The sequence below is a fragment of the Pogoniulus pusillus genome, chromosome 5, assembly GCF_015220805.1.
Source record: "Pogoniulus pusillus isolate bPogPus1 chromosome 5, bPogPus1.pri, whole genome shotgun sequence".
Lineage (NCBI taxonomy): Eukaryota > Metazoa > Chordata > Aves > Piciformes > Lybiidae > Pogoniulus > Pogoniulus pusillus.
The window spans coordinates 44,678,112-44,750,200 of NC_087268.1; positions in this window are offsets into that span (position 1 = coordinate 44,678,112).

Consider the following 72,089-nt stretch of genomic DNA (forward strand, 5'->3'; position numbering starts at 1 on the left):
CTGGATTAGTGTCACCCAATTGTTTCCCAGAGTAGGAAATGGCTTTGGTTCTGTTCGTGGAGTGAGTAGGAAATGGCTTTGGTTCTGTTCGTGGAGTGATGCACTGCATATGGTAGCATTTACCTGCCTGGCTTCTGGATTTTTTTGGGATTTCTTTCTCATTTTCAGGGAATATTCTTTCCCAAACTGATTGCTTCATAGTTTTTTTTTCCTTAAGTGGGCAAATTTTTCCATGGAGCATAAGAATACTTAGGGGCTTTGTTTGGTTTTTGGTAATGTCTACACAGAAAAATCAACATAATTACTTAAATTTGAATATAAAACATCCTGATGGCAGTTAGACATTAGCAGAAAACTCTGTGAAATGTCTGCTGTTTAAATGCTAGCTCAAATTGTGAAGTGTCTCATGTTTTATTTACAGTTCTGCACAAGAGGCCTTAAGTCCCACTTGTAATGGTACACTTGCTGCATCTTCTTATTGCCAGACAACAGAAATGTAATGTGCAGTGTGCTGAGCTAGAGAGAGAGAATTTTCCCACTTCTGAGAAGTTTTTCAGATTTCCCAAACACTGTTGTGCAGTGCTGGTCAGGAAGTTTGGATACATGTATTGCTGGCAGATTTTCTTACTGACCAATATGACTTCCCTGGGGGAACAGTCAAAGTTTGCAAGGAGAGGAAAAAAAACCCAAAACACTAAAACCAAATAAAAAATAACACTAAAACCAATAAACAAAAAAAGAAAAAATATAAAGACCTCTAACTCCAAAGAAATTCATCACCATCTTCCACCATTTTTATGCAGGGTTTACAATGGAATCATAGAATCAAGCAGGGTGGAAGAGACCTCCACGACCATCCAGTCCAATCTAGTACCCAGCCAATCAACTAGACCTTGGAGCTAAGTGCCTCAGCCAGGCTTTGCTTCAACACTTCTAGAGACAGTAACTCCACCACCTCCCTGGGCAGCCCATTCCAATGCCAATCACTTTCTCTGACAACAACTTCCTCCTAACATCCAACCTATACTTCCCCCAGAACAACTTTAGACTGTGTCCCCTTCTTCTGTTGCTGCTTGCTTGGGAGAAAAGACCAACCCCCACCTGGCTACAGCCTTCCTTCAGATAGTTGTAGACATCAATGAGGTCACCCCTGAGCTTCCTCTTCTCCAGGCTGCACTCCCTCAGCTTCTCCTCACAGGGCTGTGCTCCAGGCCCCTCACCAGCTTTGTCATCCTTCTCTGGACACTTTCCAGTATCTCAACATCTCCCTTGAATTGAGGAGCCCAGAACTGGAACAGGACTCAAGGTGTGGCCTGACCAGTGCTGAGCACAGGGGACAAATAACCTCCTTTGTCCTACTGGCCACACTGTTCCTGATGCAGGCCAGGATGCCATTGGCTCTCTTGGCCACCTGGGCACACTGCTGGCCACATAGAATACCAATACTTGATGTGAAATAAATTACTTGTTCTCTAATTAATAATTCAATATTTATACAAAATAAATGAAATTGATATAGTGAAGATATTTGAAAATAGTTGAGTGTCTACTTAGCAAAGAGATGTAAGTCAGATAGAATAATCATGTTGCTAGTAGCAGTTCTGGAGCAAGCAATGTACAATTAGCCCAGCCTTCCTTCCAGTACTTCTTTAACTGAACTATCATTTAGTCTGGCATATTACAGAATCGTGGAATATATATTTGGCTGGAAGAGACCTCCAAGATCATCCAGCCCAACCTTTGACCCAGTAATGAAGAGTCAACACTAAACCATATCCCTAAGAACCAAGTCCACATACTAGTTGAAAACCTCCAGAGATGGTGAGTCCAGCACTGCTCTGGATAGACCATTCCAATGTTTGATAACTTTTCAGTGAAGAAATATTTCCTAATATGCATCCTAAACCTCCCTTGGCACAGCTTGTAACTGTTTTCTCTAGTCACTTGCCATCAAGGAGAAGGGCTGGCCCCATCCTCTTTCCAACCTCCTTTCAGGTAGTGATAGAAAGTGATGAGGTCTCCCTTTAGCCTCCTCTCTTCTAGACTAAACAACCCCAGCTTCCTCAAATGTTCCTTGTAGGTCATGTGCTCCAGGCCCTTCACAGGCCTCATTGTCTTTCTCTGGACCTGCTCCAGCACCTCAATATCCTTCCTAAAGTGAGAGGACCAAAAGTGAACACAATCAGCTTCATGTTGTCTAACTGGAGATTTTAAGGGTTGGACAAAATATATACTGCTGTACTAGCATTTTCTCTCATATCCTACACAATTCAATATCCACCTACTTAGCAACATCACAGAAGCTTATTTTTGACCCTGTTTCAGAGATGCCCTTTTTACAAAGCTGATGTCATTTCTGTTGTTGATTTACTAAGGTTGTTTGTATCATCAGTGATTTTCCAGCATTCAGTATGACCATAGAGAAGGGCATCACTCCTCCCAATGGATGGCACAATGTAACTTTGCTGTCATCACTGCTTTGAAAACAAAGGCTCAATTTAGATGTTTATTAATGAGGATAAGCAAGCATTAGATACTCCACAAATCCCTCTTCCTGCATATATGCCTGAATACAGGGCCAGAAGCTGAACTACTGCAGCATTAGTCAACAGAGCTTGGCAGATGGTCTCTTCTTACTTCCTGTCAGCTATAAAGAGTCTCTAAAAGGTTTGGCTGTATCATGTGAATCGTTTGCTATCCATACCATGATTCATCATGTCACCATTATAGCACTCTATTCACAAGAAAAACTAGCCAGAGCAGCAAACAGAATTGAATTTGATTATTGGAAGTAAAATATCCTTTACTCTCTTCTTGGCATGAAAGCATATATCTTGGGGGGGGAGGGGAAAGCAGGTATTTCTATCTAACCTTACCAAAATCAAGGAAAAACTAACTATTATGTTTGTTTCAAACAGTCAACAACACTGAAATGTTCTCTTTTAAATTTGGGGGTTATTTTTAGGTAGAAAGAAAACATTAGAAAAACATGCTGGCAAAACAGGCTTCTCTAAGCACTGATATCTTAACTGCAGGGCACATTAAAAAAAAGGAATCTCTTTTACTTCTTTTTCTGAACATATATGTATTTCAGTTATTAGGATCTAAAGGAAGCAGGACATTTACAAGATCATGTGGTGGTAGGCCTGATGGGGCTAACATGGGCTTATCCATGCCTTGGCTTGCCCAGGCAGGTTCCTCTGCTCCTCCTGTACTGAAGGAAGCAACTGTGGGAGGGGAGGGTGAAAGCCCTGGCTTCACCTAATATGGTGAGGCTTGGCAAAGTGCCATTCTGATTGGCTAATCTACATCCAATGCCCCATTAGTCTAGGTATGGATATTGATAAAAGGGATAAGCAGGTAACATGAGGCTGCTGCTGCCTCATTTTGCATCCTGAATTTGCCTGGAGAGCTTACCAGGAACAGGCTCTAAATGCCTGCAAGCAAGTGGCCTGTGTGGAAGCATTTCTTGCTGACAGAGGACATGATTTGTTAAACATGAGCAACCCATGCTGTGAAGAGTGTCCTTGAGCCCATCCAGGAGGCAGGAACTAAAGCAATGAAGCAAACCCCCATGTCCAGCTGCAAGGGGGCAGGATCTGCTGGCCACAGGAGGCTGACTCATAAATGTTTTTGTTAAGCCCTACCCTATCTGTATCTCACACATAGCCTTAGCCTATCTGTACCTTACGTGTGTACCAATCTTGAGTAAGTTAGCTGTGCTCTCCTGTTCCAAGTTAGCATAGAAGTCACTGTATCACTACAATAAATGAGAGCATGACTTGAACCACATTGGTATGGCATTGTGACTCTGGCCACCTTCCTGCCAACAGGCCTGCATAGCCAGCATGGCATCGTGCTGAGACTGCACATCGCAAGACATCCTACCTGCACCCGACAGTCTCCTGCTAAGACAAGAAGTCCTGGAGATACACAGACTGTCCAGAGAACCCAGGAGACAAGATCAGAGACTGTCTGCCTCCTTTCCCTAGAAATCTGGGAAGAATCAAGTCTCAGCTGCCAACAAGACAGAGTTCTCTGAAAGCATTTGGGTACTGTCTGGAACTGTGGCTAGCCCTGTTAGTTTGGTAATAATAATGTTGTGAGTAAATGCTTAAAAGCCTTTTTGCAATTCTCCATTGCCTTCTGCCATAAGCAGAAAGAGCTCCTTGAGTGCATCTAGTGGGCAAGCAGCATATTGACTACAAGCAGCATTTGACTGCAGGAATTTTCTCTTCCAGTTCAATTAATGTTTATATTTTTTGCTGGTTATTACTAGAGCTAGTTGTTATCTGTAAAATGTTTCCATGACCATGTAAGAACCTGAATATTATTAAAATTAGTGGTCAGGGGTGGCATGAGTTCTGAATATCAAAAATAATAAACAATATTAATTTGGGACAAAATATAATCTTGCATTAATTTCCTTTTCATAATACCATTATTCTTCTCATATAAACCTTGACAGCAACCATATATTCACATTAACATTCAGTTCTAATAAGTAAACTTATAATGTAGATAGTGATGTGCTGAGAGCTTAGTCCTTTAACCTTAATCATCATAGTAGTAATGTATTTGAGTAGCCCTACTGATACCCAGGGAATTGTTCAGCTGTTTTGTGAATTGGAAAATTTGATATCATGTGGCAGAATTAATCATAATCTTGGATTCTAAAGACAAAAGAATATTGAGGAGATATAGATAAAAATATGTAAACAAATTACAGTGGCATTTTGTGCTATCCAGAACAGTTTCTATGTAAGAGACAACAATATATTTAGTGGGAATGCTACATAATCAAAAAGCAAGACAAGGAAATTGTGAAGTTCTCACTTTCACATTGAAAAAGGGATAGATGTGTATGATTATGAATGATGTCTATTACAGAAAGTGTGATTTCACATTCCAAACTGTCAGTCTACATTTCTGATTTTAAGTTAATTATTTTGATTACCTTAAAATTTCATGGCAACAAGTCATGCTTCATTGTTTGTTTCATTTTGGGACCTAAATTCGTGTACATTGACCTAAAATAAAAAATGCTGTTTGACTTGGCAATGAGTGTGTGTACTGGCACAGGCTCTTTAGCATGGGTAATAGAAGAGATGGGGTATGCTTAAGGCTTAATATAAGAAAGTTCCAAATCAGATCCATTTATTGCACCCCAAGCATGGGCTTATATCATAGAATCAACCAGGTTGGAAGAGCCCTCCAAGATCATCCAGTCCAACCTATCCCCCAGCCTTATCCAGTCAACCAGACCATGGCACAGAGTGCCTAATCCAGTCTTTTCTTGAACACCTCCAGGGATATACTTTCTATCAGAAGGCTACATAAGAAGGTTGCAAATCATGTTAAACTCTAATTGGTTATGTACACTAACATTAGGACTATGTTAGAATTACACACTAATTAGCATAGACACTTTTCATAGTCTCTCAACAACACGTATGTTGTGTCTAGGCAGAGACAGGAGAAAACCACAGACTCCAGGCTTAGATTTGTTTATATTTGTTAACCATTCTCTAAGGTCATTCCATCCCTCTATCAGTACTTCTGAACTCATGTACCCTTGCCTGTCCATGGCTTATGTCAAAATCCCTGCATTTATAATATTCCTATATCAAACAGTGTACTGTTTAAAATACTCAGTAGTTAGCAAACTTAAATATGTGTTTATTAGAACTAGAGAAATTTGAACATTTGAAAATGTAAATATGATACAATGCCATGAAAAGAAAATTCTACATTATTTGATTCAAATAAGGAATGAGCATAATTTGCAAATATTCATGAACATAACTAGGCACTTTCTTAAGAAAGTCTTTTGGATGACTGCATGCTTACAAAGAAGTTACTATTTGCATAAATTTGCTGTGTGAAATAGCAAAAATATGATGTAGAATCCATTAGGAAACTATTTTGTCATGAAAATCTGCCCTAAAATGTCTCACTCACAGCTCCATAAGAAGAGGTACATTACAGTCACAAACATTTAACAAAAAAACCCAAAGGAGTTTTATAATCTTTTTCTCCTCCTTCCTACATCTCCTCAATAAGTATCTAGGACAAATAACAGAACAAGATTTCAAATATCTTCTTCAAAAACTCAGAACTGGAGAGATTGTGCTCATTTATTCCTATGCTCTAGTCATAAGAGCCATCCCACCCATGCTTCAGTAATGCCAATAACATCACAGCCCCACAGACATGCACAGCTCTGTAACTCTTCCCTCTTGTTCCTCATGTTCTGTGTTTTATTGTAAAGGCATTGTTTGGGCTCCACTGGAGATGACTTACTGACTGGGGTGCCCTAATCTTGCACTTTAGCTGCTCTTTTTAAAGCCTGTAGACCAATTTCAGGCCCAGGGTGTCTCATAGCACCATGGGATGGATTGAGCATGCTGTTACCCCAGCAACTCTTGTTTAAAGCCCACCTCAATAGATTGAAAATCTTGTGGCCAAAGATATTCTTCCACTTCTCTGGAAGATGTACCTTATCAGCCTCCAGGAGATTTTGGGAAGTAAGATTCATGGCTTAGGTAGCCAAAGCCCTGTCTATGACATGACTCCCTCAAACATTTATTGACTTTCCCTATTTTATCAGCACTTCAAACCCTGTCTCCATATCTGGGAGACTGATGAAAAAACTACTCCTGTTCCCAAATTCTTCAGTGCCACTCCTAGTGTCTTGTAGTTCCTTGTGATGTCCTTTTGATTGCTTGCTGCTGTGTTGTTGCTGTACATGTGTAACAGCAGCAGTGGATTGATTCATCAGTTGATTGGATTATGGGTTGGCCTTTCCTCATACTGTCTCAAATGGAAAGCATAATGGAAAATGAAATGTTATTGATGATTCTGTGGAAAACAGAAAGCTATTCACCTTAATCTTTGAAATTTCCTCTGGGAAATATGTTGTATTTACTACAATAAATAATCTTTTAGAACATGATATGGAGAACTTGCTCTGATTTTATGAAGTTCTGTTTTGTCCAAATCAATTTTGATAGCAATGAACATTTTAAATGGATGTTTAGAACTCACTCATTGAAATACATGAGTTAAGATTTTTTTTTTAAGTAAATCAATTCACATAATCTTGTGTATATTTCCTCTAAATTAACTTGGAAGAAATTGTTGTCAAAGCATTTCTATTAGTGATGTGTTGTACATTAGAGTAGAGGTTTAATCAACATATTGGACACCTGGAGGTGTTCAAGAAAAGCCTGGCTGAGGCACTTAGTGCCATGGTCTAGTTGATTGGAGGGGGCTGGGTGATAAGTTGGACTGGATGATCTTGGAAGTCTCTTCCCACCTGGTTGATTCTATGATTCTGAAATAACAGAAATAGATTATGTGTAATAGCAGGATGCAGTCTAGGAAATCATTGACAGATGTGATTTTTCACATATAATAATAGATTACAGATTTTAACTTACATTAATTCTAGATGTGAAAGGAGATCAAAGATTTTAGGAGGATCTGACTGAACATATTTCAGTCAATCTCGTTCCTACTTAATATCCCTAGTTTAGCCAGGAGAAGAGGAGGCTCAGGGGTGACCTCATTGCTGTCTACAACTACCTGAAGGGTGGTCATAGACAGGTGGGGGTTGGTCTCTTCTGCCAGGCAACCAGCAACAGAACAAGGGGACACAGGCTCAAGTTGTGGTGGGGGAGGTCTAGGCTGGATGTTAGGAGGAAGTTCTTGCCAGAGAGAGTGTTTGGCATTGGAATGGGCTGCCCAGGGAGGTGGTGGAGGCACCGTCCCTGGAGGTGTTCAAGCAAAGCCTGGCTGAGGCACTTAGTGCCATGGTCTGGTTGATTGGACAGGTCTGGGTGCTAGGTTGGACTGGATGATCTTGGAGGTCTCTTCCAACCTGGCTGATTCTATGATTCTAGATCTACAAACCTGGAAATGCACCTGCAAAACATTTTAAATACTGGGGACATTGTAAGTGGCTCTCAACATCCACTTGCCAGCAGCTGGAACTCCAGAAGCACATCTGTGGCATTTTCTTTAAAAAGAAACACCACAGAATTGAGATCTCCAGTGTTCAGAGTGTCCAGCCCAGGGAGTGGGCACAGCAAATAGTGTATTACATACCCATAATCCTACATCTCTATACATCTGGCTATGAAGCCAGTATCTTCCCTTTCTGTCTCCTCCTGGGACAGATGAGAAGGGTCTTATCTCCCTGATGGGGGAGAAAAGGTTTGCCAGCCTTGGCGATGCTGACAATTAGGCCTGGAATGGCTTAATTGGACCTGGAGCACCCCAGCTGAATTTTGGGCTGCATCACAAAATGCTTTTTGTAAATGTAAGAGGGAAGAGCTGGTACGTGTTTGATCAGAAGTTACAACAGGTTGCTAGTCACTAGGTTACTAGAGATAAGACTTGTGCAAACAGGACTTGCAAGTATGCATGTGGGCAGTAGGGAAAGATGGTGTGTAACCGATTTCAAAGTAAGGGAGGAGCTCCATCCTGCTTCATTCAGCCTTCTGGGATGTCCTGTCACAGGATTCTGAATCGATGTATACTGAGAGTCTAGGGTTGGAGCAGCACCAGTCTTATCACTACAGTGGTGTGGTTCCCAGTGGGGACAGCTACCTTCATAAGTGCCTGCCAGCCCTGCGATCTACCCATCCCAGGAGTTTTGCTGGTCAGTTGGATAGAGTAAGGATAACCTGCTCTTTGATCAGTAGAATTACTCAGCATACCTTGGCATATACCTTTCTCTCTATGATTTTAGCATTTGAGCTATAAGCGTTGTAGTTTCCAGTATGCATTTCTCCTTATGATTGTAGTATCTGAGCTATAGTAAAGCATTGAAACTGTACCCAGAGGGGGGTACACATGTCTGTGTGTGTTCTCTGGTCCCCAAAGAGCCCACTGGAACAATATGGGGGTAGAGAGGCATGGTAGGGAGGGGATGTTTGGGTCTGGGATTTTGGGTTTTTGTGTAAAAATTTGGCTTAATGAGCTTTTGTGTAAAGCCCAGGTCAAAGGACTGGTCCAAGGCTGGATATGAATTAGTGTATTTTATATGTTTTGCTATGCTCACCAACATGTAGGACTGCAACATTGTATCTTCTCCATGTAAACTTTCCAATTCTCCAACCCTTTGTGTGTGAGCATTACTCTTCTGCTCCTTTTGGAGCAATAGAGCAATCTGTCCACTCATTAAACAACGACAGGAACAGAGGTCCCAAAGACCTTCTCTTGTACCTGTCAGCATCCTTTGGACTTTCCTATATGATAGAGCATCTCAAATGGAACTACAAATGGAAATGAAAATGCACACAGAAACATAGAATCAGTCAGGGTTGGAAGGGACCACAAGGATCATCTAGTTCCAACCCCCCTGCCATGGACAGGGATACCCTAGTGTAAATCAGGCATGCCAGAGCCTCATCCAGCCTGGCCTTAAACACCTCCAGCCATGGGGCCTCAACCACCTCCCTGAGCAACCCATTCCAGACTGTCACCACTCTCATGCTGAAGAACATCCTCCTCATGTCCAGTCTGAACCTACCCATCTCCAGCTTCGCTCCATTGCCCCTAGTCCGCTCACTCCCTGAGAGCCTAAAAAGTCCCTCCCCAGCTTTTTTGTAGGCCCCCTTCAGATACTGAAAGGCCACAAGAAGGTCACCTTGGAGGATCCAGAACTCGATGCAGTACTCCAGGTGGGGGTCTCACCATAGTAGAGTAGAGGGGGAGAATCACCTCCCTAGCCCTGCTGGTCACACCTTTCCTGATGCAGCCCAGGATTTGGTTGGCTCTCTGGGCTGCAAGTGCACACTGCTGGCTCATGTTGAGCTTCTCGTCCAGCAGCACCCCTAAGTGCCTCTCCTCAGGGCTGCTCTCCAGCCACTCACTGCCCAGCCTGTGTGTTTGGGATTGCCTTGACCCAAATGCAGGACCTTGCACATCCAATGCATTAGCTGTTGGGGGTGTTGTGGGTTTTTTGTTTGTTTGGGTTCTTTTTAATGGATTTCCAAATTCTTTCTATTTGATCAAATATTTAGTGTTAGTTGTTTAAAGCTAATCATCTGTGTGCATTAGCAGCTGCATTACATAATTGATAATATTCAGGTGTTTGAGTAGCTGTTAAAATAATAGTTCTGCTTACCTACTCTGATACTTATTTGAACATTTTGGTTTTGTTCCCTCTGACTAAGTAATAGTCAGTTTTAACTCAGTTTCCCTTCACAGAATTGAAGTCTGGTCAAAACAAGCAGTTTTGCTTCAAGTAATTCAAACATGATTTATATGCATGCAACTACCTGCCTAGAAACTGATCACAGCAAAATGTACCACAGCTAAATTACCTGCAAGGTTCATTTTAAAAGCATACCCCCTACATACTCATTTCTTTCCCTAAACAAAAAAAAATATTTTGTCTTGACTGATGCAAGTAATTTCTTGTTTTTTTGGGGGGGTTATATTATGAAACTGCTTTTTTTTTTTTCCAGTGATGTGCTAGTTTGAAGCAGGCTAGAATGTTTGAGTGAGAAGGACTAGATTACAGGCTGTGAAAGGAAAGCAATGGCAGTGTCTACTTCACTCATAGGCTTGCTGAGATGTATCATAGAACCATAGATTCATAGAATCAACCAGGCTGGAAGAGACCTCCAAGATCATCCAGTCCAACCTAGCACCCAGCCCTAACCAATCAACTAGACCATGGCACTAAGTGCCTCAGCCAGGCTTTTCTTGAAGACCCCCAGGGACGGTGCCTCCACCACCTCCCTGGGCAGCCCTTTCCAATGGGAAATCACTCTCTCTGTGAAGAACTTCTTCCTAACATCCAGCCTAGACCTACCCTGGCACAACTTGAGACTGTGTCCCCTTGTTCTATTGCTGGTTGCCTGGGAGAAGAGGCCACCCCCCACCTGGCTACAATGCCCCTTCAGGTAGTTGTAGACAGTAATAAGATCACCCCTTATGGTGATCAAGAAATAAAAACATAGATAACCACTCTCACTTGGGCTGCTGGCTGAGCTGCATCTTACTCTCTAACCTCACTCTCCATTTTGGACTAATCCACTTTGCTTCCTAACCCCCTGGTTGAACCTCCATTCTTTTTTGGGACTGGGGTAAGGTTGAGAGGGGTAGGGGGAAAGTGCAGGGGTGGTTGGGAGCCCCTCCTGGGGACTCAGGTTTCTGGGAGGGCTGTTGTGTTTCTGTATTACATTTTACCTTGTCTATTTCTGTCTATAATTGTATATACTGTAAATATCTGCTTGTATATTGAGCTAGCTGTAAATATAAGCTTCATTCATATTTCAAGAGCCAGCTGAGTCTAGTCTGGGTGATTTCTAAAGTGTGGGGGGGCTGGGAGCACCCAAACCATCACAACTAACTAAAAGTATAAAACATAAATAAATATGCAGAAAATCACAGAATCTAAAGAAAGGCATGATGATGATTTATGGAAAATGAGACCTCACAACAGGCAGAGTGTTATCAGGAAAGATATGTTTAATTGGCACTGGGTGACAAGGGGAGGTCCTCCTTCAAAGCCCTTGCACACCTTCACCTTGTTCAGGTGAAATGTTTATACTGCAAAATCATGCACATTCAGTACAGGGGTAGGGTTAGTACAATTAGTTCTGGGAATAGGTGGAGTTATTACAATCAGTTCCTGAATCTTATTTCCATAGTGTCCCACCTCTTAATGCATGCTCATTGCCACCTGGTGGTCACCTTTTGGGGTCTTTGGGAGGAAGGCTGACTTCTTTTTCAGTCTGACCTCTCTACCTTTCATCCACCTGGCATCAGTTGTGGGTCACATTCTTGGCTGGAGTCTCCAATGTTCTCATCTTTGAATACAGTATTCTTTTTCTCCATGAGAGTATTTCAAGACCCTCTCAAGCTTAACCCACCTCCTTTGTGTTTATCTGATTGATGATGCTTTATATCAGTGCTCACACAGTTAATGGTTTATCTAGGTTCCTGCACTCTATGTTCTCTATCCCTTTTCCCATATCAATGAACAGAATGGCTCACACAATTCATCCTACTTTTCAGATCCCATTACCATTAATTTGACTGGACCTGTAGTTGGTAGTCTGAAAACCTTACATGTGCTACTTATACTATTTAAGATTTCAGTATTTTTAATTAAACTGTAAATGTTTTTTCTTACTTTCCTGGCAAATGTTTATAGTTCTCAATATCCACATTTTTTTCTGTTCATTTAAGGTTAAAGAGATGATCAAGGCCTACTGAGTGTCATCTGAGGGGAAAGGAAAAAGGAAGAGAAGAAATACAAAGGCTTCATTAAAGTAGGCAAATTGAGAAATACTTCTGACAAGATGCAGACAGAAACTGACAGCAGCTGAATTATGCAATCAGTTTATGTAACTATGTAAAGAGATCTTCAAGAGTAGATGAAGGTGTTTCTGATTTGTTCTCGTTCTCTAACATCTGTGAATATGATTTGTGGATATGGTTTCACTGGTAGGCACAAGGAAAGCTTCTATGCTGCAGTGCATGAAGCTGAAGGTACATCTGCAAAATACAAACTGTTTCTCGGGAAGAAGAGTTTGTTCTGTGGTACTGACATGACCCAGTATCCCTAGCCAAATTTGGGAAGCAGGGGAGGTCGTGCTGAGATTGAAAAACTCCCTTGGAGTGAATAAAAGTGAACCAATGCCAAGAGGATGATGAGCTAGATTTATTAGATTGGACTTGAGCAGAGGGGAAATGGTGAGAGAAAAAAATAGAGAGGGAGAGAGAGAGAAAGAGAGTTAAGAAATAAAAGACAGATATCACCACCATGGTGTCATAGGCATAGCCCAAGTTCTTGGTGGTGGATGTCCATTCCAGCAGTGCTATATGCAACACATGGACCCCTGAAGTTGTTCTTTTGTACTCTTTTGGATGCAGGAGGAGGGGAAGAGGTGATATCTCCAAGCCACATAGAGAGGTGTGCATCAGCACATTGTCCTATCAGCGCAGTTGTTGCAGTGGCTTTAAAACAAGGAGAGAACTCCCAGCTCCATCGAAATTCTCTCTTTTCACTTTTAAACCATACTGCCAGGCCAGCAGCTCTACTTGAGAACTGTTAAGGCCATCAAAAATATCACTATCTATCCAGATCAGGTAATGTCACACCTCGTTTGAGACAACAGGACAATTCTGGGCTATCAGCCCTTCCCTGCCCCTGCCACCTGCATTATTTTGAGGCAACAGAGTCATTGGGCTCTCACAGGTAACTAGTATACATTAAAAAGTAAGGGCAATCAGTGAATATGATGATATTTATTAATGGTTAACAGACATGGACAGTTCAGATCAAAAATCAATGAGTGGAAAATGCTTTCTCTCCAGGTTTTCTTTCACTGTTTCTGTTCTTCCAAAGTGTTGATAGGAAGCCAGTTCTAACAATGTTCTGGTAGCAGTTTGACATTTTAAAAGATCAAAAACTACCATGTTAGATGCCTAGGGAGCCCCCAGACTGCAATAATGCCAAAAAAACAAAAAAGCAAACATATGGCATGCAGTTGCATTTTTTGCTATTGGTTCTGAAACTGCTGAATTGAAACTTCTTCATCAGCAGCTACATAGTCATCAAGCCAAAGCAATACATTTCTGTTCAAAAATACAGTAAGCCTTCTGTGTCATTTTAATCAAAGGATGGAGAATTGCATGACATGCCATGTTACCTGCACCCCTCCCCCCACTTTGGAAATCACCCAGACTAGACTCAGCCAGCTCAGGAGATTGAATGAAGCTTATATTTACAGCTAGCACGATATACAAGCAGAGATTTACAGCATATACAGTTATAGACAGAAATAGACAAGGTAAATAGTAATACAGAAACACAACAGCCCTCCCAGAAACCTGAGTCCCCAGGAGGAGCTCCCAACCACCCTTCCACCTCCTCCCACCCCTCTACCTTACCCCAGATTATTGCTTTGTGCCCCAAGGAAGAATGGAGGGTCACACAGTGGGGCTAGGAAGCAAGTGGATTAATCAGAGAGATGGTAGGCAAGGCTAGGGAGAAATGCAGCTCAAAGCCCAGGCTGTGCCAAAATTCCTTATCTATGTTTTTTACTCTTGTTCCTATACATCTCAGCAAGCCTATGAGTGAAGTAGACACCACCATTGTTTCCCTTTCACAGCCTGTGATCTAGTTCTCACCAAAACATTTTAGCTAGCTTCAAACTAGCACAATATACAGAAATATACAAGTTAAAAAAAGTAATACAGAAACACAACACCTCTTCCAGAAACCTGAGTTCCCAGGAGGGGCTCCCAACCACCCTTCCACATTCTCCCACCCTTATACCTTCTTATCCCAGACTTTGCCTTATGTTTAAGGTGAGTTTGGAGGGTTGGCCAGGGGGATTAGGAAGCAGAAGGATTAGTTAGGCAGCAAGTTAGGGAAAAAAGTGCAGCCCAAAGCCCAGAGAGAGACTCCCATATCTGTGCTTGTGTTCATGTTCTTATCCATCTCAGCAAGCCTATGAGTGCAGCAGACATCACCATTGTTTCCTTTTCACAGCCTATAACCTAATTCCTCTCATCAAAATATCCCAGCTAGGCTCAAACGAACACACTCATGCCTTTCATAATTGCAAGTTCAGACACCAATGACTTGCCTAGTTACAAATACTTAGATGCTGTAAGGGAGACCCAAGTTGTACAGCACCTGCCCTTGACAAAAAAATCTGTATCTTTTGAGTCACCACACTACTTGCAAAGAGTTTTGCACAGAATATGCTGGCATAATGTTTGCAGTAGCAGATTATAAATAGCTGTATTTATACAAACTCTAAGCTAAAAGAGAAGTAGTTTGCTTGAGACATTTTTAGTAAGAGTATTTCTCCTTTTTTTTTTTTTATTGATTCTTTTCTCCGTTATGCTTCAGAGAATCCTGAGCTCAAAGCTTCAAAATTTATGATTCCTCACCATGAAAACAGACAGTTCTCAATCACATTTAGATGCCGTGGTGTTCACGGAGAAGAGCAGCATCTGTATGCTTTTCCTGTTCCTTAGCAACAGAGCAAGCAGACCTCAGGAGACTCCTCTGGTGAGAGCCTGAGCTTCTCACATGTTGCTCTCAATATCTCTCTCCACCTGACACAGCCTACGAAAGGACCAAAACCAACACTAGCTTTCCAAGGAAAGGTTCAGTACATATGACTGAATACTACTCCATATCCAATGTGTGATAATTGAATGCTAAATTTGCTTGGTTAAGCATTGAATTGTCAGAAGGGGAGGGAGGGGGGAAAAAAAGTGACAAACAAATATAGAATCATAGAATCATAGAATCATAGAATCAACCAGGTTGGAAGAGACCTCCAAGATCATCCAGTCCAACCTATCACCCAGCCCTAACCAATCAACCAGACCATGGCACTAAGTGCCTCAGCCAGGCTTTTCTTGAAGACCCCCAGGGACGGTGCCTCCACCACCTCCCTGGGCAGCCCATTCCAATGCCAATCACTCTCTCTGTGAAGAACTTCTTCCTAACATCCAGCCTAGACCTCCCCTGGCACAACTTGAGACTGTGTCCCCTTGTTCTATTGCTGGTTACCTGGGAGAAGAGGCCATCCCCCACCTGGCTACAATGCCCCTTCAGGTAGTATGCTAAGTTCAGTGAAGCCAGTTGTATTTTCTCATTAGCTTTAGGGTGTTTCTTTAAAATACTTGTTCTCATAGTGAACATATTGACTAAAATTTCCCTGGTTTCAAGGATCATCATTTCTTCCATACATAGCCCAGTTTATAGAGACATAGTAAATTCACCTTTTATTTTAAAATGTAAATAAGTTGTCTGGCCTTCACAGTGCTCTGTAACCACTCAAAAGCAATTTAAATACAATTTAATAATGTTAAGGATTAAAAAAACCACAACAGAATACAGAGTTATAGAATCATAGAATCAACCAGGTTGGAAGAGACCTCCAAGATCATCCAGTCCAACCTAGCACCCAGCCCTATCCAGTCAACTAGACCATGGCACCAAGTGCCTCATCCAGGCTTTTTTTGAACACGTATAGGTTGGATGTTAGGAGGAAGTTCTTCCCAGAGAGAGTGATTGGCATTGGAATGGGCTGCCCAGGGAGGTGGTGGAGTTGCCATCCCTGGAGGTGTTCAAGCAAAGCCTGGCTGAGGCACTTAGTGCCATGATCCAGAGCACAAACCCTATAAGGAGAGGCTCAGGGAGCTGGGCTTGTGCAGCCTGGAGAAGAGAAGACTCAGGGGTGACCTCATTGCTGCCTACAACTACCTGAAGGGAGGCTGTAGCCAGGTGGGGGTTGGTCTCTTCTCCCAGGCAACCACCAACAGAACAGGGGGACACAGTCTCAAGTTGTGCTGGGGGAAGTATAGGCTGGATGTTAGGAGGAAGTTGTTGTCAGAGATAGTGATTGGCATTGGAATGGGCTGCCCAGGGAGGTGGTGGAGTCACCATCCCTGGAGGTGTTCAAGAAAATCCTGGATGAAACACTTAGTTGGTTGTCTAAGGCTGGGTGCTAGGTTGGACTGGATGATCTTGGAGGTCTTTTCCAACCTGGTTGATTCTATGATTCTATTAATTCATTACAAAATTACAAGTCTTATGAAGTACCAAATATAAATGCTGTAAAAGAAACAATTGGGTTCTTTTCTATGTTACTTGACATATGAGGTTATTCTTTCAATAGTCTACCTGCCCACATTTATCTAACATGTGTGCCTTGCAACACTGCAAAAAATACACTAGACATAAGCAAACATGATTGCTATGAAATTAGAAAACTGACATCATTAATTTTGAACAACCACTATTAGCAAGGCAATGATAATAATCTCCATAAAATGTGAGAAGATGAAAATATCAAATGCATAATTTTTAAAGCTGTTTAAAACCACAGTCCTTATTTTGTACTTTCACTGAGCCTTTAGTTACTTGGGCTGTTTTACTTCTTTATCCCAGCTCAGTAAGGGATACCTAATTTTTCACATCACTTATGTGCTAGTTTGAAGCTAGCTAGAATGTTTGGGTGAGAAGAACTAGATTACAGGCTGTGAAAGGAAAACAATGGTGATGGCTACTTCACTCATAGGCTTGCTAAGGAGTATGGGAAGAAGAAATGAAAACATTAGATAACACCCTCACCATTTTTCTCTCACTCTTGCTTGGGCTGCTGACTGAGCTGCATCTCCCTAGCACACCCTTCCATTTGGCCTAACCCACCTTTGCTTCTTAACCTCTTGGCCGAACCTCCATTCTTCCTTAGGACTGGGGTAAGGTTGAGAGGGGTAGGGGGAAGGTGCAGGGGTGGTTGGGAGCCCCTCCTGGGGACTCAGGTTTCTGGGAGGGCTGTTGTGTTTCTGTATTCCCTTTTCCCTTGTCTATTTCTGTCTATAACTGTATATACTGTAAATAACTGCTTGTATATTGTGCTAGCTGTAAATATAAGCTTCATTCATATTTCCTAGTCTAGTCAGGGTGATTTCTAATGTGTGTGGGGGGGGTGGGGAATACCCAAACTGTCACAACTTAACAGAGGAATTTTACACAACTTGAGTGCTTAGACACAAAGGCAGTGGTGAAATCTAGTGCAAAATGGAGTATTTCTGAAATGCATCACAGTGTGAAATGTTTCTCTCCCTGTGTGTATAAGTGCAGGTGATGTCTTGTATATGACACAGACACTTAAGAGGCACTTTTATCATGTTAAAAGTTCTCTCAGCTGTATGTCAGATATGGAAAATGATTTCCACTGTTATTTCCTATGGATGTAACCACTGTCTCCAAGAAGAGTACAAATACTTACATCACACCTGAAAGTCTTTTACCTTCTGACAAGACCAAATCACATCAGAAAATATCCCCAAAAATATCATCATCATCACAGCTTTTCTGTTCTGACTGTCTAGTGAAGCTCAGCATCTAAAATGAAGTTCTGACTTCTGAGGATAGATTTTGAGGGTTACATTTACAATTCACTGGAACATAGTCAGTAAATACTCCATGGAAATAAAGACTGGGATCACATTGTATTTCTATTTATGCAGTCTACTTTCAGCTGTGGTTTAGCTTGAGCAGACACATCTTTCTCAAAGCAAAATCTCAACGGTCGTGTGCTGCATGCAATAACAACAACACAACAACTCCTCTGGCCTTGAACTACTGAGCAGTAAAAATCTAAACCATCCTAATAAATTGTATTTATTTCCAACAGTATCAAATAATTATTTTTCCCCTTCTTCTTTGTTCCTGAAGAAACCAGGACAGAAATATGCTATAGTACAGATATAATTCCACACAATACAGTGTATAAAACAAAGAAAGTTGCAAAATAACAAGAAAAGCAAAACTGGTAACACAAAGAAAAATTGTCACAGGAGTATCATGACCTTGTTTTACTCAGGAGTTGAGTAACTGAGTGTCATGATCCACAGCTGTCAGGTCAGATCAAACACACCAAAAAACTTGTAAAAGTACATGGGTTATGATGTGTTATACAGGCAGCACCCTGTCACGAAATGATGGCTAGAACAAAGTGGTGCTCCCCTGTGTGAAGAAGAGACTTCCAGGTGTCATGCATTTACAAGTAAACTGTTAGGGGCAGTGGGACCTGCCAGACTTTTGCAACAGAACTGAATCACAGAATCACAGAATCATAGAATCAAGCAGGTTGGAAGAGACCTCCAAGATCATCCAGTCCAACCTAGCACCCAGCCCTATCCAATCAACTAGGCCATGTGTAATGGTTTGGGTGTTCCCTGCCCCCCCTCCCACTTTAGAAGTTACCCAGACTAGTCTCGGCCGGCTCTGGGAATATGCATGAAGCTATTTATCTACAGCTAGCACAATATACAAGTAGATATTTACAGTATATACAGTTATAGACAGAAATAGACAAGGTAAAAGGGAATACAGAAACACAACAGCCCTCCCAGAAACCTGAGTCCCCAGGAGGGGCTCCCAACCACCCCTACACTTTCCCGCTGCCCCTCTCAGCCTTACCCCAGTCCTAAGGAAGAATGGAGATTCGGCCAAGAGGTTAAGAAGCAAAGTGGGTTAGGCCAAATGGAAGGGTGAGGTTAGGGAGTAAGATGTTACTCAGTCAGCTGCCCAAGGCAGAGTGAGTGAAAAAATGGCGAGAGTGTTATCTAATGTTTTCATTTCTTCTTCCCAAACTCCTTAGCGAGACTTCTGAGGGAAGTAGACATCACCACTGTTTCCTTTCACAGCCTGTAAGCTAACTCTTCTCACCCAAACATTCTAGCTAGCTTCAAACTAGCACATCGTGGCACTAAGTGCCTCAGCCAGGCTTTTCTTGAACATCTCCAGGGATGGCAACTCCACCACCTCCCTGGGCAGCCCATTCCAATGCCAATCACTCTCTCTGTCAAGAACATCCTCCTAACATCCAGCCTACATCAACCGTGACCTCTGGATCGAATAGCAGGTATGGTTGCCTTCAGAGCTGGTAGAACTTCAACAAGAAGCTGGGATGTGACTCCTGCTACTTCTTGTCGTACGTAAGAGTTGTGGCTGTACTATTTGTGTGTGACACCATTCTTAATACAGCCTGTGCTGTTGTTCTGCAGCTTCTTAAACTGAGGTTAGCAGTGTAGCATCATCTAGTGTTTCTTTCACTCTACAATCAGTAACAACAATACTACTGGAAAGACTTTACTAATCCATTAGAAAAAAAATCCACTGTAGATTCTTGGTAAATTATCTAAACTACTGTGGAAACAAAATTAATTTATGTAGTGGGTTGAGGAACTTCCTCTCCCCAACTGAAAATTGGTCAGACCAGCCCAGATATCTTGGAGGTAAGATAAAGCTCTATTTGCAGCAAAGGTAGGTTTACAAGCATATATACAAAATACATTTACATGTATTTACAACTACATACAATTTAGAAACAATACAGAAATTCAAATTCCCTCCCAGGCAAAAAAAAAAGGATCCTGGTCAGGCCACACCTTGAGTCCTGTGTCCAGTCCTGGGCTCATCAATTCAAGAGAGATGTTGAGGTGCTGGAAGGTGTCCAGAGAAGGGCAACAAAGCTGGTGAGGGGCCTGGAACACAAACCCTATGAGAAGAGGCTGAGGGAGCTGGGGGTGTGCAGCCTGGAGAAGAGGAGGCTCAGGGCGGACCTCATTGCTGCCTACAACTACCTGAAGGGAGGCTGTAGCCAGGTGGGGTTGGGCTCTTCTCTCAGACAACCAGCAACAGAACAAGGGGACACAGTCTCAAGCTGTTTCAGGGGAGGTCTAGGCTGGATATTAGGAGGAAGTTGTTGGCAGAGAGAGTGATTGGCATTGGAATGGGCTGCCCAGGGAGGTGGTGGAGTTGCTGTCCCTGGAGGTGTTCAAGAAAAGCCTGGATGAGGCACTTAGTGCCATGGTCTAGTTGACTGGCTAGGGCTGGGTGCTAGGTTGGACTGGATGATCTTGGAGGTCTCTTCCAACCTGGTTGCTTCTATGCTTCTATGATACTCTGTACCTTATAGCTGCTTCTAGCAGAAAGGAGCCTCTTGAGTCCTCCTAGAGAGAAAGCAGCATATTGCACTGCAAGATAATCTTTCCAAGCTCACTGCTTGGCATTTTGCTGGCATTGCTAGATTGTTTGAAACTGTTTGGTACTGCCCTGCACACTGTATATCTCCTGTAATCTATCTGCACAACTGAGCACAAAAGACCCTGAAAATAAGACAATATTTTATATTAATAAATAATAATTAATAAATTTTAATATGTGCCCTATCATAATTCATATTTAAGAACAACCACATCAAATACACATGGGAAAGCCAAACCAAACCAAACCAACACAAACCAGAAAATCAAACCCAGCAGCTGGCTGCTGTCACTATTTCATTGTCAGATAGAAGCAGCAACAACCTTTGGAAAGCCAAACCAAACCAAACCAACATAAACCAGAAAATCAAACCCAGCAGCTGGCTGCTGTCACTATTTCATTGTCAGATAGAAGCAGCAACAACCTTTGGATTGATGCAAGTGCCTCTTTATTAAATCCCCACATTCCCTATTCCATGCAGGTGCTAGTACTGCTTTATTACATGGTGGTGCCTCTTTTATACCATCATAAAAACAGCCCATTAACATAATACAGATGATATACAGCCCTGTTTCTAACAGCCTCTTTCCCTGGGCCTCCTTGCCCATTATCTTAGCTGGCCTGTTTTCTTAGCCTTGTCTTCTCTCCCACGTGGGAGGCATCCTGAAGCTCTGGGAACCAAGACTCTATACTCTGTACACAGATCACTATTTTTCTTTCTCACATTGCTTTTTCTTGCGCTCCCACAAGCTGCCTCCCACTCATTCTGCCACCATGCCCACACCCCAGAACCCACATCTCATAAGCTACAACCAGTACAGGAAGCCTCCCACATTGCAGTCTGAACTTCAAGCCCCGCAATACTTTGGTCCAGTTAGCACTTTCACTTTTTGAATCTGGCATAACTGTGGCATGCTGTGAATAACCACAGCAAGTTCAATCCAATCCATGACACAGCTTGATGACATACACCCATGGCTCTCATTACTTTCTCCCAGATTCACTCACTGTAGCATGTCAGTAAGGTTTTGAGCTTACTCATGTTTTCTTTTGCATCCTGATTTTGATGGGAGACATTCCTAATGCCTAACTGCAGCCCTTAGAAGTCTCTGCATTACTGTTGACTCTTCCATTTCAGTTCTGTGCTCAAACTCAGAGCTTGGAGATGCAAAGCTTCCTGCAAGTGTTTCCTTTCGCGAAGTACAGAAGGAAACCACAATCACTGTATTTCTGATTTGCACACCATTTTGGTGGCTAAATTTTACTTTCAAAATAGCATTAGACTTCTTGAACTGATGATCAATTATTTTGTGTTACATTTAGTTTGGTGAACGTTGTATTGCATCAGACAGGCATTATGTGTCCAGTTCTGGGCCCCTCAATTCAGGAGAGATGTTGAGATGCTGGAAGGTGTCCAGAGAAGGGCAAGAAAGCTGGTGAAAGGCCTGGAACACAAACCCTATGAGGAGAGGCTGAGGGAGCTGGGGGTGTGCAGCCTGCAGAAGAGGAGACTCAGGGGTGACCTCATTGCTGCCTACACCTCCCTGAAGGGAGGCTGTAGCCAGGTGGGGTTGGTCTCTTCTGCCAGGCAACCAGCAACAGATCAAGGGGACACAGTCTCAATTTGTGCTGGGGAAAGTACAGGCTGGATGTGAGGAGGAAGTTCTTCCCAGAGAGAGTGATTGGCATTGGAATGGGCTGCCCAGGGAGGTGGTGGCGTCACCATCCCTGGAGGTGTTTGGGAAAAGCCTGGCTGAGGCACTTAGTGCCATGGTCTAGTTGATTGGGCAGGGCTGGGTGCTAGGTTGGACTGGATGATCTTGGAAGTCTCTTCCAACCTGGTTGATTCTGTGATTCTATGTCATGCAGCGTTTACATTGCAATTTAAGTAAGTTATAAAGATGTCAATCAGGTGTCTGTAGTTATAGCTTATATCCAAGTGGGTTTTTTAACCACTTCTTTAACACTTCCTTAACCTTGTTAATTTACTTATCTAACACAGTCAGTGCTCTGATGGCAGGACAGCCAGCATACTTCTGCTCAAGCCATCTATTTTGCACAATTTCTCCCCCTTGCCCCTTCCCACCTGTAATTTGACCATGGCACCATGTCTCATTATCTTCAATCACATCTGTTGACAATTACATTCCAAAACCAAAATACACTTGAACACCAGAGGAAAAGGAGTCTTAGATTATGGATATTACAGCAGGTGCTGGGAAGCCTACTGAGAGAAAACAGTGTCAAATCTATACGACATGAACACACAGCTTGCTGTTTCTTTGAGTAAAGGTATTTTTATGCCAAAGGAAGGGCACAGGGGAACACATTCAAGAGCAAATAAGTAAAAGAGAAACAGAGCACGAAGCAATACAGGCAACCTTCAAAACAGGAAAATGGCCAAGTATGCATTTTTGCCAACTGGCCAAGAGCAAGATGCTTAATGCCTTTACACATGGAATATTGGCAAAGTGAAGAATGCACATTTCATTTGGTACATAGAAAATACAATTCCATTGTCCAGGGCTTTTTAAGTCATACTAAAAAGAAAAAGCTAAATGATTGCTACCTGCATTCAGTCAGATAGAAGCTGACTGACAGTAATTTTTCCAAGCTCCACGAAATGCACAAATATGTTGGTGTTATTTGTTCTGTTTCTTTATAGACATCAGGCAAATGGAAGCAAATCTCCAAAATTTCTAGTCCATGACACCCTAAGTTATGTGATGAATTGTTAAAAAAAAGACCAACTTAACAGATTAGGTCAAATGTTTTATATACATATAAATAGTTTATTTTGAATGTCAGTAGAATTTAAATACCCAAATCATATAACATCAAATCTGTGATGTGGGCATAGTATTTTATAAAATTATGATGGTATTATGTTTGTCCAAAAGTAATGTTGCAAAGAAGAGTAACACAGAAAAAAAACCAAGCAAGGTTTGATGAACTTAGGCTCTAGACAACAGAACTGGATTATTTTTTTAACTCTGACAGATTTCTTGCTTCCTTTGGAAAAAAACATTTGAATCTACTGCATCACTTAAGATCCTTGTTTTGTCAGTGTCCAGAATAACAAGCCTCCTGCCCAGAGCAGAAGTACTGTCTAGGTGAGGTTGAGCTCATTTTAACTTTAAATCTTGGTAATTCCAGTTACTATATGTAGTGTTTTACAACGAAATGCACTGACTCCATTGATTGTATTGACACAGAGGCTGAATGAGGCACTTAGTGTCATGGTTTAGTTAATTAGAAGGGTTAGGTGATAGGTTGGACTCAATGATCCTAAAGGTCTGCTCCAACCTGGTTGATTCTGTGATTCATAGAATGAATGAGGTTGGAAGAGACCTCCAAGATCATGACACCAAGCTAAGAGCAGATGTTGATCTGTTGGAACATAGGAGAGCCCTGCAGAGGGAACTGGACAGGCTGGATGGGTGGGCAGAGGCCAATGGGATGAGATATAACAAGGCCAAATGCAGGGTACTGCACTTTGGCCACAACAACCCCAAGCAGTGCTACAGGCTGGGGAAAGAGTGGCTGGAGAGCAGCCAGGAAGAAAGGGACCTGGGGGTACTGGCAGAGAGTAGCTGAAGATGAGCCAGCAGTGTGCCCAGGTGGCCAAGAGAGCCAATGGCATCCTGGCCTGCATCAGGAATAGTGTGGCCAGCAGGACAAGGGAGGTTATTCTGCCCCTGTACTCAACACTGGTCAGGACACACCTTGAGTGCTGTGTCCAGTTCTGGGCTCCTCAATTCAAGAGAGATGTTGAGGTTCTGGAACATGTCCAGAGAAGGGCAACAAGGCTGGTGAGGGGCCTGGAACACGAACCCTGTGAGGAGAGGGTGAGGGAGCTGGGGTTGTTTAGCCTGGAGAAGAGGAGGTTCAGGAGTGACCTCATTGCTGTCTACAACTACCTGAACGGAGGTTGTAGCCAGGTGGGAGTTGGTCTTTTCTGCCAGGCAACCAGAGACAGAAAAATAAGACACAGTCTCAAGTTGTGCTGGGGGAGGTCTAGGCTGGATGTTAGGAGGAAGTTGTTGTCAGAGAGAGTGAGTGGCATTGGAATGGGCTGCCCAGGGAGGTGGTGGAGTCACCGTCCCTGGAGGTGTTCAAGCAAAGCCTGACTGAGGCACTTAGTGCCATGGTCTGGTTGACTGGACAGGGCTGGGTGCTAGGTTGGACTGGCTGATCTTGGAAATCTTTTCCAACCTGGTTGATTCTATGATGATTCTATAATCATCCAGTCCAACCTATCACAAAGCCATCAGGATGAGCAGGGAAACCTCTCTGGTCAAACCAGGACATATTATGCCTATTTGGCTTATTTTGGCCTTCCACGACAGAAATAAAAGCAAAAGCAAAGCCAAAACCAAACAGAAACAAAATATATCCAACCTAAAACTTGAGGACAACTGGGATAGAATGAATAGAGAAGAAGTGGAATTCTCTCAATCAAAGTATTTAAGATCTGTCTTGCTGGAGTCAAGAACAATCTCACTCAAGTCTCTATTTTGTACAGAAAGTTAGCTGAATTGATCTGCAGAGGTCCCTTTAAACCTGGCTTCCATGTAATTCTGTGAGTTCTGTGCTTCTGCTGAAGTAACAGCTTCAATGATGGGTAGTGAGATAAGCCACCCAACTCTTTTTTCTCACATCTCTAAATCTAGCTTTAACAGTCCCCCACAAACATTCTGCATGATACGCTATCAATCTAACACCGAGATGTTTCTTTTTCTTCCTCATTCTATAGAACAGCAACTCTGAAACTTTTAAATGTTAAGACAAAGTTCTTTTTTAGTCTAGTCTCAAGTCTTTCCTCTTTGCATAACTGTAATGTATAATACATTTTCTACTGTAGATGCCCTTCATTGTGATTATTATTATATGATGCCAGTTGGGATGAATCCCAGGGCATCTGCTGGTTAAGATCTGATTGTTTCTACTTAAAATTTCTTTAATGAAATTGTAGCAGCATCTTCAAATTATTATCTCCAGAATCCTGGATTCTGTCTAGGCCTCTTTGTAGCTAAAGATGTTTTGTCACACTTGTTGAACTTTGCTAAAAACTTATGGGGCCCTCAATTCAAGAGAGATGCTGAGATGCTGGAACATGTCCAGAGAAGGGTGACAAAGCTGGTGAGGGGCCTGGAACACAAACCCTATGAGGGAGCTGGGGGTGTGCAGCCTGCAGAAGAGGAGGCTCAGGAGTGAGCTCATTGCTGTCTACAGCTACCTGAAGGGAGGCTGTAGCCAGGTGGGGGTTGGTTTCTTCTGCCAGGCAACCAGCAACAGAACAAGGGGACACAGTCTCAAGTTGTGCAGGGGGAAGTATAGGCTGGATGTTAGGAGGAAGTTGTTGACAGAGAGAGTGATTGGCATTGGAATGGGCTGCCCAGGGAGGTGGTGGAGTCACTGTCCCTGGAGGTGTTCAAGCAAAGCCTGGCTGAGGCACTGAGTGCCATGGTCTAGTTGACTGACTAGGGCTGGGTGCTAGGTTGGACTGGATGATCTTGGAGGTCTCTTCCAACATGGTTGATTCTATGATTCTCAGTGCTGATTAGAAAAGGAAAGGATTTACAACAAAAGAAGATTGTGATTCTTTCTTCCCATTTGATGTCATCCTATAATTATGTGGAGAAACTAGAAAGAGAACCTCTATGGCATGTGGGGTTCAATGTCAAAGAATCATCATCATAGAATCATCATAGAAGTAATCAGTTTTATGTGGACTTCTTCTCAGCAGTTAAAAGATTACAAATCATCTAATGAGTCTATTTTTAATGGCAATCAATCAACCACACAAAGGAAAGTCTGAAGAATATGCACTGTAGCTGAGAAAATATGTGTAATTTTTAGGAACAGCTTGCCTTCAGCTTCAATGGAATTTAGGATTTTGAATGCCATGGCATCACATAGAAGGATATTATTTGCTTATGTTCAAATAACTCAGGTTTTCCCTAACCCAACTATTGGACATGTTGTCTATGTGAAATCACAGATATGTTTTAAACACTACCCATTATTGAACAGAATCACTGAAAATGGAAAAACCCAATATGCCCTTAATGTCCCTCACAGCAACAGCTCTTTCCACTTTTATTCCCCTTATGGATATCTCTTTGTCTTCAGTGTTTGCAGTGACAGGAACCAAATATCTCTGCCTTCCACGAGGAGACTTGTCACTGATTCTGATAAGATTTGGCAGACTGGCTGCAGCAGCTGCTAGAAGGAAAGACTATTTACACAACAGTAGATGTCCACTGCATCTGCACAGCAGCAGAAACTTGGTGCTCTGATCGAGGTGAGATGAGTAAGTTTGCTGCTTGAATAGCTTTTTTGAAAGAAAGACAAGGTGGAAAATTCTGAAAGCCAGAAGAAAGGCAGCACTGTGTTGATATCTAAGTGAGATTGATGAGATTATATTTGAGAAACAGTAAATTTGCCTTTATAAATAGAGATATAAAATTACAAAACATCTCAGACTCACTACTTTCAGTTCAGAGTTCTGACCTAGGTCCCCAAATGCCACTGTTTCACTATCTGCAGATCTACCTTGGCAATTATTATTCCTCTTCCCTTCCATTATTATTGGCGTATAACCGCTGGAGCCCCTGGGTACAATGACTCTTGGTTCACCACTATGGTTAGATGGTCATAGGCTGCTTTATTTCCATGTACAGGGACTTATCTGCATTCTAGCAAGAGGTGTGCTCCACCAAGAGTGGCTACAATCAGAGGGTACAGGGTTACATGTAAGGCATGGATAGGTCACTATGCCATAACAATCTGAGGGTCAGCCTCTGGGGCTGGCTAAACTCTGCCCACCTGCAGCTGCACTCCACCCCCTGCAGCTGCATGTGGGGGGAAGCCACCCAGCGCCTGGTATCTAACTCCCAGGATGGATTCAAGGTCTTCCCAGCAGGGGTTGCTCATGTTTATCATTTCTGTGTCCTCTGCTAGCAAGAATTTCTCCAACACATTATGAGCAAAACAAAGAGTGGAAACATAGAAATCTGTATGTGAAGACAGAACGTGAGAATCTCCATGCTCTTGCAATAAAATGTATGCCATACTGAGAGCCAGGTGACTCTTCCTTTGAATTTAACTGAAAGGCTTTGTCTATTCTTTACTTCCAGTATGTTGTGATAGACTGCAAAGATTATGAAGAAACTCAACAGAGGCAAACTGAATATAGACTTTAGCAGACAATAATTTCATTTCCTTAGTACTGTCCCCAACACTTCCTAACCAGATGGAGATGTATTTTTTGAAATGTACAAGACAGTCAGAATCTGTCATGGTGTCAATACATTAAATTGTATTTTATTACTTAAAGAGGGTCTCTTAATCATTCTTAAAGCAACTCCTTCCTTGAGAATTATTATTTTTGAGACTGACTTCTTTAGAACTACTGCCAGTGCCATCTGCTGTGGCCAATTCAGAGGATGAAACAGGCTAAGAGCAGTGCTTCTTTTGCCATTACTGTGATGGTTTGGGTATTATCCCACCCCCCCTTTGTAAAATCACCCAGACTAGACTCAGCCACTCTGGAAATTGAATGAAGCTTTATACTTACAGCTTAGCACAATATACAAGCAGATATTTACAGTATATACAGTTATAGCCAGAAATAGACAAGGGAAAAGGTAATACAGAAGCACAACTCCCCTCCCAGAAGCTTGAGTCCCCAGGAGGGGCTCTCAACCCCCCTTCCACCTTCCTTCCCACCCCTCAACCTTACCCCAGATGTTGCCTTGTACCCAAGGAAGATTGGAGAGACGGCCGGGGGGGTTAGGAAGCAACTGGATTAGTCACAAAGACAGCAGGTTAGGTTAGAGAGAGAAGTTCAGCCCAAAGCAGGTTAGAGAGAGAGTTCAACCCAAAGCTCAGACAGCAGCTCTGTTATCTATATTTGTGTTCTTGTTCTTATGTATCTCAGCAAGCCTGTAAGTGAAATAGACATAGTGAAGTAGCCATCACCTTTGTTTCCCTTTCACAGCCTGTAATCTAATTCTTCTCACCAAAACATTCTAGCTAGCTTCAAACCAGCACAATTACTCAAGAGAGCAAGATTCTCTTCTCATGCAGACCTTGCAGCCCAGATACATCTAAACTGTTTTGTTTGGGTTATTTTATGCATCTAATCCTTTCAAATCTGTAGCAATTTTTTTCACATCACTGGGCTGGCATGCATCTTGTAATGAATTGACTATAATTCTGAGCTTGGTTAAAAGCTAGAAATCACACAAAGCTTTAGTAAGCAATTGCTGGTGTAGAGTAAAATACTATACTTACTGTTGGAAACAGAGATACAATTTTCTGGCTGATTTGAAAAGCTATGAGAGGAAAATCTGTAAGCCTGTCACATCTGCACATTTTCTTCCTTAACTCTTCATAATATATGAATATTTATACATAATATATATAATATATACAATATAGATAAATTTATATCTATTTATACATAATATATAAATTTATATTATGTATAAATATATATTTAAATTAATATAAATATGTTTGTTAACTTTCCTTTTTACTACTTAATAAAGAAGCCTAAAAAAATTGTAAACTTGGGGAAAAAGAATGGTAGGGTCCTTGTAGAAATAAAGCACAGATGGGAATAGATTTTGTTGTCACTTTATACATTTATACATATTTATAGCTATTTATACATAATATCTATGTATAAATAGATATTTATATACATATATAAATTAATATAAATATATTTGTTAACTTTCTTTTCTAGAACATAATAAAGAAGCCTAAAAAGTTGCAAATTTGGGGGAAAAAATCATTGTGGGTTTCTTGTAGAAATAAAGCACAGATGAGAATAGATTTTGTTGTCACTTTATACATTTATACATATTTTTATATATTAATACATAATATGTATTATGTATTAATATATATATATATAAATATATTTCTAACTTTCTTTTCTGCAACATAATAAAGTTGCCTAAAAAATTGTAAACTTGGGGGGAAAAAATCATTGTAGGTTTCTTGTAGAAATAAATCACAGATGAGAATAGATTTTGTTGTCACTTTATACATTTATAAATATATATATATTAATAAATAATATGTATTATGCATAAATATATATACATATATATATATATATATAAATATATTTCTAACTTTCTTTTCTGCAACATAATAAAGATGCCTAAAAAATTGTAAACTTGGGGGGAAAAAATCATTGTAGGTTTCTTGTAGAAATAAAGCACAGTTGAGAATGGATTTTGTTGTCACATTACACATTTACACATATTTATATATATTTATACATAGTATGTAAATATATATTAAGTATAAATATATGTACAAATCAATCTAAATATATTCATTAACTTTGTTTTCTACAACATAATAAAGAAGCCTAAAAAAATGCAAACTTAGGGAGAAATAATTATAGTTTTCTTGTAGAAGTAAAGCACAGATGAGAATAGATTTTGTTGTCACTTTATACATTTATACATATTTATATATATTAATATATAATATGTATTATGTATTAATATATATACATATATATATAAAAATATATTTCTAACTTTCTTTTCTGCAACATAATAAAGAAGCCTAAAAAAATGCAAATTTAGGGAAAATCATTATAGGTTTCGTGTAGAAATAAAGCACAGATGAGAATAGATTTTGTTGTCACTTTATACATTTATACATATTTTTATATATTAATACATAATATGTATTATGTATAAATATATATACATATATCTATATATTAGTATATTTCTAACTTTCTTTTCTGCAACATAATAAAGATGCCTAAAAAATTGTAAACTTGGGGGGAAAAAATCATTGTAGGTTTCTTGTAGAAGTAAAGCACAGATGAGAATAGATTTTGTTGTCACTTTACACATTTATACATATTTATATATATTCATACATAATATATATTATGTATAAATATATATAAAAATTAATTTAAATATATTTGTTAACTTTCTTTTCTGCAACATAATAAAGACACCTAAAAATGTAAACTTGGGGAAAAAATCATGATATGTTTCATTAGAAATAAAGCACAGATGAGAATAGATTTTGTTGTCATTTTACACATTTATACATATTTTTATATATTTACACATAATACGTATTATGTGTAAATATATATATACAAATTAATCCAAATATATTTGTTAATTTTCTTTTCCACAACATAATAAAGATGCCTAAACAATTGTAAACTTGGGTGGAAAAAATCATGATAGGTTTCGTTAGAAATAAAGCACAGATGAGAATAGATTTTGTTGTCATTTTACACATTTATACATATTTATATCTATTTATACATAATATATAAGTATATTTTATGCATAAATATATATCTATAACTATCTGAAAAAATATATAAAAATTAATATAAACATATTTGTTATCTTTCTTTTCTACAACATAATAAAGAAGCCTAAAAAATTGTAAACTTGGGGGATAAAATCATGGTAGGTTCCTTGTAGTAATAGAGCACAGATGGGAATAGATTTTGTTGTCACTTTACACGTTTACACATATTTATATCTATTTATACATAGTATATAAATATATAATATGTATAAATATATGCCTAAATCAATTTAGATATATTCATTAACTTTGTTTTCTACAACACAAAAAAGAAGCCTAAATAAATGCAAACTTAGGGGAAAAAATCATTGTAGGTTTCTTGTAGAAACAAAGCACAGATGAGAATAGATTTTGTTGTCACTTTACACATTTACACATATTTATATCTATTTATACATAGTATATAAATATATAATATGTATAAATATATGTATAAATCAATCTAAATATATTCATTAACTTTGTTCTTTACAACACACTAAGGAAGCCCAAATAAATGCAAACTTAGGGGAAAAAATCATTGTAGGTTTCTTGTAGAAATAAAGTACAGGTGAGAATAGATTTTGTTGTCACTTCATACATTTATACATCTTTATATATATTCATACATAATATATATTATGTATAAATATATATAAAAATAATATAAATATATGTGTTAATTTTCTTTTCTGCAACATAATAAAGATGCCTAAAAAATTGTAAACTTGGGGGGAAAAAATCATGATAGGTTTCGTTAGAAATAAAGCACAGGTGAGAATAGATTTTGTTGCCACTTTACACATTTATACATCTCTATATATATTCATACATAATATATATTATGTATAAATATATATAAAAATAATATAAATATATGTGTTAATTTTCTTTTCTGCAACATAATAAAGATGCCTAAAAAATTGTAAACTTGGGGGGAAAAAATCATGATAGGTTTCGTTAGAAATAAAGCACAGATGAGAATAGATTTTGTTGCCACTTTACACATTTATACATATTTATATCTATTTATATATAATATATAAATAGATATTGTGCTTAAATATATTTATAAATTAAGCTAAATATATTTGTTAACTTTCTTTTCTGCAACATGATAAAGAAGCCTAAAAAAATTGTGAACTTGGGGGAAAAAAAATCATGTTATGTTCCTTGTAGAAATAAAGCACAGATGAGAATTGATTTTGTTGTCACTTTACACGCTTAACATAGTTTGTCTTCTGAAACTTTTGTTAAAGACAAGAAGTCATTAACCACATTAATATTCAGTGCTGCTCTATCACAGGGCAGATGTTTACATGCATGCTTCGTTGCATTGTGAACAATGTGACAAATACAATTGCTTTTTACAAAGTAGAAATGCTTGCTATGTAGAGATGTAAATATATGTCATTTCCCTAAGTTTTACAAAAGCAATCTGCTTCAGAGGTGGTAACATTTGTTAACTTAATATCCTTGTATTCTATCACTGTTCCGTTTTCTACACACAGCTATGCATGAAGCTGCATCTGTTTCAGCCTAGAATTCTGTGATTTTCTGATGAGAATTAATTCATTTGTAAAGTCAACATCTAGGTCTTAAAATTAGTCTTGCATCTTTGCTTACTCAAAAGTGGGAAACGTTGGATTTGTACTGTATTTCTCTTCCATTGGGTTAATATCATTGTAGGAAATGTAGAGAACTACAGTTGACCTCACTGTAAAGCAAACTTATAAAACATGTCTAGGAGTGGGTTCATCCTTCTTGACTAGAAAAGATTTGAGAACAACTATATCATAGAATCATAGAATTAACCAGGTTGGAAGAGACCCCCAAGATCATCCAGGCCAACCTAGCACCCAGCCCTAGCCAGTCAACCAGATCATGGCACTCAGTGCCTCAGCCAGGCTTTGCTTGAACACCTCCAGGGATGGTGACTCCACCACCTCCCTGGGCAGCTCATTCCAATGCCAATCACTCTCTCTGGCAACAACTTCCTCCTAACATCCAGCCTATACTTGAGACTGTGTCCCCTTGATCTGTTGCTGGTTGCCTGGCAGAAGAGACCAACCCCACCTGGCTACAATGTCCCTTCAGGTAGTTGTAGACAGGAATGAGGTCTGCCCTGAGCCTCCTCTTCTGCAGGCTGCACACCCCCAGCTCCCTCAGCCTCTCCTCATAGGGTTTGTGTTCCAGGCCTCTCACCAGCTTCGTTGCCCTTCTCTGGACACCTTCCAGCACCTCAACATCTCTCTTGAATTGAAGGGCCCAGAACTGGACACAGGATTCAAGGTGTGTCCTGACCAGTGCTGAGTACAGGGGAAGAATAACATAGCTACTGTGTGGACACAATATCTGTCTTAAAAATGAGTCATGATGCATTTATGAATTCGAATGGAGTACAAATAGACAATATGTAAGGTTGATCAGTACCTTTCTAAAATACAAAACCTTGAATTCTTGCAAAATATTTCCTCATGATAAAAATGCAACTATTGAAGATGTAGCTAAGGCAAAGACCTAAAACATTGAGCAGAACATTATTGTAAGAATTAGATTTCAATTCCAGAGACAAAATTAAATTGAAATATGTGGACATATCTCAGAGATAGGAAATGGTTTTGCTTATTTTTAATATGATAATATGAGTGATAGTAGAGAAATAAAGATACCTTCAGAAGTGCTGTGCTTTCTGATCTTGCTCTGAGAAAATTGGAAATTACTAGATGTTGACCCATGTAGGAAATGTGATCATTGCTTATAACCAATTTTCAATATCTATACTGACCATTGAATTGATTTATGTCATGGCTTTTATGAAAGAAAATTTGTCAATGAGAGTTTGAAAATTCTTGGTATGTCTTCTGAAGGATGTGGAGATGCTGGAGCGTGTCCAGAGAAGGACCAGGAGGATGCTCAGAGGGCTGCAGCAGCTCTGCTATGAGGACAGACTGAAAGAGTTGGGGCTGTTCAGTCTGCAGAAGAGAAGGCTCCCAGGTGACCTTCTTGTGGCCTTCCAGTATCTGAAGGGGGCCTACAAAATAGCTGGGGAGGACTTTTTAGGCTGTCATGGAGTGATAGGACTGGGAGGAATGGAGGAAAGCTGGAGGTGGGTAGGTTCAGGCTGGACGTGAGGACGAAGTTGTTGGTGCCATGGTCTAGCCTTGAGCTCTGTGGTAAAGGGTTGGACTTGATGATCTGTGAGGTCTCTTCCAACCCTGATGATACTGTGATACTGTGAAAAAGGTTAATCAAAACAATTATATGTAAAGACAGCTTCGAAGTCTTAGACAACTCATGTTAAAATGTTTTAAATATGAAATTGAAGAAGGATGGTGAAGATTCCTGAGGCAGGACAGGAACTCACAGCAGATACTTTTATGACAGTTTCAACACTTTCCCAGTGTTGATTAACAAACTTGATTTTACAGTGAAGAGAAAAATTGATAAATAAATGAGGCTATAAAAGCTGAACTGTGACTCTTTGGTCTAAAGGAGTTGTGGGAAAAATAAGAAATGCAAGTAGCCTCATTAGAGCTACCTTTCAAAGCTATCATTGACAACAGCATGCAAATGAACTGCAATTCAATGATATAAAGTGCTGGGCTCCCTACTTAATCATGTAGAAATCCTTTCCCCAGTATTCTGCATGATTACTCAGTCATTCTTTTTTGGAGAACAAACTGACAGAAAGTAAGTAAAGAATTGTTCATCACTTATCTCCCATTTTAGAATCCACAAATTGTGTTTTAGCAATTGAGAGTTGTCTAGTTGTATATATTTAGATATTAAGGAAGGTGATTCTGCCGCTCTACTCTGGGGATGCTTTACCTGTATCCAGCTTTGGAGTCCTCAGCAGAGGAAAGACACAGATGTACTGGAGTGAGTCCAGAGGAGGGACACAAAATCTATCAGACATGTGGAACATATTTCTTGTGAAGAAAGGCTAAGATAGGCTGGATGTTAGGATGAAGTTCTTCCCAGAGAGAGTGATTGGCATTGGAATGGGCTGCCCAGGGAGGTGGTGGAGTCACCATCCCTGGAGGTGTCCAAGAAAACCCTGGATGAGGCACTTAGTGCCATGGTCTAGTTGACTGGACAGGGCTGGGTGCTAGGTTGGACTGGATGATCTTGGAGGTCTCTTCCAACCTGGTTGATTCTATGATTCTGTGATTATGTGGCTTGAAGTTCAGATTGTAACATGAGAGGCTTCTTGTTCTGGTTGTTGCTTCTGGGTTCTGGGTTTTTGTTATTGGCTCTTTTTCACAGGAAAGGCAGAGACACAGGTGGGTGTTGGTTGCCATGCTGGTTTGCTTTTATGATTTTTTTTTCCTTTGCATTTTGCTTCACTTTTTCTGCAAATGGGCTAAGCTGGGGTTGTTTAGCCTGGAGAAGAGGAGGCTCAGAGGAGACCTTACTGCTCTCTACAACTACCTGAAAGGAGGTTGCAGTCAGGTGGGGGTTGGTTTCTTCTCTCGGGCAACCAGTAGCAGAACAAGAGGACACAGCCTCAAGCTGCAACCAGGTTTAGATATTAGGAAGAAGTTCTTCACAGAAGGAGTGATTGGTCATTGGAATGGGCTGCCTGGGAGGTGGTGGAATCATCATCCCTGAAGGTGTTTAAATGGAAACTGGCTGAGGCACTTAGTTTAGTTAATTAGAAGGTGTTTGGTGATAGGTTGGACTCAATGATCTCAAATGTCTTCTCCAACCTGGTTAATTCTGTGATTCTGTAATTGTGCATTGTATTATTACCTAAGGTAATTGTGTGTTTATGTTATCTCATTTATATTAAACTCTTATCTAATTCTCTTTATCTAAATGCTGAGGGGGTTTGTGTGCTACTTTTCCCTTGCTTCAGTGTTGTAGGGAAAAGGCAGTGTTTAACTAGCACAGTTTGTAAAGTAGAAAGAACTTCTTCTCGTGAGGAATCCTGACCTGTAGCATTGCAAATTACTCATTACTGTAAATTCAAATTATGCATTTGGAAATTAAGTCTTAAATACATACTGCTCATTAAGAATTAAAAACATTAAAAGTGCTTTTAAAGAATGAATAACTCATTATCTTACATGTTCACAGTATTAACATTTAATTCATTGAGCTTCTGAGTAAATGGTTCAAAAATGGTCTTACAATGACAGATACATAATAAAGCTTAGCTTGTGGTAGGTAGCATGGTGAATTAGTTTTAAACATTTATCAATCATAGAATCAGTCAGGGTTGGAAGGCACCACAAGGATCATCTAGTTCCTACCCCTCTGCCATGGGCAGGGACACCCTACCCTAGGTCAGGCTGGCCACAGCCTCATCCAGCCTGGCTTTAAACACCTCCAGGGATGGGGCCTCAACCATCTCCCTGGGCAACCAATTCCAGGCTCTCACCACTCTCATGGTGAAGATCATGGATGCCTGATAGATTCAGACCAAATTTTTACCTTCAACTTCTATAGGTCTCTTTTACTAGAAGGCTCTTGACTCTGTCTTTACCAGCTCAGTGAGTTCTGGAAAAGAAGATTAGAGCCAGCATCTACACAGTCTCCATGACAACATGTTAATGACTCCACATTCTATTAGAATCAGTGAAGTCACTGATGCAAAAGAAAAGTAGGTTGTTACAATGTAGTTTACTGCAATGGAGTAAAACTAAGCAAACTCTGGAAAAAAACAGTAATAGGTAACAAGGATAATATAACCAAGTCACTGTTGTCCTTTTCTTGGTCTAATTGGTCTTGAAACAGCTTCCTTCTCTTGTACTTGATTTGGCACTCTGCAAGTATCATTAGATTACATTATATGATGGTAGGTGACATGTTCCAAGAGAAGATTAATGAGTTAAAATTGTCAGCATATTTGCTATGAGTAGCACTTTTATCATCATCAGGAGTACTTCTGTCACTAACAGCTTTAACAGAGTCAGAAATCTTTGACTTTGCAATGTGGTGTGGTTAAGGTTTCACCAATGAGTTCCTGTCAGTCTTTTGTGCTTTGCAGTTCACACCTGTACTAGGGCAGCAGGCAAAGGGCTTGGCTGCTGAAAAGATGCTGGCCTGAAGTGAAACAGATTAGCAAGAAATGGGAAACTGCTGAAGAGGGCATGACTAATTGACAAAAAGGACATAAATTGCATAAGGAGTTCCTGGATGTGACAGACAAGGAGAACATGCTAGCTCCATGAACAATTGCTGGATCTCACAGTTGATTAATTAAGAGCAAAGTGTGAGAGAAAATGAGCCTCAAAAATAATTGGAGTGGAATACAAGAGGAGCACCAGAGGAGCAGAGTCTTGCAAGGCCACCAGCATGTTAGTAAAACTTGTAAGGTTGAGGTTCCTGAGGCAGCCATACCAGAAACAACAAGCTCATGTGTGGCAGTAGCAAAACTGGTACAAATGAGAAAGAAGTCATTAGGAGCTTTCTGTCTGCTGGGGAGGATATAAGGGCAGAGAAAGGGGAATATAAGTGGAGCAAAAAAGGTATTCAGACAACAGAAAAAAGGATAACAAAGTACTAAAACTATGTAACCAGGCCTGAATTGGTGTATCTACTGAATAGCTGCATGCCTGATCAAACACTCAGAGCAGAAACTTGGATCATGTCAGTTACTCTGACCCTACCATAGGAGTCAAATCTCCTACTGTAGTCAGAAGGATTGGGATGGAGGTGTGGGTCTGTCCAACAGACAGTGCTGTTGTTGCACTAACACTAGCATCTATTCCTGGTCCAGAAGCATGGATATGAGGTACAGAGGTTCAGAGATGACAGATGGGGTGAAACAGGTATAACCAGTAAGAAGTACAGAGGACAGGCTTAAAGAGTTGGGGCTGCTCATTTTTTTCCCTAATGAGTTACATGATTTCACAAAAGTTATTTTAGTCTTATTAGTACAATGCTTCCTCAATACAGAAGCAATGTATGTAATCTACCTTACACATTTTTTTTTCATACTGAGGGAAAGGAGATTAATTTTAAGTTAGGCAATTACTAAATACTACCAGACAAAAAACCCAGACAACTCCCTCCTCCTATGGAACTTTAGTTATACCATTTAAATGCAGCAAGAAACATATCAATGCTTTCATTAGGATATCACAGTATCACAGTATCATCAGGGTTGGAAGAGACCTCACAGATCATCAAGTCCAACCCTTTACCACAGAGCTCAAGGCCAGACCATGGCACCAAGTGCCACATCCAATCCTGCCTTGAACAGCCCCAGGGACGGCGACTCCACCACCTCCCCGGGCCGCCCATTCCAGTGTCCAATGACTCTCTCAGTGAAGAACTTTCTCCTCACCTCCAGCCTAAATCTCCCCTGGCACAGCCTGAGGCTGTGTCCTCTCCTTCTGGTGCTGGCCACCTGAGAGAAGAGAGCAACCTCCTCCTGGCCACAACCACCCCTCAGGTAGTTGTAGACAGCAATGAGGTCACCCCTGAGCCTCCTCTTCTCCAGGCTAACCAATCCCAGCTCCCTCAGCCTCTCCTCGTAGGGCTGTGCTCAAGGCCTCTCCCCAGCCTCGTCGCCCTTCTCTGGACACGCTCAAGCATCTCAAAGTCCCTCCTAAACTGGGGGGCCCAGAACTGAGCACAGTACTCAAGGTGTGGTCTAACCAGTGCAGAGTACAGGGGCAGAATGACCTCCCTGCTCCTGCTGACCACACCATTCCTGATGCAGGCCAGGATTCCACTGGCTCTCTTGGCCACCTGGGCACACTGCTGGCTCATGTTCAGGTGGGTATCAATCAGCACCCCCAGATCCCTCTCTGTCTGGCTGCTCTCAGCCACTCTGACCCCAGCCTGTATCTCTGCATGTTGTGGCCAAAGTGCAGCACCCTGCACTTGGAGCTATTGAACCCCATCCCATTGGACTCTGCCCATCTGTCCAGGTGCTCAAGGTCCCGCTGCAGAGCCCTTCTGCCCTCCAACCCAGTCACATCTGCCCCCAGCTTAGTGTCATCTGCAAACTTGCTGATGACTGACTCCATGCCCTCATCCAGATCATCTATGAAGATGTTAAAGAGGATGGGGCCCAGCACTGATCCCTGAGGGACACCACTAGTGCCAGCTGCCAGCTGGATGTGGCACCATTCACCACCACTCTCTGGGTCCAGCCCTCCAGCCAGTTCCTAACCCAGCACAGAGTGTTGCCATCCAAGCCACGGGCTGACAGCTTAGCCAGCAGTTTGCTGTGGGGGACAGTGTCAAAGGCCTTGCTGAAGTCCAGATAGACCACATCCACAGGCCTCCCCACATCCACCAAGCGGCTCACCTGATCATCAAACATGATACTGGCAAGCAGCTGATGTTTTTTCCTGTGTTGATGTGATTACCTTTGGTGGTTTTTGACATTTTAGTGGTAAGTCCTATTAGTAAGATTTATTGCATTGTGTTTTAGTTAATTAATTGTTCTATAAATGTGGCTTAATATGTCTTTATCTCATGAGCCTTCTATGCTTATAAACTATGAGTTAAATCTTTTGATGCCAGTTCAAATCTGTAGTAATCCAATTAATCAAAATGATATTAAAATTGTATTGTAATTGAAAACTGACAAAGATTAATTTTCTTCTTCCTGGATTAAAAGCACGAAGAATACTTGGATTTAGGATTAAGAGCTCCTCCGTGTCATTGTACAAGTGACTTAACACAAAGATTAGATTCATGCCCCTACAGTCATTCTAGCCTTATGATATTCAAAAGAGAATAGGAAAAAATGATTTCCTGATGTAGTACTGTTGTAGTTTTTGTTTAGGAGCACAACAGACTGAGATTGTTCTACTTTACTCTTTCTTAAAGAAAAAGAGCAGTAAAGTAATAACGCTCTTGCTGAATTGGAGAAGAGAGCCAATGGCATCCTGGCCTGCATCAGGAACAGTGTGGCCAGTAGGACAAGGGAGGTTATTTAACAGTGCTCAGGACACACCTGGAGTATTGTGTCCAGTTCTGGGCTCCTCAATTCAAGAGAGATGTTGAGGTGCTGGAAGGTGTCCAGAGAATGGCAACAAGGCTGGTGAGGGGCCTGGAACACAAACCCTATGAGGAGAGGCTGAGGGAGCTGGGGGTGTGCAGCCTGGAAAAGAGGAGGCTCAGGGCAGACCTCATTGCTGTCTGCAGCTACCTGAAGGGAGGTTGTAGCCAGGTGGGGTTGGTTTCTTCTGCCAGGCAACCAGCAACAGAACAAGGGGACACAGTCTGAAGCTGTTTCAGGGGAAGTCTAGGCTGGATGTTAGGAGGAAGTTGTTGGCAGAGAGAGTGATTGGCATTGGAATGAGCTGCCCAGGGAGGTGGTGGAGTCACCATCCCTGGAGGTGTTCAAGAGGAGACTGGCTGAGGCACTTAGTGCCATGGTCTAGTTGACTGGATAGGGCTCAGATATGAGAATGAAGTGAAAGAAGGAAGAGGGATGGATATTCATTCATGGTGTTTGTCCTCCAGAGAAACCATTATGCACAGAAAGCCCTGTTTGCCAAGACTTACTGCCGTCTGCTGATGGGAAGTAGAGATTAACATCTCTCTCTGTTTTCACCTCTGCATGATCTATTGCTTTGCTTATCCTTGCTGTCAAATTGTTTCTATCTTGCAACTGGCTTTGGTTATTTTTTCCCCTCTTTCCATGTCCATCTAGGACAGGGAGTGATAGAGTGGCTTTGGTGGGCATTTGACCCCCAGACAGGGACTAACCACCACACATCTTCAATCATAAACAGTTTTAGAACAACCCTTTATTACATCACACAATCTTTTACATAGAGAAAACCTGAAAGAATTCCTGTGTCAGATTCCATTAGATAAATTTGAAACTATATTTCTCCCTTGCGTTTTGTTTCTGTACTTTTTCTTAGTTGAACTCTACTTTTGTTTCATATTCTAACATCTTTTATTCTCTGTATAGTCTCTTCTAAGTCCTTTGGAACGTATTTTCTTAGGCTTGGCTATAAATCTGTTCCCTGGTACAAGTAGGCTCCCTTGTCATCTAAAGAATCACCCAATTTTTCTCTTCATTGTAGGAATCTTCTTATAGTACTACATGAACTAAAAGCAAAAGGCTTTATTTGCCAATCTTTTATTTCAGCAACCCTCCCAAATACAAGAGGCAATTTTCACAAGTGCCAAAAAAGCAATGCACAGTGTCAACATGTATTTTTGAAACAGTTTAAAATATCAGCAAGTCCCAGAATGCTTCCTCATAAAGCAACTTCGATAGAGAGAAAATAATTGTGGTTCTAACACATGACTTAACATGATTGTTGACAGCTCGTTGCCTCCATATTCTGAGTCATTTCCATTGCATCTCCCTACTATCAGCATGAGAAGTACTCACCAGGGTGAAAATGCTGCATAAAATGTGATGAAAAGCATTTATTAACATAAAAAAAAAAAAGAAAGAAAAGAAAAAAGTGAAATTCATTTACACTCTGCAATGAATTTCCTTTGAAGCAGAATGAGGCACTGGTCCCTCCCACATCTACCTTCCTGGTTTTTGGTTTTGGTTGTTTTTTTTTTTGGCAAACTGTGCAAAAAGCTGTTTTTTTCTTACAAATAAATTTGCAAAAATACATTTAGTTGCAGTGATTCCTCGTGCTAGCAAAAGTGGCTGAGAGCTTTCCCTTGAGGTGCAATTTATTTTTTTCCCCCTGAACATGATTTATTACTTCATCTGTTGAACTATGTCCAGGGGCTTCTCTTATCATTTTCTTGTATTATTCATGCATGAGCCTAAGCTGAATGTAATGTTTATACACCATATAAAGAGCATGGGTCTCAATCTGCCAAAGCTGAAGTACAGAGGAAAATATGGAGCAAGGATTAATGATGAAGAACAAAGAACATGCTTATACAGGAAATTAATTATTATTGTGGTGGTTTGGGCATTACCTGCTCCCCCACATTTAAGAAAATCACCCAGACTAGACTCAGCAGCTGGAAATTAAAGAAAATTAAGCTCTATTTACAGCTTAGCACAATATACAAGCAGATATTTGCAATATATACAGGTTGGACTGGATGATCTTGGAGGTCTCTTCCAACCTGGTTGATTCTATGATTCTATGATTCTATAGACAGAAATAGACAAGTTAGAAAGTAATACAGAAACACAACAGCCCTGCCAGAAACCAGAGTCCCCAGGAAGGGCTCTCAACCACCCTTACACCTTCTTCCCCCCCCCACTACCTTACCCAAGACTTTGCCTTATATTCAAGGTAAGTTTGGAGAATTGGCCAAGGGGATTAGGAAGCAGAAGGATTAGTCACACAGACAGCAGGTTAGAGAGAGAGAAGTTCAGCCTAAAGCCATAGAGCAAACTATGTTTATGTTCTTGGTTTTATACATCTCAGCAAACCTATGAGTGAAGTAGGCATCACCGTTGCTTCATTTTCACAGCCTATAAACTAATTCTTCTCACCAAAATATCCCAGCTAGGCTCAAACTAGCACAAGTATGGAATGAATTCTTTGATGAAAAATCTGCCTGGGTGCTTGATTATGGTACAAATATTTCTACTGAAAACACTAGAGCAATTTCTGAAGAGAAGGGTGTTGCAAGAACCAGCATTTGCCTCCATGTTATCTTTGTCAGAATTTTGGAGTCTGAGTTAGGACAATTAACTGGGCTGTCTCTTTCTCAACATGGTCTAACCTTAATGCATTGAAAATTGTATCTTTCTGCTTATAGATCCTTAAACATTTAATACTAAGCTTCTTAACATGTTCAAAAGTATCTAGTTTGGAAGGATGGAGGGGAAAGTGTGACCTTTCTGTGTTCTCAGAGGGGCCCAGTCGTACTCAGAAAGTCTAACAGAATTGAGGTAAAATTAGATCATTGCTAATGTCAAATCCTGACTCTCCTTACCTCATCATTTTAACAACTATGATGTTCTGAAATACAAGATTTTCCTATGGTTCAATGCAAAACCAATGTCAAAAAAAGGTAGAAGTTTCCTTGGAGAATGGATTGTATTTTCTTTCATCTAGGCCAGTCCTAAGTCAGCATCAGACAGCAGAGGAGTATCATGATTCTTTCCAGGAGCAAAACAGATGATTAATTAGTGAAAATAACTCTGTGAAAATACAAATTTAAGAATTACATGAAGAAATTCACTTATTGAAGAACATCTGCTGGAATCTCCTCCTCTTTGCATTAGTGAATCTAGAACTAGTTCCATTCATAATTTGTCTTTCTTTTACAAAACTATTAAAAATTATTTATTAACAGTTTTGCAATTTTGGGTTGAATTGCAGCCACAAATAATTAGCTTGAATGAAAACTTAGATCTCACTTCTAAAGTGGTATAAAATTGCTCAAAATGTTTTATGTGAACTTATCAAGATAACTGTGATGCCTTATCAATAGACTTTGTTGTGGTAGGCCTGATGGGCCAAAAATAGGCTTATCCATGTCCTGCCTTGCCTAGGCATGTTTTTCTGCTCCACCAGAGAGGTAAGCACAGGAAATGGACACAGAAGAACCTGGACCCACTGAGTCTGGCCTGCCCAGGGTCCTGTGGTGTAAGGTGCACACACTTAGCTTGTGCCTGCCTAGTGCAAGGCTGTGCTTTTCCCAAATTTGGGAAAAGTCAACCTGTGGCTTTGCCTAATATGATATGGTTTGGCTAACTGCCATCCTGATTGGCTGTTCTGTGTCCAAAGGGCAATTAATCTCGGCCCACATTGATAAAAGGAGATACACAGGTAAACAACCTGCTTTGCTCCCCTGATCTCTGCTGTGCTCAGCTGCACTCTGCTGTTGCCTGCTGCTATTACACACTGCCTTATTGCTTGCCTGATAAACTCCACTGCTGCGAGTTACCAGGAGCAGACCCTGGATGCCTGCACATGATCGGCACATGACATCGCACTGAGACTGCACCACATCTGCCTCTGCACCTGAAAGTCCTGCTTAGAGAAGCCAGGAGAACAAGGTCAGGGATTGTCTGCATCTTCCCCCAGAAGCCAGGAAGAATTAAGCCTCAACATCCAACAAGACAGAGTCCCCTGAAAGCATTTGGACACTGTCTGGACTGTGGCTAAGCCCCAAGTGGGTAATAATAATTTGTGAGTAAATGCTTAAATGTCTCTTTGTAATTCTCCATTGCCTTCTGACATAAGCAGAAAGAGCTCCTTGAGTCCATCTAGTGAGCAAGCAGTGTATTGACCACAAGCAGCATTTGACTGTGGGAATCTTCATTTCCAATTCAATTATTGTTCATATATTTTGCTGGTTATTACTAGGTCTAGATATTATCCACAGAATGTTTCCATGACCGTGTAAGAACAGAAACATTAAAATTAGTGGTCAGGGGTGAGGAGAGTTCTGAATAGGGAAAATAATAAACAATATTAATTTGGGGAAAATATCATCTTGCATTAATTATTTTCCCTTCCACAACAGACTTTTAAAACAAAAGTTAATCTAAGCAGCTTTTCTGAGTTAGTGGTACAAAAACATTTATGCTTTTTGCAGATATTATGATGACAGCTCTGCACTGTGACACAGAATTCTCTGTTTTGAAAATATAATGTAAGTGGACTAGAATTGATGCTTCTAGAGACAAATGTCTCATAATATTATAGAATTAGAGGTTTCTTCCATAGCTGAAAGACTAGACTAACAAAGGAGTATTATAGCTTTGATTTGTGGCTGAACAGATTTATCTTGACATCAATTGCAATGGACTTCTGAGGGTTATTGGTAAAGATCACAGTTTATACTGGTGTGATGTCATTTGTCCTTTTTCTGCTAACTTGAAAAATATATGGATGAAGACCAGTGGTACAGTAAAGTGAGTAATTTTCTAATATACTCTTCTCTTTTGAAATAGATAATAGAATTTTTCCTTCTTTTATTTTTTTTTTTTAAACTTCTTAAAGTATGGTCAAATTTAATAGTGCCAACTTCAATTAGATTTTATTTCCTGCACATGAATAGGAGGGGGAAGAAAAGGCTATTTTTAGAAAAATAGGAATTTCTAAGAGGATGTGAAAGGATGTTGTGGAAGTATTTGAGCTACTTATGCCCATGACCGATGAAATGCCATGAAGTGATATTTTATTCTGTTTTACTGTGCCAACGTGAAAGGAAAGATTGATAGTAAGTAAAGGAATACCACTTAAGGAGGGAACTAAGAATAGTTAGGAGAATCTGCCTAAGTGAAAATCATATTTCTGTTCAATGTCTAAGATTCAGGCAAGGGAACAGACTGAGCCAGGCTAGGTTTAGGAAGGGCAGGTCCTGCCGGACAAACCTGATGTCTTTTTATGATCACCTGCCTGGTGAATGTTGGGAAGGCTGTGGATGGAGTCTACCTGGACTTCAGCAAAGTCTTTGACACAGTCTATCACAACAATCTCCTGGCAATGGCATCCTGGCCTGTATCAGGAACAGTGTGGCCAGTAGGACAAGAGAGGTTATTCTTCCCCTCTACTCAGCACTGCTCAGGCTACACCTTGAGTGCTGTGTCCAGTTCTGGGCTCCTCAATTCAAGAGAGATGTTGAGATACTGGAACATGTCCAGAGAAGGGCAATGAAGCTGGTGAGGGGCCTGGAGAATAGCCCTGTGAGGAGAGGCTGAGGGAGCTGGGGGTGTGCAGTCTGCAGAAGAGGAGGCTCAGGGCAGACCTCATTCCTGTCTACAACTACATGAAGGGAGGCTGTAGCCAGGTGGGGTTTGTCTCTTCTGCCAGGCAACCAGCAACAGAACAAGGGGACACAGTTTCAAGTTGTTCTGGGGGAAGTATGGGCTGGATGTTAGGAGGAAGTTGTTGGCAGAGAGAGTGATTGGCATTGGAATGGGCTGCCCAGGGAGGTGGTGGAGTCACCATCCCTGGAGGTGTTCAAGAGGAGCCTGGCTGAGGCACTTAGTGCTATGGTCTAGTTGATTGTCTAGGGCTGGGTGCTAGGTTGGGCTGGATGAGCTTGGAGATATATTCCAACCTGCTTGATTCTATGATTCTGTGTCTCACTGAAGACAAACAAACAAACAAAACCAGAACAGCGGAAACTGAGAAACACTTTTAAATGATGAACAATTAAGTTCATCACAGAGGGAGTCTCTTTTCAAAGAGTAACAATTATGAATCAAATACTTAGGTGAAAAACACAGATTTACAGAAGGCAGGAAATTCCAAGTACATTTCTAAAAAATAGAAATATGCTTCATGAAATTGTGCCTTCCCCTAGCAATATCTGTTATTCTAAAGCCCAAATACATTTCTGAAATGCAGAAATATGCTTCAGGAAATTGTGCCTTCCCCTAGTAGCAGTATCTATTATTCTCAAGCTGCATGAGACAATGCATGAGAACATATTCACAACATTTATTATTTACTGATTTCCAGTATCTAAGGATGTTGTGAGTTATGACTAATAACTTATATCAAAGCTTATTGATCTGTTCTTTGTGCATGAGTTTTTTTTTAACAGATACAGTTGCATTTTTTTCTTGCAAATGAAAACTAATTTTAAGTATTTTTCAAGAGCCTAGAACCTGAGTTCCTAAGATGAGATATTTTGATTTTCCTATAGGTTACAATGCTAGGTTTTAGTGTCCACTGACTTTATTTGTAAGGCAATGAGATGATGTTATTACATTTGTTGTTTGAGAGCTGGACAAAAAACTAAATATGAGCAGAGTGGCTTATGTGTGTGGTCTTAGTCCTATTCTTATTCTTATTTGGGACAATTTTAATTTGGTTTTAAGATTCAGAATTTTCTGCAGAATCAATTCTATGTCCATCATGAAAAAAAAACCTGCAATAGAGGATTTGGAATTTACTCCCCTTCATCCATCTCATGCAATTAATGAAACATAGAGGACAGTTAAAGCCATGATGTGCTGAATAGCATATGAAAGCTATTAAGTAAGTTTACCACAGTCTCAAGTTGTGCCAGGGGAGGTATAGGCTGGATGTTAGAAGGAAGTTCTTCCCAGAGAGTGATTTGCCCTTGGAATGGGCTGCCCAGGGAGGTGGTGGAGTCACCATCCCTGGAGGTGTTCAAGACAAGACTGGATGAGGCACTTAGTGACATGTTGTTGTTGATTTTCTAGAGCTGGGTGCTAGGTTGGACTGGATGATCTTGGAGGTCTCTTCCAACCTCGTTGATTCTGTGATTCTATGGTTCTTAATGTGGTGAAACTTTTCAGTAGTATTCCTCCTGGATGATTCATAATACTGAAATTCACTTGTAATCCTTTCTGTCTTTCTGAAATGATACTCTTGTGGCAGGTGGTGCAAATAATTTAGTGTGTTTTGTCAAGGTCAGTGAAAAAAAGCTACTGCTATAGTGGTAGTTTGGATTTCTTTCTGAAATGCCTTTTGGCAGTGGTGGTTGCTGAGAGGGATTCATGCCCGTCTGTACTTCATTTGAGTGGCTAATACTGATTTGACAGTTCTTGACCTGTGGGTAATATGTGGTTCATCATAATTTTCTTGCTTTTCTTAGTGAATTTCTACTCCCTTTTCTTTTTTTTTTTTTTTTTTGTCAATGTAGCCTTTTATCACATATCTTACTTCAATGGAAATGGAATATTGTTGTTAAGTGTGGCAACTATCTTCTCATCTCTTTTACATGTATTCTGTTTGAAACCCTTCTGGCTTGTCAACAAGATGAAGTTGAATATTGTTTTAATGAGGTGTTATGAAAAATGGTGATAAGACCAAATTAAAACGTTGTAGGTTGATGTCAGTTTTCAAATTCTTTGCACATTGAAAAACCACCCAAAGAAAGACTGGGAATAGAAGATATAAATATTTAATTTTTTTTTTGGAGGTAAAAACAATTTAGTTTGATTTAGAACTGTAGTTTGAGAAAGTGATAAGGAAAGGCTTTCTCAAATTTAGCATAGACACTCACTTAACTCTTGCATAAATGCATATTACAAGACAATACACATACCCTTCTGACAGTGATGAGCTCGCACTGGACAGCAGGATCATGAGTTTAGGGGGAGCTGATAAGTTAATCTCACCAGCTTTTTCTGGGAATTGGTGTTGGGAACTGGCTGAAAAACAGGGGGCACGAGCCCCTAGAAGCTTGTACAGTCAAGCCTTTGGTGTGAGGTTTGAGCATTGGAACTGCAGTAAGCCACAGCACTGTGTGTGAAGAAGCTCAGAGGAATTTGTCCTTGAGCCTTCTGATAAGCAGCTTCTATGGGACTGTGTCCAGAGTAGGAGGGAAACAGGAGGAATATGCAGATCCTAATATCTAGGTGCACGAAATGCTCTTGCAGTAACCACAAGTAGGGAGGATCATGCATATGCAAATATTTAGATGCACCAAATGCTGGTGAACAGTACCACAATGCATGCTGCATGTGCTCACTTTTCTCACCCTAACTGAAAAATATGTGCTTTGTAACTTGATGTCTGATGCTCTCAATAAACAAATGGATTGCTTGGACAGCTAACTCACATTGAGTCATCTCCTTGCTTTCCCTTTCCCTTCCACGAATTGGCATGGATGAAATTTCGGTGAAGAGGTAGCACACAGATGGACAACTTATGAGGAGGACAAAAAGCAGTTTGTGAGGAATAGACCAACACAATAGAAAGGCTTTGAGGGAGGACTTGTTCCTCATCACTTCTAGAATCTGCTCGGACATCTGGCTTTTTTATGGCTTTAGCCTTGTGCAAAGGACTGTTAACTATCTCCTAGATTAAGGGAGGATGCTCTCTGTTTATGCCAATTGTAACTATAAAACTGTCTATTGTTTCCCTGTTTACATGCTGTGCTGGGCCAGCCCCTGGCTGGTCAATTCTCCATGCTGGCATCTTTCACTGGGGATTACCTGTTGCTTGTACACTCTGTTATGGATATAAACCACTGTCCGGGGCAATAAAGATGGTTCTGCATTCACCAAGCAGAGAGTCTGTGACCTCAATGCCACAGCTTTTAAGCTATGCACATACATCTTTTGGTGATATGCTCTCAGTCAAGTTCAAATTAAATCTGACAATGTAGGGGCAAAAACTTATAATTTCTTTTACATATATCCTTTGACAGTGTTGGTCATTGCCTTACTAACTGGATCTCTGTTTGCTATAGAGTTAGAGAGCATAGGTATCCATATCACATGATGCCACCTATTGGGGTCTAAATTCTAGAAGTGTTTGGCTTTACAAGCTACCTAGTTCAGCCTCCCAAACCATGGGCAGGGACATCTTCCATTAGATCAAATTGCACAGAGTCCTGTCCAACTTGACTTTGAACATTTCTAGTCATGGGAACAGCAACAACTTCTCTGAGAAACTTATTCCAATATCTCACCACTTCATGCATAAAAATTTTTCTCCTTATATGAATTCTAAACCTTCCACTATCAATTCTAAACCACTGTGCCTTGTTCTGTCACTACCTTTTTCATTATTGTCCTGCTAAAAAGACTGTTCCCATCTTTACTATAAGCCCCATTTAAGAAGTGAAAGGCTGCAAGCAAATCTCCCCAGCGCATTCTCTCCTCCAGGATGAACAACCCAAACCCTCTCAGTCCCATAGAAAGGTCTAAAAGGAGTAGAATTTAACCTCTCTGATCTTTTTTTGTGGTACTCCTTTGGACCCTGGAAATGGATGTAATAGTCCAGGTGAGATCTCATGAGAGTGGAGCAGAGAGGCAGGATCATCTCTCTCAACCCATTGGTCACACTTCTTTTGACACAGTCCTGAACATGCTTTGTTTTCTGGGCTGCAAGAAGACATTTCCACCTCATGTTCAGTCTTTTATCCACTAATATCTCTAAGTTCTTCTCAACAAAGCTGCTCTCAACCAGTTTGTGCCTCAGTCTGTTTTTACATTAAGGTTGCCCCAGTCCAGGTGCAGAACTTTGCACTTCAGCAGTTGAACAGAACTTCATGAGGTTGACATGGGCCTATATCTAAAATCAGACAAGATTATTCTGCAATCCACTCATTCCCTCTAGCAAATCAGCTGCACCACTCAGCTTGGTATCATCTGCAAACTTGCATTTAATTCCACTGTCTAAGATATCAGGATAAAGACCCCTGAGGCATGCCACTTGTTAGTGATATTTATCCAGAATTTGAGCTGTAGACAGTAATTTTTTTTATATTGACAATCAGTCTTTTTCTTACCCATCAATCACTCCATCTAGCAAATGCACAACACTCCAATTTAGAGAGAAAGATGTTATGAGGGAACTTATCAAAGGCATTTCAGAAGTTTAGGTAGATGATAAATCATATAATAGAATCATAGAATCAACCAGGTTGGAAGAGACCTCCAAGGTCATCCAGTCCAACCTAGCACCCAGCCCTAGCCAATCAACTAGACCATAGCACTAAGTGCCTCAGCCAGGCTCCTCTTGAACACCTCCAGGGATGGTGACTCCACCACCTCCCTGGGCAGCCCATTCCAATGCCAATCACTCTCTCTGACAACAACTTCCTCCTAACATCCAGCCTAGACCTCCCCCAGCACAATTTGAGACTGTGTCCCCTTGTTCTATTGCTGGTTACCTGGCAGAAGAGACAAACCCCACCTGGCTACAGCGTCCCTTCAGGGAGTTGTAGACAGGAATGAGGTCTGCCCTGAGCCTCCTCTTCTCCAGGCTGCACACCCCCAGCTCCCTCAGCCTCTCCTCACAGGGTTTGTGTTCCAGGCCTCTCACCAGCTTTGTCACCCTTCTCTGGACACGTTCCAGTATCTCAACATCTCTCTGGAATTGAGGGACCAGAACTGGACACAGCACTGAAGGTGTGGCCTGACCAGTACTGAGCACAGGGGCAGAATAACCTCCCTTGTCCTACTGGCCACACTACTCCTGATACAGGCCAGGATGCCATTGGCTCTCTTGGCCACCTGGGCACACTGATGGCTCACCTTCAGCTACTACTTACCAGTACCCCCAGGTCCTTTTCTTCCTGGCTGCTCTCCAGCCACTCAGTCCCCAGCCTGTAGTGCTGCTTGGGGTTGTTGTGGCCAAAGTGCAGAACCTTGCACTTGGCCTTGTTAAATCTCATCCCATTGGCCTCTGCCCACCCATCCAGCCTGTCTAGGTCCCTCTGCAGGGCTCTCCTACCTTCCAATAAATCAACACCTCCTCCTAGCTTGGTGTCATCTGCAAACTTACTGATGCTGGACTCAATCCCTTCATCCATATCATCAATAAAGATATTGAACAGGACTGGGCCCAGCACTGATCCTTGGGGCACACCACTAGTGACATCTGCCAACTGCATGTGGCACCATTCACCACCCCACTCTGGGCTCTGCCTTCCAGCCAGTTCTTGACCCAGCACAGAGTGAATCTGTCCAAGCCATGAGCTGCCAGCTGTGCCAGGAGCTTCTTGTGGCAGACAGTGTCAAAGGCTTTGCTGCAGTACAGGTAGACTACATCCACAGCCTGCCCCACATTCACCAGGCAGATATCCTGATCATAAAAGGAGATCAGGTTGGTTAGGCAGGACCTGCCCTTCCTAAACCTGTGTTGGTTGGGCCTGATCTCTTGGCCATCCTGTAGGTGCTTTGTGATGGCACCCAAGACAACTTGTTCCACTGATCTATGAGGAAAAATAGTGTTAGTTGAGTTAGTGATTGGCAATATTAGAGCGAGTAACCTAAAAGATTTTGATGCCAATAATAGTTACATTCTACTTACAGAAATAAAGTCTGCTATGAATTTATATACTACTTACTAGACATGAAGTATTGTCCAGCATTTAATATCTGAGAATAAAGAGAAAAGTATGTGGTGTTTTGGGTTTTGTTTTTTAGGGGTTTGGATTTGGTTTTGGTTGGTGTGTTGGTTTGGGTTCGGTTTTTTTTGATTGGTTGGTTTGGTTTTAATTTTTGTTTTGGAGTATGTTTTGTATGTGTGTGTTTAAAATGTTCTAAGTTCCTTGGTTAAATACTGAAACTAGCGTTACAAAATCACAGAATCACAGAATCACAGAATTTCTTAGATTGGAAAGGACCTTCAAGATCATCGAGTCCAATCATTAGTTTCACACTGACAAGTCCTTGACTAAACCAAATCCCTCAGCACAACAGCTAAGCACTATGAATTGCTATGGTTGGAAAGGGATCATCCAGTCCAATCTTCATCCCAACATCCTTCATCACTAGACCATAGCCTCAAGTGCCACATCCACACTTTTGTTAAACACCTCCAGGGATGGCAACTCCATCACCTCCCTGGGCAGCCTGTTCCAGTGCCTGACCACCTGATCAGTAAAGAACTTTTCATAGAATCAACCAGGTTGGAAGAGAGCTCCAAGATCATCCAGTCCAACCTATCCCCCGGCCCTATCCAGTCAACTAGACCATGGCACTAAGTGCCTCATCCAACTTCTTCCAAATATCCAACCTAAACCTCTCCTGACACAATTTGTGGCCATTGCCTCTCATCATATCACTATCAATTCAGGAGAAGATTCAGCTCCAGCCTCACTACAACCTCCTTTTAGGTAGTTGTTGCCCAGCTCTTCCTATCTAGACATAAATCAATGCATTTAATGTATCAATTAGCTTGATCTTTCTCTCTGCCAATCACTCTGCCCTCAACCTTTGAGACATGTAAAATACATTCAAAACTCATTTTATGGCAATGAAGTTTGAAATAATGTGAAAAATCCTGAACATTGTTAGCTGGATGGCATGAAGTGAACTAATAACTCCCAGACAAAATACATCCAATAACCAAATAAATTGTACAGATAAAAATAAGTTCTCTTTTTTGGCTGAGACTCCTGTATATGTCCTGCAAAGTTTTGCACTCTCTGACATCTCTTCTGTCCTAGCTGTACATTCTATGGCATCCTGGACTGCATCAGGAACAGTCTGGCTAATAGGATGAGGGAGGTTATTCTGCCCCTGTACTCAACACTGGTCAGGCCACATCTTGAGTGCTGTGTCCAGTTCTGGGCTCCTCAATTCAAGAGAGATGTTGAGGTACTGGAAGGTGTCCAGAGAAGGGCGACAAAGCTGGTGAGGAGCCTGGAGCACAAACCCTATGAGGAGAGGCTGAGGGAGCTGGGGGTGTGCAGCCTGGAGAAGAGGAGGCTCAGGGGTGACCTCATTGATGTCTACAACTCCCTGAAGGGAGGTTGTAGCCAGATGGGGTTGGTCTCTTCTCTCAGACAACCAGCAACAGAACAGGGGGACACAAATCTCAAGCTGTGCCAGGGGAAGGTCTAGGCTGGATGTTAGGAGGAAGTTGTTGTCAGAGAGAGTGATTGGCATTGGAATGGGCTGCCCAGGGAGGTGGTGGAGTCACCATCCCTGGAGGTGTTCAAGAAAAGCCTGGCTGAGGCACTTAGTGCCATGGTCTGGTTGACTGGAGAGGGTTGGGTGCTAGGTTGGACTGGCTGATCTTGGAGCTCTCTTCCAATCTGGGTGATTCTATGATTCTATGCTGTCATGCTGCAAAGGTCTTTTCAACAAGTATTTACAAGCAGTGTGCCCCAATGACACAGAGAATCATAGGAAATTATGTGAAAAAAATCTCTTGGGTAAGTAACAACTCAGTCCAAGTGTGGGTGTGATCATTATGCTCTAGAAATAATGAAGTAGAAAACCCACTCATTTGAAGTCCTTATCCTGCAACGCTTGGGCTAAAAAATATGAGTCATCTCTTGTAAGTGATTGCAACAATGATATAAACACGGCAATTTTTAGTCATGGGTAGTTGTTGTAGGATTTTAAGAGTGCAACAGAGTGAAATTATCTTATTTTACTCTTTTTCCAGGGAAAAATGGCAGTAAAGTAATACCACTCTCGCTGAAATAGAGAAGACTACAGAAAGGTTGTATTTAAGACTGTGCAGGAAAAGCTAGGGCATACATGAACCCTTAACACCTAATACAAATACAGGATTCATAAGAACTCCCCCAAAGCCAATCTCCTCAAGCAAACCAAAAACTGCCAAACCCCAGTGCTCATTTTCTCCCATCTCCCAGTTAGACCCCAAACAGGCCAGATTCATCGTGGCCTGGGGCCTTGAAGGCCACGGCCCAAAGGGTACTCCTACAAGGTTACAAGGATCACTCTGGAGAGCTGGGAGGAAAAGAGAGAAGAGAATTAACCTTGCTGCTTACTTGTAAGGTGTTTGCAAGAGGCTGAGGGAGCTGGGGGTGTGCAGCCTGCAGAAGACCTCATTGCTGTCTACAACTACCTGAAGGAAGGCTGTAGCCAGGTGGGGTTGGTCTCTTGTACCAGGCAAGCAGCAATAGAACAAGGGGACACAGTCTCAAGTTGTGCCAGGGGAGGTCTAGGCTGGATGTTAGGAGGAAGTTGTTGGCAGAGAGAGTGATTGGCATTGGAATGGGCTGCCCAGGGAGGTGGTGGAGTCACTGTCCCTGGAGATGTTGAAGCAAAGCCTGGCTGAGGCACTTAGTGCCATGGTCTAGTTGACTGCCTAGGCCTGGGTGCTAGGCTGGACTGGATCATCTTGGAGGTCTCTTCTAACCTGGTTGATTCTATGATTCTATGATTCTAAGTCATAATCAAAATCCCAGATGGATATTTGAACGGTTAAGTTTTACATTTCTAATTCCACAGTTACATTTAGTGATGCTCCTTCCTGATGGTTAGAAATCTGCTGCTGATCACTAAAAACCCTGTAAAAATGTTATGTATGTTATACTCCTATTGATGGAATTATAGGACTTTGTGACCTTGTCTTCACTCTATCGTACCCTCTCTACAAAGTTGATTTATGAAAGTGTTACTAAATTTATTGCACATCTTGAAACTGCAGTAGAAAATTATTAGGATTTTTAATACCATAAAAATTAACTAATTTGGGTTTTAGGTCATTCCTAATACTAAATATGGATGGATGAGAGCATTAAAGACTGCATTTTTATTACTTGTCTATTTTAAAGCTTGGCGTATATTTGTGGATATAGAAGTGGAGGCAGTTCAGTTTTTTCATTTCTTCTGATACTACAATTAGGACTCCTCAAATTTAAATGCTGCAAAGTTAAACATCTACACCTTAATGAGACATCCTACATTTCTCTTATTTTTCTATTGAGAGAAGCAGGCACTCCCAGAGCAAAAATTGTGTTCCAATTTAGACAACTTTCTTGTAATAAGATGAATCTCACTGCAAATCTGTTTCTTTGACAATATGTTTTGTACAGACTGAGAAACAGGAACTTCTAGATGGCTATGTTATAGTTAAATCTCATGATTAAATGATTGGTTTATCTCATGAGGTTGGCAATGCATATCACTGTATGCTAAACTCAGTAGATATTGTCCTAAAGAGAGAACAGTTGGTTCTGAGGTTGATGGGGAATGAAAAGTAAACTCATCTGTCTTCTCTCTTCTGGTCCATGCAGCTGTGAGCATGACTACAGGAAATAAAAAAGCTCCCTCCCCCCAACTCTTTATTGTTTTGCATCCAGATTCAAATACTGATTTCAACACACAGGGAAAGGGTGAATGAGTAAGTTAATAAAGATGTCATCGACTTGTTATGTGTCAGAAGAGATAAACAGGAGTAGCAAACAAAGTAGGTGAAATAATGTTTATTTTCTTGACAGGCCATGATGCTTATCTTTACAAACAAATAGTTTAGCAGTTACATTTCAAGTGTCCTGTTATGGGCTAGCAGCCACTCTCCACTTCTGTATATACATGGAGCAAAAGCATATGAGGATCATAAGAGACTATCCCAGGGTAGCCCAAATTCCTTTCTTCTCCTCCCCACCCCATGGGTTTGAATAGGAGAAGGCACGAAAACTCTTTCCTCCTCCACACCCTGCCCTGTGGGCTTGAAGTGGAACAGCAAAAGGTGCCTTTCTGCACGTGAGCTGTCCCGTCTGGAAGCCTGTGCTGGAATTGGGCTGGAATTGGGCTGCTGGTTGGCTGGGTTTCCATGGCCAGTATAAAATAGCAAATGGATAATTTATCTAGAAAAGGATAAATAGAGCAAGGGAGAAGGCGAAAAGATTCCCACCTTGAGAGTTCCCCTCTTCAAAGAGCTCCTGATAGACTGCCTGACAGGACAAGTTCCCACCGTGACTGCGCTGTCCCTGCTTTTGGATGGCTCTTACTTTTTGTACAGCTTTTGGTTTAACCCTGTCCCTGCTTTGGATGGTTCTCCCCACTTTTGCACCCTTCTGTGCAGACTTGCAGGCTTGGCAAGCCCTGAGGTCCTTTGAGAGAGCTGCTGGTGGCATCTAAACTGGCCCCTCTCAGACCATATCAGCAGCCAATTTCCTGACTGCCTCCCAAATTGGGAAGATGCTACCAATTTTGGCTCTCCCCTGCCACTGGGAAGGCAGCATCATTCCATGATTTGTGGAAGAAGTGCTCAAGACATTTATGAGTTTGGCAGCTCTGCTACTTGCCTTGGATTCAGCTGCATGGATCTCTGTTATTGGATATTGCCTGCAGCATCAGAAGGCTGCTGGATTCCTGCAGAGGAATCCAATAAGGCATTGTAGAATCATAGAATCGAGCAGGTTGGAAGAGATCTCCAAGATCATTCAGTCCAACCTAGCACCCAGCCCTAGCCAGTCATCTAGACCATGGCACTAAGTGCCTCAGCCAGGCTTTGCTTGAACACCTCCAGGGATGGTGACTCCACCACCTCCCTGGGCAGCCCATTCCAATGCCAATCACTCTCTCTGCCAACAACTTCCTCCTAACATCCAGCCTATACTTCCCCCAGCACAACTTGAGACTGTGTTCCCTTGTTCTGTTGCTGGTTGCCTGGCAGAAGAGCCCAACCCCCACCTGGCTATGTCATTCATTTTATCAAAATTTATCAGAGCCACAAAAGTCTAAAAGAGATACTGTACTCAGTGATCATTAGACATACAATATTTTCTTAGCTTACATAGAACCACATAAATATGTGTGCCTACGCATTCATTCGTGAACACACAAAGTGTATCTCCTCAAGTGCCTACGCATTCATTCATGAACACACAAAGTGTATCTCCTCAAGTGCCTACGCATTCATTCATGAACACACAAAGTGTATCTCCTCAAACAAGTTTATAATAATACCCAAGATGACAGAAAAGAGTCAGGTTAATAAAATTAGTTCCATTTGCAACCATTTTTGGAATTTAGTATTTTTTTTTCCCACTGTGATAGTTTGAGTGCTCCCTGCCCCCCCCCCCCCCCCCCCCCCCCCCACACACACACACTTTAGAAATCACCCAGACTAGACTCAGCTGGCTCTGGAAATGGAATGAAGCTTATATTTACAGCTAGCACAATATACAAGCAGATATTTACAGTACATACAGTTATAGACAGAAATAGACAAGGTAAAAGGGAATACAGAAACACAACAACCCTGCCAGAAACCTGAGTCTCCAGGAGGGGCTCCCAACCACCCTTCCACCTTCTCCTACCCCTCTCTCCCTTACCCCAGGCATTGCCCTGTGCCCAAGGAAGAATGGAGAATCAGCCAGGGAGATTAGGAAGCAGGTGAATTGCTCACAGAGATGGCAGGTTAGGTTAGAGGGAGATGCAGCCCAAAGCCCAGACAGAGAGTGACTGTTATCTATATTTACATTCTTGTTCTTATACCTCTCAGCAAGCCTATGAGTGAAGTAGACATCACCTTTGCTTCCCTTTCACAGCCTGTAATCTAATTCTTCTCACCAAAACATTCTAGGTAGCTTCAGACTAGCACATCCCCAAAAATTAAAGCAATAAAGAACTGGTTTGAGTTTTTTTTAATGTGAAAATAAAGAAGTCTTTTCAAGAATAGGCAACAATTAAGAGTTCAAGATACAAAGTTTATCTGGTTAACAAGACATTTCTTTACTGTTAAACATAGCAAGTGAGCTCAAGAAAAAGACTGTTAGTTGTCTACACTACTTAATTGTTGTCTCATTTCCTCACTCTGTTTTTGGACAACACTAATTTGCTCCCCATAGGTTACAGGAATAAGTGTCAAACATAGCAAGTGAGCTCAAGAAAAAGACTGTTAGTTGTCTACACTGTTTAATTGTTGTCTCCTTTCCTCACTCTGTTTTTGGACAACACTACTTTGCTCTCCTTAGGTTACAGGAATAAGTGTCTAGGAGACCATTTGCAGCAATTATCTTATCTGATTAGTGACAGCTGGTCTTGCTGCATGGATCAATCAATCCTTGGACTCACTATTTAACAGTCTAACTACAATCCAGGAGACACTGATGCCACTTCTGTTCTGCATGATACTGAGAGATCTTGAAATGCTGTATCCCAGCTGAATGGCTTGAACTTCAAACTATGGCTTTTATAGGAACTTCTATGCCATTCCACTCAGATAGTTTAACTGGATCTGAAATTGGACAAGAATCTACTTCTTCAGTTAAGCACTCAGTGTAGATTTAAGGCATAAGGCATTTTCCACATCTCTGCTGAAAGTAGTCACTCATTGACAGCTGCTTTTTTTGTTGGTCCCTATCTTGCTTTCACTAGAGAATTCATTTGATGAAGAAAATAATCTTTGATGAAATTTTATATAAAGGTAGCAGTTTAGATGAACAATTTCTGCTTTGGTACATCAATATGATACTATGACAGAAATGGTCATTAAATAATATTCCCAAGAAACTCTGATGTTAAGAAAAGGTCTAACCAATCACTATCCTCTTGGAGTTCACTACGTATTTATGAAAGCCCAGGCACTCAGCACCATGTAGTTACTTTTTTCATCATAATCATTAATATTTAAGTACCTGAAAGGAGGCTGTAGCCAGGAGGGAGTCGGTCTCTTCTGCCAGGCAGCCAGCAACAGAACAAGGGGACACAGGCTCAAGTTGTGCCAGGGGAAGAATAGGCTGGATGTTAGGGGGAAGTTCTTCCCAGAGAGAGTGATTGGCATTGGAATGGGCTGCCCAGGGAGGTGGTGGAGCTGCCTTCCCTGGAGGTGTTCAAGAAAAGCCTGGCTGAGGCACTTAGTGCCATGGTCTAATTGATTGGAGGGGGTTGGGTGCTAGGTTGGACTGAATGATCTTGGAGGTCTCTTCCAACCTGGTCGATTCTATGATTCTAAGAGAAATATTACCTTTATGGTTATGGATAAAACCAAACACATGAAGTACACACATACAATGAAAACAAAGTTCTTGCTCCTCTCTGACAAACAGCCTAAGAAAAATTAATTCTACCTTTCACGTAGGTAACTGAGTATAAACTGAGGAGCACTTTCACTTTGAAATTGGTTTGAACTAGTGTTATTTATCATATCTTTCCACTATATTTATTATATTAACAACAACAAAAAAAAAAAAGATGAGAGCCCTCAAATAGCTGAGTAATATGTCTGTGTCCCTGTGCTAATATTTCCTAAATGCCATGTAGACAAAATGCTTACTTTGTAATTCAAAATATATTGAATTTCAATCTTAATAATGTTAGACTTCTATTAAAATTTCTCTTAACTTTACTCATATCAACATAATCAGATTAGTTCTTGATAATGAAAATAAATCAAAAGTAGCCAGATTGGATGAGATGTTTTAGCTATAGAAGAAAATTGCAGAGATAATATCATTATTCTATCAAACTCCATTTTGGTACATGTGGCACAAATTTAGATATAAAATGCATAGGAGATTCATAGAATCATAGATTCAGTCAGGGTTGGAAGGGACCACAAAGATCATCTAGTTCTAACCCCCTTGCCATGTGCAGGGACACCCTACCCTAGATCAGGCTGGCCAGAGTCCCATCCAGCCTGGCCTTATTTTCAGGTTAAAAGCCTAAAATAAATGCCTTAAACATTTTAATTTTCAAGATATTCCAAAGAATTATGAAGAAGGTTAACTAAACAACAAGAACAAAAGTTCTTCTATTGTAAACTTTGCTTTTTTATATGGTAAGAAAGTAAGATTTGGCTGCATGGTCAAGTAATAAAGATTGCTATTTGGCTACTTGTAATTAATTTTGAGTATTAATCTTTGCAAGTGGGAGAAGCAAGATAAATTTTACACAACTCATTCACTTGTGATTCTCCTGTTGCAAGCAACAATCCTTTCTTCCTAAACAGAAAGAATTTTGAGTATCATAAAAGTTCATCAGTGAGCTGAAATGTCAATAGCTATTCTGAAAGACTTTGAAGTGATTTGATTTTTACTCAGTAAGGATTAAATTATTTTGTATAAACAAATAAAGTCATCAGGCTTCAATATTATCTGCCTATACACTGAAACAGGAAATCAATTGCCACTAGGGAAACTCTTCTCTTCTGCCAGGCAACCAACGGCAGAGCAAGGGGGGACAGTCTAAAGTTGTGCCAGGGGAAGTATAGGCTGGATGTTAGGAGGAAGTTGTTGCCAGAGAGAGTGATTGGCATTGGAATGGGCTGCCCAGGGAGGTGGTCGAGTTGCCATCCCTGGAGGTGTTCAAGAAAAGCCTGGCTGAGGCATTTAGTGCCATGGTTTTGTTGATGGCTAGGGCTGGGTGCTAGGTTGGACAGAATGATCTTGGAGGTTTCTTCCAACCTAGTTTATTCCTAGTTCCAACCTAGATTATTCTTAGGATGATATTTTTCCTTGAAGGATTAGTAGCTCCTGTATCTTTCCCAGAAGTTTCATTACATGTTTCTGAATCAAGTTTTAGATCTTTTTTTCTATGTGATAGAAAATACAAATGAGGATGTTAAAAATAGTACAAGCTACTTGCTTCCAAATACCAGCACCAGAATATGAATAACCATTTCGCTGAAATCCAGTGGCATATAAAATTATCTTTTTTTCAGTTTATTAATTACAATAAATACAATAGCTCTGGCAATTCTTCCATTAAACTCCTTCAGCCTTACTCAACACAAGGGTGTACAATTTTAAAAAAGTCTTGGTTTTATGATGCTATTAACGACAATAACAAGGACAAACTTCTCAGGCCATAGAATCATAGAATTTAACAGATTGGAAGAGAACTCCAAGATCATCCAGTCCAACCTAGCACCCAGCCCTGTCCAGTCAACCAGACCATGGCACTAAGTGCCTCAGCCAGGCTTTGCTTGAACACCTCCAGGGATGGCTACTCCACCACCTCCCTGGGCAGCCCATTCCAATGCCAATCACTCTCTCTGCCAACAACTTCCTCCTAACATCCATCCTAGACCTCCCCCAGCACAATTTGAGACTGTGTCTCCTTGTTCTGTTGCTGGTTGTCTGGCAGAAGAGACCAACCCCACCTGGCTACAACCTCTGTTCAGGTAGTTGTAGACAGCAATGAGGTCACCCCTGAGCCTCCTCTTCTCCAGGCTAAACACCCCCAGCTCCCTCAGCCTCTCCTTATAGGGTTTGTGTTCCAGGCCCCTCACCAGCTTTGTTGCCCTTCTCTGGGCATGTTCCAGAACCTCAACATCTCTCTTGAGTTGAGGAGCCCAGAACTGGACACAGCACTCAAGGTGTGGCCTGACCAGTGGTGAGTACAGGGGCAGAATAACCTCCCTTGTCCTACTGGCCACACTACTCCTGATACAGGCCAGGATGCCATTGGCTCTCTTGGCCACCTGGGCACACTGATGGCTCATCTTCAGCCTTCTATCTACCAGCACCTCCAGGTTCCTTTCTTCTTGGCTGCTCTCAGCCACTCAGTCCCCAGCTTGTAGTGCTGCTTGGGGTTGTTGTGGCCAAAGTGCAGAACCCTGCACTTGACCTTGTTCAATCTCATCCCATTGGCCTCTGCCCACCCATCCAGCCTGTCTCAGTCCCTCTGCAGGGCTCTCCTAACTTCCAACAGATCCACACCTGCTTTGGTTTCCTTTTGAACAACTGACCTTGAACAGCCTTTTGTACTTCTGACAATAAAAGCCATTAAAATTATTTAAGATATTTTTGTGGTAACATTAGCATTGAAATTTTACTACTTCATCTAATACTGTGTGTAAAAAAATTGTGCTGCTTTTAGGAGATTTTTTCAGTCAGATTTGCAGTTACTTCCAGCTCTGTGCTTTTCTTCCTCCTATGCACCACTGATAATTTCTCAATATTATGTAAGAGCCACACAAGCCAAAAGAGGGTCAGAGCCAAAGAAAAAAAGGCCATGTCCTCATCTCATACTGATTTCATGCATTCCCAAATGTTAGCAGTAAGTTCAATGACTATAGTGAAATCTGCAAGGGACAAACCTTTCTAGGTTTATGAATCCAATTAATATTTGCTAATATTATTACAGATCTCAAGATCTTTGCAAAACTTTGCTGACAAAGTTGCATCATTATTTAATTGCAAAGAACTTTTACATGTCATTGATTCCAATACCCTGCTCAAAGTAAATCCAACTTTCATCATTTAACCCAGTCACCAACTGAGCACCACAGTACTTACTCTCTCACACTGGCAGGATGGAGGAGATAATCTAGAGGGGAAAAAAGTAAATTCACAAGCTGTTAGTAAGTTTCATTGCATAGAACAGTTCTTCCATGTGAGCAGCTCCTTTGGGTAAAGTACAGCTTGCTCTGTCTTCTATAATGTGGAAAGGATTTGTAGCCATTTATTACCTCATTCTAGAAAGACACCCATTTAGCCCACCACAGACACAATAGTTCTGTAACTGACCACAGACTTAGGGTCACCACAAGTTCTAGTCCTTTTCACCACTCTTTCTTCTTTAACCTTCTGCTGATCCAACAGTGATCTCCTTCAATCCTGCTTTTAATCTTCCCCCCACTTAGCTGTTTCACACTGAGGGCAGGTCTGTCATCTCAGAGCCTGTTTGTTATATAGTTTGTGCATGGTTATTTGCAGATGCTTCAGGTAGGCCCCCAGTGATCCCAGGAACAGTGTGGCCAGTAGGACAAGGGAGGTTATTCTTCCACTGTACTCAGCACTGGTCAGGCCACACCTTGAGTGCTGTGTCCAGTTCTGGGCTCCTCAATTCAAGAGAGATGTTGAGGTGCTGGAAGGTGTCCAGAGAAGGGTGACAAGGCTGGTGAGAGTCCTGGAACACAAACCCTATGAGGAGAGGGTGAGGGAGCTGGGGGTGTGCAGCCTGCAGAAGAGGAGGCTCAGGGCAGAACTCATTGCTGTCTACAACTACCTGAAGAGAGGCTGTAGCAGGTGGGGGTTGGTCTCTTCTACCAGGCAACAGAACAAGGGGACCCAGTCTCAAGTTGTGCCAGGGGAAGTACAGGCTGGATGTTAGGAGGAAGTTGTTGGCAGAGAGAGTGATTGGCATTGGAATGGGCTGCCCAGGGAGGTGGTGGAGTCACCATCCCTGGAGGTGTTCAAGAGGAGACTGGATGAGGCACTTAGTGCCATGGTCTAGTTGACTGGCTAGGGCTGGGTGCTAGGTTGTACTGGATGATCTTGGAGGTCTCTTCCAACTTGGTTGATTCTATGATTCAATGATTTTCTCAAGGGGAGTTAGAGGGCTCTTCCATCATGCCTTGGGTGCTTCCCCATTATATTCAAGCTTTAGCAAACTCTTTACTCCCTGGAAAAAATAGCTTCCATAACCTAGCCATGAAGAAATCAAATTAAACAGTACCATCAGAAGACCAAGTAATGCAGATGTTCTTTCCATCCTTAGGACAGAAGGGAAAACTACTCCTGGTAAGCAAACAGAGTCTATGAGACATCTTCAAGATTTGTTTTCTGTGCAGTTAGTCTGTAATGACAAAATCCATCAAACATCTGCTGTCAGCATTGCTAGATTTTAAAATACATTTGATGTCTGGATAGAGTAGTAAAATATCTGTAATTCTTGTTGACTCATTATCAGAAATAATTTGCAAGTTTTGAGCTACACACTGCCTTGGTTGAAATGGAACTTGCTATAAACAAGGCCCACTCTTATGATCAAGAAGGAAATAAAACCTGAAACGGCTATAGTTAGATGTGATGGTTTGAGTGTTACCTGCCCCCCAACACTTAAGAAAAATCACCCAGACTAGACTCAGCCAAGCTGGAAATTGGAGAATGAAGCTTTATACATACAGATTAGCACAATATACAAGCAGATATTTGCAACATGTACAGCTCTATACAGAAATATGCAAGTTAAAAGGTAATACAGAAACACAACAGCTCTCCCAGAAACCAGAGTCCCCAGGAGGGGCTCCTAAGCAGCCATTCCACCTTCTTCCCACTCCTCTACCTTACCCCAGACTTTGCCTTATGTTGAAAGTGAGTTTGGAGAGTCAGCCAGGAGGGTTAGGAAGCAGACGGATTAGTCACACAGGTGGTTAGAGAGAGAAGTTCGTGCAGCGCCAGAGCTCAAGAGCAAATCTGTTATCTATGCTCGTGTTCTTGTTCTTATACATCCCAGCAAGCCTATGAGTGCAGCAGACATCACCATTGTTTCCTTTTCACAGCCTAGCATCCAATTCTTCTCACCAAAATATCCCAGCTAGGCTCAAACTAGCACATTAGACCAAATCTCTGCACGACTATTGCAATGCTTTCTGTCTCCACTCCCTCTCCTTGTAGGGTGGAACAAGGAGAAAGAGGCAAATAACAGGAAAACCCTTAGGACTTGAGACCAGGAAGAAACAACAGCAAACCCCCCCCCCCCCCCCAAAAAAAAAAACAAAAAACCACAAACCAAAAAACCACACCAAATTTAATTAAATATACAAAATGATAAAAAGTACCACTGGATGTAGCAGGTAAGGATAACAGAGAGAAGGAGAGGCAGCATTAAACTGGCCTGGCAGGATTTATGCCCTACTAGGACAACTTTGATTATAATTTTTGCCCTGAATAAAGCCTTTTTTTTTTTTTCCAAACATACATACTATCTAATGCTATAACTGTGCATAAGAAAGCACAGTGCAGCAAGAGCTTTCAAGGCTCCATAAGTAGTGATTACCCCTACACTACTTGTCAACATGTAATAATGATCTTTTCTGAAGAAAAGAAATGTTGCCATCATGTCTAAAGTACTACAGCTGTCTTTTTCTTTGTAATGATCTACTTTAAATGAAGAGACTCATTTGGATGAATAAAGAAGTGTATTTCAAGTAGCTCAGTAATTTGTAGGTTTTCAGCCTAGAATCAAATATTTTCTTTCTGTTGTATGTAATTTGTGTCTCTCAAGAACCCTTGTTTTCCCTGCAAATACAGAGTCCCTAGAATTGCAGTAACTATATTGTTTTAATCAAATCAATTTGAATAAATACCAAAGAGCAATATGGTAGAACAGAAAATGAATTAAATATTCGGTTTGTTGCAACTGAAGGTAAAAGCTGGCATTTTAGTGATGACCATTCTAAATTCAGTAGTTGCTGTAATATATTGTTACAAGTGCTAAATAAATGCTTAATTAGATTTTTGTAAGTCTGAGAGAGAAAAATATTTCAAATCTAAGAACAGGAGTTAAACAAGGCTATAGAATTCATAGAATCAGCCAGGTTGGAAGAGACCTCCAAGATCATCCAGTCCAACCTAGCACCCAGCCCTGTTCAATCAACTAGACCATGGCAATAAGTGCCTCATCCAGGCTTTTTGAACACCTAAATTATTCTGACACAAAATCAATTTGCCTGTTTACCTGCAGACCTAACATCATGCTCTTATGTATAGTGTCACTGTATTATAACTGTACAAGGTTAATGACCTCTCTCAATTAGACCAATCTTGAGTATTTTCAGCAATTGGTGATGCAATTCGTTTTTCAAAAGAGCACAGCATTTACATATATATATATATATATATATATATATGTCCTGCCTGACAAACCTGGGGGCCTCCTATGAACAGGTCACAATATTAATAGATGAGTGGTGAGCAACTGATGGCATTTACCTGGACCTGAGCAAGGCTTTTGACACTGTCCCACACCACATCCTGGTCTCTAAGCTGTTGAAACACTGGTTTGATGGGTGGACCACTAGATGGCTTGATGGCTGCATCCAAAGAGTGGCTGTCAATGGATCTATGTCCAAATGGAAGCCAATGATAAGCAGAGTCCCTCAGGGATCAGTCCTGGGACCAGTCTTGTTCAATATCTTTGTCAGTGCTATGGACAGAAGCACTGAGTGCAGCCTCAGCAAGTTTGCTGACAACACCAAGCTGTGTGGTGCAGCAGACAGGCTGGAGGGAAGAGATGCCTTCCAGAGAGACCTGGCCAGGCTGGAGAAGTGGGCACAAGACAACTTCAAGAGGTTCAACAAGAACAAGTGCAAGGTCCTGCATCTGGGTTGAGGCAATGCCAAGCACAAATCCAGGCTGAGCAGTGACTGTCTGCAGGGCAACCCTGAGGAGAGGGACTTGGGGATGCTGGTGGATGAGAAGCTGACCATGAGCCAGCAGTGTGCACTTGCAGCTCAAAGGGCCAACCAGATGCTGGGCTGCACCAGGAGAAGTGTGACCAGCAGGTGGAGGGAGGTGATGCTCCCCCTCTTCAAAGGCATGAAGAGTTGAAGTTCCTCTTGCATAAGAAACACTCTAAGTTCTTTGGATATTTCAATAAACTATAATCCAGCCTGGACCTTTCCCTTGAGGAAATGTGTTCTAGAGACAGAATCCATGAATCATTCTCTGAATCAATGACTAAGAAGTCAAATACAAATTCCCTCTCCAACAGTAATTATCAGACCATCTCATTCATTAAGTTTGCCAATATCCTGACCAAAATAAATGAATGAGTTGTAACCAAATAATTTCAACTTCAAAGGTCAAGTAGATGTAGTGCAACATAGTCTTGACTGTAGGAAGGTGAAGATATCTTACAACTTTTAGCTACAATGTTTCTGGACATACAACTAACATTTTTAAGAGACAATTATGTATTTCCATTTCCTCTGTCTACTAAAATCAATGACAATATCAAGAACTTTACCCATATTTTATTAGCAATTAATTATGTAGAAACAATGATCTGATAATATCAGACTACAAAGACTGCAACTACAATTTATACCATCTCTATGTCAAGCAGAGAAGATAAATTGTAAGCACTGTTGGAAGGAAGGAAAAAAAAAAACCAAACAAGAGAATCAAACAAAATAGTTGAAACGTATCTGAAATCTCTCTCTTTCAAAGAAGCAAAGAATTCCTAAGTTAACAGTAAGACTTTTCTGAGATGGTGATTAATTCTTTAGCCTGTGGAATGTTTCTCAGCACTCTCTGAAGAGTTTCAGTTCTGTCAGTGGTGCTGGGTTGATGGTTGGATTTGATGACCTTGAGGGTGTTTTCCAACCTTAATGAGTCTGCAGTTCCCAACAGGACCCAAGTGGAGCTCAGCAAGTCCACTGATACTTGCAGAAAGCCTGGGAGAGGAGCCCTGTGGAAAACCTGGATTCTCACCTTGCCCCACTCCCCTCCTTTAAACCTTCAACTCTTTCACTTGGCAAGGTCAGTCCAGTACGAGGCTGACATGTAACAGGTAGACAGGGTTAGAGAAAGGATTAGAGGCAGGTTCCTCCTCATTTCTCACCTGCCTTAACCTGGGGAAAGGTAGCTTTAAAGGCAGGAGGCAGGGTACCTATATAAAGGTAAATTATAAGGCATAAGATAAACTATAAGCACTCTTGAGAGGTGTGCTAGTTTGAAGCAGGCTAGAATGTTTTGGTGAGAAGAACTAGATTACAGGCTGTGAAAGGAAAACGATGGTGATGGCTACTTCCCTCATAGGCTTGCTGAGATGTATAAAAACGTAAGTCAAAACATAGATAACACACTTGGCACCACTCTCGCTGGGGCTGCTGGCTGAGCTGCTTCTCTCTAACCTCACCTTCCTTTTTTTGGACTAATCCACTTTGCTTCCTAACCCCCTGGCTGAGCCTCCATTCTTCCTTGGGACTGGGGTAAGGTTGAGAGGGGTAGGGGGAAGGTGCAGGGGTGGTTGAGAGCCCCTCCTGGGGACTCAGGTTTCTGGGAGGGCTGTTGTGTTTCTGCATTACCTTTTACCTTGTCTATTTCTGTCTATAACTGTATATACTGTAAATATCTGCTTGTATACTGTACCAGCTGTACATATAAGCTTCATTAAATTTCCAGAGCCAGCTGAGTCTAGTCTGGGTGATTTCTAAAGTGTTGGGGGGGTGGGGAACACACAAACCATCACAAGACATAAAAAACCAAACAAGAGAATCAAACAAAATAATTGAATCATATCTGAAATATCTTTCTTTCAAAGAATCAAAGAATTCCTAAATCAACAGTAATACTTTTCTGAGCTGGACCTTCAATGGGTGTGCATATCCATACAAGCTTCAGTATTAAATTCAGGCACTTTTTCAGGGGTTTATTTCATATGACTTGAGGTTTGGTTACAAAATCTTTCCTATCCATAACATGGAAAAAAAAAAAAGTGAGTTAGCCAATACAAGTAATTTTGCACTGCAGTTCTTCCTGACATGTTCAGGATGAAATTATACATTAATCTGTCACTGCTTCCCATCTATTGAAACTTCTTCCTTTTGGATGAGCAGATCACCTGAAAATGTCATTTTCATGTTCTGAGGTGATGTTATGCATTTATCCATGAAAGTACCATAATATATCTGTCTATTGATCTATCAATCTGTTATGTATCTATGATGTGTCAGTCAATCATTCAAGCTACCTCTATGTCTATTCATCTATTTATATACCTGTTTCTCTACCTCCTATAACCATTGCTAGTGGTCTGATGAAACTGAAGAGGGGAGAAAGGATCTAGGAGGCAGACTTGGAAAAGTTGTTCTTTTTCTGTGATTATAGGTGTCTCTGTCTGAACTCTAGGTAAAATGAAGAGGTATTTATTAAGACTAAAACAAGAGTATTGCTATTTCACTATACTTTGACTGTCACAATGTGTCCAGAGAAGGGCCACAAAGCTGGTGAAAGGCCTGGAACACAAACCCTATGAGGAGAGGCTGAGGGAGCTGGGGGTGTTTAGCCTGCAGCAGAGGAGGCTCAGGGGTGACCTCATTGATGTCTACAACTACCTGAGGGGAGGCTGTAGCCAGGTGGGGTTGGTCTCTTCTCCCAGACAACCAGCAAGAGAACAAGGGGACACAGTCTCAAGTTGTGCCAGGGGAGGTCTAGGCTGGATGTTAGGAGGAAGTTGCTGATAGAGTGATTGGCATTGGAATGGGCTGCCCAGGGAGGTGGTGGAGTTGTCATCCCTAGAGGTGCTAATAAAAGCCTGGATGGGGCACTTAGTGCCATGGTCTGGTTGACTGGCTAGGGCTGGGTGTTAGGTTCGACTGTATGATCTTGGAGGTCTCTTCCAACCCACTTGATTCTATGATTCTAACTGTCAGGAAAAAAAAATTGCATTCTAATGATTTGTAATAATGGAAGGAAGGGGAAGTAAACCAAAGCAAAATGAAACCAAAAGAAATAATACAACCCAAAAGTCCACCCTTGGAATATTTCACTAACATATAAAAAATACTATTTGCTCAGAGCAAAATTATTGTTTGCTCAACCAAAATTTGCTGAGGGTCAATGTTAATGGATCTTGAAAAGCACCAACACACAATGGCTTTCACACTGCTTTGTTTTAAAATTTTCATATTCTCTTCAGGAAGCAGTAATTAAAAATCAGCTTTGAAATGTGCCACAGTATTAAAAATAATTGTTCTGTATTTCTTCTCTTGCTTCTGACACTTCTATTCAGGCTAAGAACTTAAAATGTAGAAATGCCACCTTTCTAATGGGTTTATTCCTATGTTGCTTCATGAATTTTAGGCAATAAAGGTTTACAAACATTAAAAAGAAAATACTTATTAAGAAAAAGTTTTACTTTTCACATATCTCATCAACAGAGAGAAAAATCAGCATCACTTAAAGATGTGGTTTGACATCTCTTATATCAGGTAATTTTATTATGGAGGCTGGAGAACAAACCGACCTTTTAGATGATGGATTAAAGGTATGAAGGTTTGTGGATGATTTCTTTATGGAAATACAAAGGAATTAAATTAAAACCATTTATTTGGTCCACAAACTCTTTGCTCAAAGTAAAACTGTATTTGACAATAGAATCATAGAATCAGTCAGAAGGGACCAGGAGGATCATCTAGTTCCAACCCCCCTGCCATGCCCAGGGACACCCTATCCTAGATCAGCCTGGCCACAGCCTCATCCAGCCTGGCCTTAAACACCTCCAGCCATGGGGCCTCAACCACCTCCCTGGGCAACCCATTCCAGCCTCTTACCACTCTCATGCTGAACGGCTTCCTCCTCATGTCTACTTTGAATCTCCCAGCTCCAACTTTGCTCCATTCCCCCCAGTTCTGTCACTCCCTGATATCCTCAAATGTCCCTCCCCAGCTTTTTTGTAGGCCCCCTTCAGATACTGGAAGGCCACAAGAAGGTCACCTGGGAGCCTCCTCTTCTCCACACTGCACAGCCCCAACTCTTTCAGTCTGTCCTCATAGCAGAGCTGCTGCAGCCCTCTGAGCATCCTCATGGCCCTTCTCTGGACATGCTCCAGCATGTCCATATCCCTCTTGTAATGGGGGCTCCAGAACTGGAGGCAGTACTCCAGGTGGGCTCTCACCAGAGTGGAGTAGAGGGGCAGAATCAGCTCCCTCCACCTGCTGGCTACACTTCTCCAGATGCAGCCCAGGCTCTGATTAGCCCTCCAAGCTGCAAGTGCACACTGCTGGCTAATGTTGAACTTCTCATCTACCAGCACCCCCATTGTGATGGATGATAGAAAATGAAATATCCAACGAGGAGGCTAACCTCAGTGGTGTCAATTGCTTACATCAAAGAGAGCAGGTATTTCATCATTACAGAATCCTGAGCTAGTTGCTACACAGTTTCATGAGGTCGTTATGTCCAGTAATGCAGCAACATCAAGTATGGTTCATTTTCATAGACAAATGAAACTGTAATAGCTGTATTAGATAAAGATTAACACATGAAAGAGGTTGTCAGTGCAGTGGGTAAATTTGGAAAGAAAATTTACTTAATGATGTGGAAGACAGTGAATTAAATAGAAAGCAGATAAAAAGTGGAAGGGATGTATCAAAGTAGCAGATTAACCTCGTGTTTCTTTGTTAAGAAAACTTTGTTTTTCTTCAGGCAAAGTCAGTGTTTTACTAAACTACTTTATCTGGACTTCAGTAGAGCAGTTGATATATTGCCAGGGGAGATATTATTAATTAAGATGAAGGAGATGGAGATTAATGTAAGAATAGCTGGACCAATCAGTCTGTTCTGAAAAGGAAACAACTGGTAAGGAAGGATGTTACTAGTAGTGTTTCAGAAGGAAAGATTTTGAAATATGCTGATAGTACAAAACTGCAATGCAGCAATATAAAGAAAATATGAACAGGGTCAAGCAGAGGACAGCAATAATAGAACTGAATTAAAAGAATATAGCACAGTACAAAATTAGATACTTGGAAGTAATGGTAAAAAAAAAATCTGTATCAACCTGGACCTCCAAAAAACCAATAAGAGGAGGAAAATCTATGTATCAGTAGACCATAGGATGATGTAATCTTTGGTCTCCTAAATCTCTTACAAGCAAAATAAAACATATTTTTATTTATTTATTTATTGTTATTTTATTTTATTTACAAGCTGCCAAGGAGGGTTGTTGAGTCTCCCTCTCTGCAGATATTCAAAACCTGCCTGGATGCATTCATGTATGATATGGTTTACGAGATCCTGCTCTGGGATGGGTAACAAGCAGGATGAACTGGAATCCATTATGCAGCAAGTTGTGCTGGGGGAGGTCTAGGCTGGATGTTAGGAGGAAGTTGTTGGCAGAGAGAGTGATTGGCATTGGAATGGGCTGCCCAGGGAGGTGGTGGAGTCACCATCCTTGGAAGTATTCAAGAGGAGCCTGGCTGAGGCACTTAGTGCCATGGTGTAGTTGACTGTCTAGGGCTGGGTGCTAGGTTGGACTGGATGAGCTTGGAGTTCTCTTCCAACCTGGTTGATTCTCTGATTCTATGAACATGCATATATGTATGCTTGCATGTTGACATGTTGCTTGAGGAAAAGTCAAGGTGGAAACTAGCAGCCTATTTTGTAGTAGAAATTCTGATCCATTTGAGCTTTTCCTTCTATTATTTGTGGAATAAGCTACATTCATTCAAGCATATCAGTAGCTGTCTTTTTAATTTTTCTTTCCACTCTGCACTGTATGACTTCTTTGCTACTGATATGCTTTAGTCTAATAGTTTCATTAATAGATCTTTTAAAATTGGGTATAAAAAGTACTAGAAACGTGTTCATATTGCACACCAATGGAATTCCACTGTGAAATCTGCCTTATCAAAATGAGGTAAAACATTTACATAATAAAGATTATATTGGCATTTCACAGCAACTCACAAGGAAGTCTAGGATTCACTAC